Here is a 72,089-nt window from a genome sequence, read left to right on the forward strand (position 1 = left end):
CAAATCAATGATTGCCTGAACCTTACATGGGTCGAGACGAATCCCTTCCTTTGACACCACAAAGCCAAATAAACGACTAGAACTGACACAGAACACACATTTGTGTGGATTGAGTCGTATCTTGTAGTGTCGGCAACATAGAAATATCGCTCTCAAATGCTTTGGATGATCAGTCCACTTTCGCGAATGAGCCGGAAGATCATCAAGATATGGTTGAACGATGTTTTTGATGTCATGGAAGGCATAATTCATGGCCCTCTGAAATGTTTCCCCTGCGTTCTTTAAACCAAAGGGTAGCTTGCGATATGCGAATGTGCCCCACGGACAAATAAATGCAGTCTTTGACTGGTCCTGTGGGTGGATATTTATTTGATTATACCCGGAAAATCCATCCATAAATGAAAAGATTTCACATCCGGCGCATTCATCAATTATTTGGTCAATGAAGGGTGTACGGTAGTTGTCTTTCAGACAAGCTTGATTTACATCCATATAACCAACGCACACTCTAATCGTTCCTTGTTTTTTCATTATAGGAACAATATTTGATACCCAATCGGTTAGAGGAACCGGGTAAATAAAACCAGCATGGAGAAGTTTTTCAACTTCTGCCTTGATGGCAGCAACTTTCTTGGGGTGCACCTACTATAGCCGTTGTCATACTGGTTTGACATCTGGATACATCTTAATTTCGTGTTCAACTATGCTCGAGTCAAAGCCTGGCATTTCATCATACGACCAAGCAAAGACATCTCTGAACTCACGAAAAAGAGTGTGATATATTTCCAGTTCTGAAGGAGAACAAGGTTTGCCGACATGAATATTCTCTACAACATTTGTTTTGGTCGAGATATTTATGGCAATAGTCTCTTCAATATTGGACAAGTTTCGCTCAGAATCCACCGTGTTTACAGTATTTGATAGAAAATCAAAAATTGAGGGATGATGAAGGTCACTAGGAGTATCTTCCTCATAATCCAGAAGATGGGAACGATGGTGGTGATCTTCCCATGGTGCCTCGTCAATCATCATTGATTGAACAATTCCTTCGTCTGTAGAATATACTTGCGACCAAGGATCTGAAGGGGTACCATTTTCCTTAGGCCTATCTATCCAAACGCTTAATGAGCGTTGATTTGGGTTTGCCTCCCATGCCCAAAACATTGATTGCTACAATATTTCTATTAGGCTTGGAGGCAATACCTGCAGATGATCCATGTTAATATTGTTTTCAGAGATCTTTTGAATAGAAGATATCATATTGCACGTTCCCACCATTTCCACTTCCGCTAGATTGATTGGAGGCAGTAGGGCAAAAGTCCCCATTAATATAGGGTCTTTTAGTAGGCCTACTCCGATATTTTGAAGCGAATGAGGGCTTCCATGGATCATCGGAATGCTTCCCGTAACTTGTGAACTGTTGGGGAGAAATGTTTTTTGGTCGATGATTGTAATTCCTCCTTGAAAGGGAAATGCAATCTTCCTAAAGTTGGTCGACACAACGGCAGCCATAGCATATATCCAGGGCCTTCCCAGTAGGATGTTGTAATCGAGGTTTCCATCGATCACTTTAACATCAATTTCTACTGTTTTTCCCCCCAGTTTGACTTGCAAGTTACTTAAAATCCCATATGGGGTGTATGTTCGTCCATCAAATGCTTTTAATGTTGTCAAATATCGCGACAAGGGTGGAGATCCTAAAGTTTTCCAACAACTCATCAACATAATACATGTAGATGCCCCCTCATCAATAATTGTTCGATGAACAGTTTTGTTGAGGACTTTCACTTGAATGAGGAAAGCTAGTTGAGCTGGTAACTGAGGGTCATATCCTTTGTGATTAAAGGACACGAGATTGGAATCCGTTGGGTCAATCCCACCTATTGCTGATAATAAAGCCTACTCTTGGGAGGGGCAATTTTGTAGTACCTCAAGTGTCGACATAGCGGATGGCAATTGGGCTAGATCTTCCACTATATTATAATGTTGTGTTGCTCTAACACGAGGATTAAATGTTTATTTGTGTACTACTCCCTTTGGCAACTTTATCGTTAGTTCAGGAATGATGGGTGGCACAACATCGGTTGAAGTTGTTGTCGAACTACTAGGTTGATCATTGGCCTTGTTGTCCGACAGTTGTGGATTCCCGTAATATTTATTCCTTGTCGATATCAAAGCAGCATTTTGCTACTTCAAAACCGACAACATTAGCACTTGGGAGGGGGAAGCATTGTCACTAGCAACCAGATTTGTTCCTGGATTTGGAAATGGATCAGTCAATACTGCCGAGGTTTTTGAATTCTTGAAGAATTTTCTAAGCTCAGCTTTATATGGACATTCTCTTGTCCAATGATCCTCATCACATATAAGGCATGGACGATTTGGTTTCCTATCTCCAGAAGGGTTTGCAGAAGACTTTTCAGGGGACGACTCCTCCTATTTCTTCTTCTTCCCTTTCTTTTTCTTCTTACCTCCTGGTTGCTTGGTTTCTTTGCCTTTGTCAGTCGATACGACATTTACTTCCGAGGTGAGAAGTTCTTCATTTGCATTTTGACCTGAAACAATACGGGCCTTCTTCGACTTAGTCTTTACAGTTTTTGTGCTAATCGTTCCTATCATGCCGTCCCCGGCATGAGAATCTTTGTTTGATTTAGGAGAGGGAGGAACAGAAAATTCGGGTCTAGGAGCATCAAGGATTTTATCGTAGAGCGTGCTAGACTGAGTATAGATCAAATCTAAATATTGCGCACGAGCAATGACTTGCTCTTCAGTGACGACTCCTCCCTTTGCCACATCTTCTGTAATAGAAGGTAACAATGACTTAATAAACCACTCAGCCAACAGCTGATCAAGAACATATGTTTTTACCATTCTACGATGACGTCGCCACTCATGAATATGATCGAATATGTGAGTGGTCGTCGTTTACTTGAAATTGGTAAGAAGCTCTGTTCCCGTTTCATACCTTATGGGTAACTGAAAATGGGTTAAAAAGGTTGTGGCTAGGGTACTGAAGTTATCAAATGAAGCTCTAGGAAATTCGATATACCATTTTGCTACCAGACCAGTTAACGTTCACTGAAAAAGGTGAAGTCTAATCGAATCATCATTTATAGTGTTAGATGAACACCACAGATGAAAAGTCATCACATGATTCGATGGGTCTTCACCCGGATTTCCATTAAATTTAGGAATATCTGACGGAAGTTTATGAGGAATCGCTAGCCACCAAGGGGCGTAAGTGATCGGATCATTTGTTAGCTGATTTAGATCTAGTAACTCTAAAGTTGCCACGAAGGGCAACTGTTGATTCAGGTTCGGCGAAGCATACCCAGGATAAGATGGGATTGCCTGAGCAGTGGGTCTTTACATACCAGCATAGTGCATTTGATGTTGATAACTTTGGTAAGGTTGATGGGCATAACCATTATGAAATGGTTGATGTTGACGATTTTGAATATACGGTTGCCCATTACTTGCAAAGACTTGGTGCTCAGATCCTTGGTAAACTTGTTGGAATTGTGGTTGTTGATATTTCACTAGCCATGGTTGTGAGACCATGTGCTGTTGTCTAATATTGGCTGTTTGACCAAGATGAGGGGTAATGGTCCCCGTTTGAGCCTAGGTCACTCTAGTTAAGGAGCCACTAATCGATGATTGTGGTGGCGTCGTAGAGACAGGGAGCTGCTGGATTGCGACCTGAGAGACTTGAGGTTTGCATACAACAAGCAACGCTTGTACTTGTGACACCGTCACAATAGCCAGTGTAGTGGGGATATTTGACACAGGAAGACTTTGTTGCATTGAGTATACAACTCTTGGTTGTTGAGGCAATATTGGCATCCAACCACTGGATGTAATTCCAGCATAACCTAAATTCTGTTGCGAACTCTCGTATGTTTGACCTCCTAAAGGAGACAATGAAAGGGCATATTGCCCCCCATACGGAAGTAATCCAGTGCTTAAGGGAATGATTTGCCTTTGAGGACTGGATTGCCCAAATTGACACTGCGAAGGATCAATTTGCTGAGACTCAACATAAGAGATTCCAGATATTATTCTGGACAAACAAACGGGAATAGACCATGCTGTCGAAACAGCCCCTGGATGGATTCTATCCAGCGATTGAGAGTTAGTTGGGACAGATGGTACGCCGGTGAACATTTTCAGAGTAGCAATAAGAAGTTCTGTTGCTACTGTGTCAGATGACACAGTCCTAGATGTTGACGGTTGTTCAAACATATCTAGTCTATCCAAAAGATTTCCTAGCGATTCTATAGGAACTTCCAATAACGGTAGACTAACTTCTAATGAAGAAGGATATAGAGTGATCCCAGCTTCGAATTGCGATGGAGAACTAGATGGAGGATCCTCGAAAATCTCTTCTATGGCAATCAACCTAAGTGGAAGAGGTAGACCGTCAGGTCCGTAAAACATTTCTGGTGCCGAAGAAGGTACAGATTCTGCAGTGACAGATGCTTGGGGAATAACACCTTTCGAATAAGCTGTAGATGGAGCCAGTTCAGGTATAGAAGTGTTTACCTTCACACTAGGATCGGTTCTACTATCCTCTAGTGGTTGTGGGACTTCTTCTGTAAAGGCAGGGATGCCAGAAATGTTTGGAGTAACCGGAGTCTCTGAGGGTGTCGGAACACTTGTTCCAACCAGACCAGGGGACTTTGAACCGGTTAAATGAGTTCGCTTCATCCGGAATAGTTTTGATTCTGGGGACAAAGACGGTTGACTTGTAAGTCTCCGTGAACGATGAGGTTTCAATTGACTTTCCTCCACGATTGCAGATTACTCAATCAACTAAACATAAAGGGGAAAAAGATTCCAAATTAAATGAATTTTAGATGCTTTGACACAACTTGTTTTTTCAATTTTTAAGAGTCAAGAAAAAACAAAAGATGACTCTAGTCGCCTTCAATTTTTAATGAGCTTGAAGTGACAAGTGCTCAGATGGACCTTTTCCTTTAATGAGTCTGAAAAGGAATGAAAGGGACTACTCTGTAAGTTTAGACAGAGGGATTACCAAACCAATCGCAAAACTGCTAAATACTTTTTACGGTACGACAGTCAATCTTCCCGAATGTTGTGTTCAGTGCATTGCGATCGATAGGGTGGTAGACACGGCTTCCTATGGATAAAGGATATAGCCTATTGTGGTCTCCCAATATATACTCGACGGTACGTGGGAGCACAAGTCCGTACTAGCACTTGTCATCTCAAAGAGGAGGAATCACCCAACCAACAATGAGAGCGACATTTACCAGGCTTTACGATGCCGGAATACGTCTCTATCCTAGACTTCTAGATGTTGTGCATTAGGTTCCAAAGCATTTTTAGGTTCATTGAATTTATTTTACAGTTGATCTTTCTTAAGAAATTTGCCTTTCAGGTTCACCGCGTGATGTAGATATACAATTCCTAAAATGCAACCTAAGATGATAAACAATCATTTAATCTTCTTTTTGCAACGAAAATCCTAGCTACGAAAGAAAGAGAGATGATATTCTTTCAACATAGAGCAGAGAGCACACACTAGATGCACTATCCTAAATCAAACCAACAAGTAGTCTAAATGCAAATGCACATGCATGTATTTCTTTTCAGCTTTCTTAATGTGTGAATGACAAAAATAATGCTAAGTACAAATCTGAATTATCTTTTCAAAGCGATAGTACTAACAAATTTCTCTTCAAAAAAGAAAGGAAGATAATGATGACACTTTGCTATTTTGAATTGAAAACTGCTTTCAACACTTGAAAAACTACTAATTCAAATCAAATACAAGAGTAACTGTATAATCGACCATCAAGAACAATAGAATTCTTTTCTTTGATTAAAAATGACACTTGCGACACTTCCAAATCAAAAGACAATAGTTTGATTATGTTACTTTTTGTAAAAGAGAACTGTAAATGGCACACAATACATAAAAACATTCACAATTCTTTGTACTATGGAGGCGGAATCATGCAAAGGAAGGGAGTTTCTATAGTGGTATACTGATCACAGACAGCAAAACTCCTGAATAAAGCTGAAGAGAGTGAACATAGAAACCAAAATCTGAGAGCAGAAGAGGTCTTGTCTGATCAACACACCTGCAACACAGGGAAAGTGCGATGCAGCGCACCTACTGCACACAGGAGGTGCGATGCATCCAAATTCCAAAGAGGAGAAAGTGCGATGGTCTAGGGACGAGACTTCAAGTTGGTTCTGGGTCATAGTTTGCAGCTTAGTTCAGGGATTTAGGCCGAGCAAGTGATGTTCAGTAAATATAAATTATAGGGGTTGATCTAATGAGGTTACTAGATCCACCTCTAGGGAAATTAGGATGCTTGCAAATCGATTGTTCAGTTTATAAACAAAACCCAGAGAGAGACTAAAGCAGCATTGATCTACTTTGCACTTGCATAACAAATGCAGTTCGAAGGCTAGCTGGCTTTACTTCAGGCTCCGTCTATAAGTTTATAAAGCAAAAAAATATAGACAAGAAAACAATATATTCGCTCCCCAGTGGAGCCACCATTTTTTTATCGGGAAATCTAGTGTCCACTCGGAGTTGCTAGTCCCACTAAGACTGGTAGCTATCTTAGAAACAAACAAACTAAAACTACTTTTTCTTTCCTTTATGAGAAGTAGATAAGAGGGGAAAAAAGGACACCAACCTCAGTCTTGCGCTTAGTTCCTTGCTTGGTTCCTCTCGCTTCTGACAGATCCTCGTCGCTTTGCCTTCGTCTACCCAGCTTCAAAGATCACTTGTGGAATCAAAGCAGCATAATACTATTGAAGAACAGAGATCTACAATCATAAACAATATAGGACCAGATATATATTGACCACACAAATGCATATATCATCAAACATACAAGAATGTGGAGGAAAACCTGAATAGCTTTATTAATATCAATAATAGCAAAGAGGATTACCACCAATTGTTCTGACCCAGCGTCATCCTCCCAGCATGAAAGCCCCTCTTCACCTCATGAAAATCTTAGATCACCCAACACTATGATATTCCACCAAGAAACCAACAACACTTCCTTACAAGATACAAAATCCCAGCCTCTGGGTCTCTGGGATGAGGGATCCATATATAGATAATTGCAGGGGGGTGAGTCAGCTTCTGGGATTTTGATTAGTGTCCTCTCTATGATAGTTCTTGATTCCACTTGGAGATTGATGATCTCTTACTCATCCCTGGGAGAATTCAGAGAGGCAAGTGTCACAGGAGAAGTTTCTGGAGGATTCCATGATGATCCACCTTGTAAACTGTCTCTGCCATTTGTCTACTCTCGCCCATCACACTGTACAGAAGGGATTTCCAGTATGCATCCCACCCTTTTCACTAAGCAGGTGAGATGCATCACACCCTCTACACTGGGCAGTCTGTATGGTCCAGCTTTGACCAGTTCTGAGCAGTTTTCTATGGAAAACTTCTGGGAGATGATGTAATCAGCTGACCTTGTTCCTTTAGGCTGTGAAGCAACACTTTTAGGGACTTAGGAGCCCTTGGTTTATGGACATGTATGATTGGGGTTGCAGTGCCCAAAAATGTCTATAACACTTATTAAGTGATTATGTAATTGAGATAGAAAGGAGAAATACAATCGTATAAAAATATTTATTGGTCACGATAGTCATTTTAATTTTGTAACAGTCCATGTACTATGAGGGTGTGATTGAATTTTAAAATAAAAATATTTATTAGTCACAATAGTCGTTTGAGATTTATAACAACCCACGTAATATGAAAGTGGGATTGCATTTTAAAATATTATATTTGAATATTTTTACTCTTTTTTTTAATATTGATTTCCTTTCTTAAGGTGATGTTTGGCTCTTCTCTCTTATGGAGTGCACCCTTTTCACTCTTGTTGTTCTAGTGAGTTCAATAGCTTTTGTCACGGGTTTCAATTTCTTATTGCTGATCTTGAGTCACTATTATGGTAAGCTTGTTATTTTTATGTTCTTGCAAGGGTTTACGAGGGTGATTTCTGAATCAATAGAAGTGTGTGTTGCTAATGGGGTAATATTCCGATTCTTGTGTCCTTTGTCTTAGAAGTGCTTTGAGTTTGTCACTTTGGGTCCTCGAAAGTTTGCTCAATTGCAATCTTGTCAAATTATTAGAAGTTTGGAGTTTTCTGGTGGCGATGTTTTCTCTGGGTATTGCAATTGTTTCTCAGTCATACGTCTGTGGAAAAGGAGTTTTCATTTCTTGTTATGGTTTTGTGAAATCTAATGTGTTATGTCTCTGGGTTGTGGCGAAATTGAGAATTTACTAGAATTTTCTCTTGGCGTGTGGAAATTGGGTGATGATTTGGTAGTTCTTAGGTTGGAATTTATTCCATTTTCCTACTTCTTAGGTAGAGGTTCTTTCATTGTTTTCCCCTAACTTTCCCTTGCAGTTGTGCTCATGCCTCCTAAACAGATAATGATTAATAGGATGGGTGGTGGCAGCAATGTCAGGTACAAAATATTTCATATTTTTTCCTATGACTTTGTCGCTACCTTATTTGATGTTATTCCTCTACAGGTGGGGAAGGAAACCCTATTTTTGGAATGAAAAGAGGCAAGAGACCAACCTTATCACTCTGATTATGAGTTGGTGGGGGAGGATATGAAACAGTTTCTTGGTCCTGGTAGAATCAAGAAGAGGCGTCTTCACTTTCTGAATTTTTTGGATTTAAAATAAGAGATGGCTACCCTGTTGCATTTGATTTTCAAGGATAATAAAGTGGATAATTACAATGTATTATCTTCATTGAAATTAAATGCATACTTCAAAACCAAAGGTTCTGCTTGGATAATGTGGATTTTTGTTTGGCTTGTGTGGAAAGTTTTTTAATAAGCGATTCTTCCTCTGGTGATCTCATAAATCCTTTGGATGACACTACTCAGTTACAGGCTACAATATCCTCTAATCATGACTAAAGATGGTGGGATTCATGTCATTTTGTCATAACTTTTGGAAAAGCATTTTCTAGGTGTGGTCTCTTCATAGTGGTTCTCATTATCTTCTATCACAGAAGTTTAATATACATGATTATGCTGTCCATTGACAATATTAACTATTATGGGGCAAGTTTTCTTGTCTCTTTTTCCAGTTTTTGGATATCACAGTGTCATAGTTGGTTTTATTGTTCTTCCTGTGAACTTCAGGTTGGGCTTAAGTTTTTAGACGACCTCTCAGGGTGGTGTTTTGTTGTGATACGACCATGGCTTTCAATGAAGTGTTTGATAGTTACTTGTCACTCCAATTTAGTGCTTTTCTTCTTCAGTGTTTTAAGATGGACAAAACTTTGTTTAATTATCCAGCTCTGGATCATTTTATGGTCCACATACACTATGTTCAATAGTATCCCTCATGGAATTCGTTTTGTATTTGTTCTAGGCTTCTTTGTGTTAGGTATCCTAGGATGGTGTTTCTATATTTGGCTTTGGGCATATATTGTCTTAAGAAATATTATGGCTCTGTTGTTTCCTTTTGGTGTTTGTTTTGTTCCAAATGCGTGAGGAATCTCTTGGCATTGAACTTTTTGCTAAACATGGGTACTCTATGGCCTAAAAAGTTTTGTTATGTTCTAGGTGTGTTATGGTTACTTCATGTTGGTTTTAAAGCATAAGGGCATGGTTGGTATTATGGATAACTCCTATTATGGAAGCATATATAGCCTTGTTTCAATTTTAGTGAAGAATTGGAGATGTCAAGACTTGGTTTCTATTCATATTTCAGTTGGGCGATATTCATATTTTATGTCTCTTGTTCTTAGATATGAGTGAGTTGGTCAGTGTTATCCCGAAGTTTTGTTCTCATTTGGGTTATGGCTCAGTGATGCAACTGGATGACCTACATAAGGTCTATGTTATTGTATGCTAATTATTAGAGGGGCATGCTTTTTCTCGGTGTCTTTATTTTATGTGGGCATTAAGGATCTTTTAGTTCTTTAAGGTATGCTTGGGTGATTTGGAAATGAAAGCCATTTAATAATTTTTTTTGATAATGAATAAAACATTTCACAATTATATATATATATATATATATATATTATTTGATTTAGTCTATCATACAATTCCAATAATATGTATTATAGTCTATATTATAATTATTTCAAATAATAGAAATAGAACTTAACAAATAATATGTCCATGTTTTTCTATATAAATATGAAGATGAATTTAATAATGTGACATTAAGATGAATTAAAGTAAAAATAAAATATCTTTGTGAAGCTAAGCATCTATATAGGAGGGATAAGTCATGAATAATCTAGAGCGCAACATTATTAATGGATTTGTAAGTGTCATTGTCTTTAATGGAATCTTTCTGCCCATGATACCATAAATCAACTGAGAGTATCCTCTTAGATGAAAATTTTAAAGAAAACTTTATTCGTAGTTTTAGAAGGGTACACATTAGCATAAGTTCCATCTATGCAGTTTGGACATTTTGTTTTCCTGTAACAAGGTAAAGCAACATTTGTAAAGAAATGGACCCATTTCTTTTAATTTCTAATTTTGTTAAGATATGTTGATTTCGATGTAGAAAAATTTAATGTAAAATCATGTAAGGTCTAAGATCTTATTGTTACAAGCACATCCAACATTTGAAGTTAAAATAAATTTCTTAATATTTTTGGTTCCATAGCTTCCCACATATGACATACATTATTGTTTATGTAATTGAGAGTTAAAAAATGTGAACAAATGAACTCTTTCTATGATTTCCCTACACATGAATTTCATAGCATCACTATAAAAATAGGGATCATATTTTTATTTCAATTGCAATAGATTTGCAAAAAAGAGAAAGTAAATAAAATGGGTTAAGAATAAAGATTTATAAAAGGGAAAGATGTGAATTGTTCCAAGATATTGCAATTAAAATTAACAAAGTAAGGATGGGTTTTGAAATTATGTTTATCTAAGTGCATTGTGTCCCCCTTAAATGGTCTTAATTGTTTATGTTGAGATGTGGAATATTGTTAATATGCATTCTTATTTTACAGTTGTTCAAATATTGTTTGTTAAAACGTAGCAAAAAAATATCCAAACTTTATAAGTTGAATGAATCATTTATTACATTTCTTCCTCGTTTATATCACAAACACACTTGTAAACTTTGAGAAACCGAAATTTTTTCTTTTCATTGCCCTTGTTAAGTTGAAACTTGACGAGAATCCTCAAATCAACGAAAAGTGATTTTGTAGGCCAAACAAGATTCATAATGACCATCTAAACATTCAGTGAGTTAATTTTTTTTTAACAAAATAACTTTGTTTTGTATTAAAATCTTGTTATTTTCCTATCATACAACAAGTTAATATAAATCATTGATTAATATCTAAAAACCTAGTACTTCAAAGAGATCCAATATTTCAAAATTTATACTTATTAATTAATATGTTCTTGTTATCCTAATGATAAACAATTGCAACCACTTGTAATATCTCCTAACATACCAAGCTAACAAAAATACTACTTTCCAAAAAATTAAAAACTTGAGCCTTTTTGAATTCATGCTCATGAAGGGCTTCTTCTTTGATGTCATCATGAAGATTGAGATTTCTATCTACAATTCCCATCTCCATGTTGCCTTGATCTTCTTGAACCTCATTTTTCACCACAATTCAAATAGAACCAATGAACACATTAAAAGTCACAACCAAGAAGTATGAGTGTTATCTATGTAAGCTTCTTAATTTTATTTCTCTGATGAGCCAAGGTCTTGGCTACTTCTAAGTCCCTTGAACTATTATCTCCAATTTGAGTGGACATTCGATTGTTGGAGAGTTTATTTCTAGATTTTAGTGACATTATGTTCACATCTTTAGTGAGCTCTTTCCAAATTAGAGGTCTCATACTTGGACATAATGTTCAAAATGGCCATGACCTACCATTATCTACCAATTCTTGTACTTGTTTCAATAACAATAGATTGAGACAATTCCTTCTCCAAATTCAAGATGGATCAACAAGAGACAACAAACTCAAACTAAAGATAGGCCAAAGGACCGAGGAGAACATAATCAACTAGTATTGGGAATATTCAACGTCACCAGAAGAATTAATGCCAAGTTTATGTACTATTTCATTCATTCATTATACCTTAAATAACACATGGGTCTATTTCCTTTGAAATAAATTTTAGATATTTAGTAAGTATAAAGAGTTTGAGGCTCTCATAGAGAACCATAAAAAGAAGAAAATAAAGGTGTTGAGGACAATGGTTGTGATTTTAATGAAATAAGTTCATGGATTTTGTAAAAAGCATGGAATATCAAGGAAAAATACTACTCCATACACAACCCAACAAAATAAAGATACAAAAATAATGAACATGATTGTGATGGAAAAGGAAATTAGTATGCTCAATGGTGCAAGGTTATCACAGGAATTATAGGTAGAGGCATTGGTATCACATGCTTCCTGGTAAATTGGTCATTAAGATCAACATTGGTAAATAAAAAATTACATGTGGCATGGAGTGGTAAAACTGTCTCTTAAACATCTCAAAGTTTTTTTATTTTTCTTTTCTAATTATTATGTTCTCTTTCAAATGGAAAATAGGAGTAAGATGGAAAATAAAGATAAAAATACATATATTTATTATTTCATAACTGTGGTATAAAAGGTAATAAACTTTGGAACCGAATAATAAAGAACATTATTTAGAGTTGAGATGCATTAATTAGAGATGTTAAAATTGCTCCCAAGAAGGAAATCCAAAAGGTACTATAACACTGCCCTATATACCCGAAGGTATGTGGACGAGCTACGATATACTCATGTACGTGGAATGAGGTATCACACTCAGAATGTATCACAGACAAGTTAGCGGCAACTGCTATGATTTATGACGCTGGAACACGTCTCTAGCCTAAAACCTTTAAATGTTTTGTGTTAGGTGACAATGCTCCAATAGGTTAATTGATTTTAATTTTAAGTTGATCTTGATTAAGAATTTTCCTTTCAAGGTTCACCACATGATGTTTTTTTTCAATTCCTAGAATGCAACTAAAATGATAAGCATCCTTTTCATTCAATTTTGACAATGAAAACCTTAGCTAGTAGGGATAGAGCAATCATATTCTTGTAATCAAAGAACAAAGAACACATCTAATGCAATTTCACTAAATTATTCCTATGAGCACACACAAACTCTTTCAATGCATAATGCAAGTTTTTCTTTTCAATTCCCTTAATGTTGTGATGAACGAAAGGAAACTAATGCACATATAATCAATCAATATTTTTACAAGAACGAAGACTTTACGACAGTTCCGTTTTGAAATAAATGAAGACCTTTACGACACTTTCTTTTGAACATAGATTAATCGACTATAAACTAACTTTGTCAATGAATTGATAGTGATGAAGAAATAATTTAAGAAACACTAAACAATCAAGGCCAAAGTAGGGCTAGAAAAGGAAACACAAATTGATTTCAGAGAGAAAAACATCATTGATCATTCAGCAAGCAGAAACAGAAGGCAATTTGGGAAAAATCAGGTCAAAGGAGGGATTTTTTAACCTAAGGAGGATCAGTGCAGCCTTGAGTGGGAGATAGTTCACTTCAGAGTACTATCCTCAAGCTAGGGGTGCTCTGCAACAATCTGTCTCTTGACCAGACCTGCGCTGGTGCCAGAGAGGCCATCCTAGGGGCTTGCAAGCACAATTTTTACCAAAAAACACTCCAAAAAGGCTAAAACAAGATCAATGGAAGCAAGTAAAGTCTACTAGGGTGTACTAGGATGAAGGTAAACTACCCAAAACGATGATCGTTCCCCAGTGGATTCGCCAATTTGTTATGTGGAATTTTGCATATACGAATAAACATAATTTCCATAGGTGGGCTGCTACACCTAGAACAATGTATTTAAAGTGCTTATCCTTTTTCTATAGAAGATAAATAAGACAAGGTACCTACTTGTTATCTTTCGCTTTCCCTTTGTCTCCTTTGTTTGTCTTCCATCGCTCCTTCTCAAACTTAATCCTCTCGATAAGTACCTGCAATCATAAACAGAGGACAAAAACCAATCAAGGCAAGAGATCTATCTACTATAAGCAAATGGAATAGAAATCATTTACACATATAATCATCATACATAAAGGAACGAATATGGGAAAAGGTGTAAACAACTTTATTAAGTAGAAGGAAGAAGTACAACCATGAAGTCTGATCCATTGTCACTCTTCCAGCTTGGGTTCCAACGAACATCACATCAAAATCACAACACTCTGGAAGCATAACAATACTTGCTTACAATCTCAAACATGACACCAATAGTATCTCCTTACAAATTCTCAAAGTTGAGCCCCTGATCACATAGATGAGTGCTCAATTTATAGGAAAATGATGGTGGTTTGGTCATAAATGAGGATATTGAATGGCCTTCCAAACTTAGATTTACTTTCCCTGGAGGAAGGGATGAGAGGGATGAGAGGATAAGAGGTTATTTAACTCATTCCCTATCCAATTTTGAGCTCATAAGAGATGATAAGTGTGGGAATGTTCTAGATGGCTCGAGAAGATAAGTGGGCCTAAGTGCTCTGGAAAGCACCCTCACATGGGCCTACTTGCACTGAAGCGCACTTACCCCTGACTAAGGCTGCGTCGGTCCCTCAAGGAGGTATTTCTAGAGGGCTTCAGGCCAACAAACTCTGAGGGAATGAGGCATTCAAAGTGTTGATTTGTCTAGGGAATGTAGCAACTGTATCAGGGTTTGATTAGCCCCAATAGTACTAATCTAAATGATGGGAGTGATGTGCCCAAATGGATCTGTAACAATTGATCTTTTGGGATTGTAATAATCTTCCTAAAAAAGTAATAAATTATTTTTATATTGATATATGAAAACTAAATATAACAAAATTGATATTAATAAATAAATGATTTACACTAATATATACATACAATTCTCAAAAATCATTTTAATTAGGAATGTTACCTTTTGAATGATTTTTTATTGTTGTTTTATGGTTTTTCTAATGCAATTCTAATAGGTCCCATTGACCATTTCTCTGGAAACACTTCCTGTAGTTTAGATATAATTTGGTTTTCATATTCATTGGATTTATTTTTGTATTGTAAGTGGAATGTGTGTCTATACATTCATTCCACTATATCCCTCGTAGTTTTGTAAAAGACTTCCCCCCCTTTCAGTAACCTCCAGCACTTCTCTAGATGAGCTAAGAACCAATTCATCGTCATTTACATGTACTATAATTTTTCTTTTCTTAGAATGACATTGATATTTTCCTTCGTTGTTTCTCCATGTAGAACATTTAACATATATGAGTTAAAATATTGTTTGAAACATATTATCTAATATTCTTAAGTATATTATTAATAAAAGTTCGAAGAAAAAAAAACTCATATTGAATAGTATATTTTGATTCACTCGATTCATCCTTCTGCAATTTTTCTATCAAGAGTTTACACACTACTGCACTTACAATAGAAATAATCTTACCCGTCTTCATCATTTTGTGGCTCTGCATGGCACACACTAACCAATGCATATTAGTTAAACTTACATATAGTTCAAACATATTAATTTTGTAAAAAAATTACAAAGAACTTTCCTTCTGTACTTTTTCAAATGTGCTATCATTGTGTCGATTAGTATTTTTGTTACTTGACAACATCTCAAACTTTTTTTAATCAATATACAACCTGTACCATTCAATACATAAGTCATTAAATATATTTTATACATAAATCAAATAATTTGCAGCCAAAAAGAGCTTTGGTAACCGATGCATTTATTTGAATAAACACCTCGGTGCTTATAAGCCCCTAAACACACTGGACCTTTAATTTTCAACACCGACAATGAAAATTATTTATTTTTTAATAATTTTAAATTATGACGATGCGATTTTTAAGGATAAAAGCACCGCATTGACTTAACAATGTTATTTGGTAGAGGCGTTCCGTTGCGTTATATTACACTAGGAGCACTGATAAATAGACTAGACAGGGTCGTCAGGGTTATATTACACTGATGCATTGTATTACATAGTGCGCACTAGTGCGTTACATTACACTAGTGCATCGCGAAACATACATCGTTTTAAAAAAAATGGATAGGGCCGACAGGGTTTGGATCTAATTCAATAAGTGATCCCCCTACTTTACATGTTAAATTCCCTATATATAGTACATACACAAACCCATTAAATCTAAAATTCCTAAAATGAAAAACCCTAATTGTGAAGCAGTAGACGGAGTTAAACCCTAAGGTAAAATTTTGCAGTCACATAAGCAAGAAGAAGCAAGGTTTTAATGTCAGTATTGATTTTTTTTTCCATTAAATCTAAAATTCCTAAAATGAAAAACCCTAATTGTGAAGTGGTAGAGGGAGTTAAACCCTAAGGTGAAATTTTGCGGTCACATAATCAAGAAGAAGCAAGGGTTTAAGGTAAATATTGACTTTTCATTTATTTATTTATTTATTTATTTCGGAATTTTAATTAAATCTAAATAGGAACAGAGATCATAATTTTTTTACTATAAAATAAAAAATTAATTTTTTTTTTTTGTGAATTTGAATAAATCTAACATAACTTGTAAACAAATTTAACAGTAAAATTTAAAATTTTTGCTATGCAGGATTTTGAGTGAATCATCATACCTTTGAAATTTTGATCTTTCTGTAGTTCCAAAATATTTTATTTCTCCACAGTGCTCCTTGTATGTCTCTCTTTCAAACGATCTCTCTTTTAATTAAACCTTGACATAAATTGTAATTTTTTTTATTAGTAAAATCAACAATAAATTTAAAATTGTCACTATGCAAGGTTTTAAGTGAATCACCATACCTTTCAACTTTTGATCTTCTGAATATTTATGCTATTTCAAAGTGCTATATCACCGCAATTTCTTTTTAAATAAAAATCCCTATAGTGGTGCTCTTATTAAGTAAACACTGGGGAATTTCAATACGTGAACAACACCAATGCTTCGTGGGAATATAGCGCCAATATTCTGAAAATAATTTAGGACCTACATTTTTTAAATTTAATCTTTGTCTGGTGCTATCAAGTACTGTAAGCGCTACTGTGTTATATATAGGTGGCGTACCATTGTTTTATTTGTATAAAAAATAATGCTTCAACAATGCATCACTCTCTACTCAGAATCGAGGCTTTTAGTTCAATTAACCACATCGGTGCATATAATCTAATATGCACACCACTATTTTTAAGTTAAAAAATCAACAACAGTGCGCTATACTGTGTACGCACTAGGGCATTAGCGTACTAGTTTAGCGCCTAGTCATCGTCATTGTATAGCACCAGATTGGGAAAAATGAATTTTACAACCGATATTTTGTAAATTTAACTGTTTTCTGGTGCTATCGAGTAGTGTACGCACTGGTATGATTTTTTAATTAGCGCACCATTTTTTTTTATTTAAAAAAATATTGCCACAGTGCACCATGTTCTATAAAGCACTGGTGCGTTTCTGTACTATAGATGCACCATTTGAAAAGCATCCGCTAAAACATTCAACCACCCAACTGCACTAATGACCTCTACTACAAATAGACTTTTGGGTTATTTTTATAGGGGCTTCCGCAAAAACCTCTGCTAGAGGGTCATTTTCTTGTAGTTCTCTCAGCTCATGATAGATCCAGTGTTAGATGGATCTAAGCTGGTTAACTTATTAAGTCATTATGTAATTGAGATAGAAAGGAGAAATACAATCGTATAAAAATATTTATCGGTCACAATAGTCATTTTAATTTTGTAACAGTCCATGTACTATGAGGGTGTGATTGAATTTTAAAATAAAAATATTTATTAGTCACGATAGTCGTTTGAGATTTATAACAACCCATGTATTATGAAAGTGGGATTTCATTTTAAAATATTATACTTGAATATTTTTACTCTTTTTTTTAATATTGATTTCCTTTTTTAAGGTGATGTTTGGCTCTTCTCTCTTATGGAGTGCGCACTTTTCACTCTTGTTGTTCTAGTGAGTTCAATAGCTTTTGTCACGCATTTCAATTTCTTATTTCTGATCTTGAGTCACTATTATGGTAAGCTTGTTATTTTATGTTGTTGCAAGGGTTTACGAGGGTGATTTCTGAATCAATAGAAGTGTGTGTTTCTAATTGGGTAATATTCCGATTCTTGTGTCCTTTGTCTTAGACGTGCTTTGAATTTGTCACTCTGGGTCCTAAAAAGTTTGCTCAATTGCAATCTTGTCAAATTATTACGAGTTTGGTGTTTTTTGGTGGTGATGTTTTCTTTGGGTATTGCAATTGTTTCTTAGTCCTACGTCTGTGGAAAAGGAGTTTTCATTTCTTGTTATGCTTTTGTGAAATCTGATGTGTTATGTCTCTGGATTGTGGTGAAATTGAGAATTTACTAGAATTTTCTATTGGCGTGTGGAAATTGAGGGATGATTTAGTAGTTTTTAGGTTGGAAGTTATTCCATTTTCCTACTTCTTGGGTAGAGGTTCTTTCAGGGTGGTGGTGGCAATGTTAGGTACAAAATATTTCATATTTTTTCCTATGACTTTGTTGCTACCTTATTTGATGTTATTCCTCTACAGGTGAGGAAGGAAACCCTATTTTTGGAATGAAAAGAGGCAGGATACCAACCTTATCACTCTGATTATGAGTTGGTGGGGGAGGATATGAAACGGTTTCTTGGTCCTGGTAGAATCAAGAAGAGGCGTCTTCAATTTCTGAATTTTTTGGACTTAAAATAATAGATGGCTACCCTGTTGCATTTGATTTTCAAGGATAATAAAATGGATAATTACAATTTATTATCTTCATTTAAATTAAATGCATACTTCAAAACCAAAGGTTCTGCTTGGATAATGTGGATTTTTGTTTGGCTTGTGTGGAAATTTTTTTAATAAGCGATTCTTCCTCTGGTGATCTCATAAATCCTTTGGATGACACTACTCAGTCACAGGCTACAATATCCTCTAATCATGACTAAAGATGGTGGGATTCATGTCATTTTATCATACTTTTTAGAAAAGCATTTTCTAGGTATGGTCTCTTCATAGTGGTTCTCATTATCTTCTGCCTCAGAAGTTTAATATACATGATTATGCTGCCCATTGACAATATTAACTATTATGGGGCAAGTTTTCTTGTGTCTTTTTCCAGTTTTTAGATATCACAGTGTCATAGTTGGTTTTATTGTTCTTCCTGTGAACTTCAGGTTGGGCTTAAGTTTTTAAACAACCTCTCAGGGTGGTTTTTTGTTGTGATGCGACCATGGCTTTCAATGAAGTGTTTGACAGTTACTTGTGACTCCAATTTAGTGCTTTTCTTCTTCAGTGTTTTAAGATGGACGAAACTTTGTTTAATTATCCAGCTTTGGATCATTTTATGGTCTACATACACTATGTTCAATAGTGTCCCTCATGGAATTGGTTTTGTATTTGTTCTAGGCTTCTTTGTGTTAGGTATCCTAGGATGGTGTTTCTATATTTGGCTTTGGGCATATATTTTCTTAAGAAATATTATGGATCTGTTGTTTCCTTTTGGTGTTTGTGTTGTTCCAAATGTGTCAGGAATCTCTTGGCATTGAAATTTTTGCTGAACATGGGTATTCTATGGTCCACAATGTTTTGTTATGTTCTAGGTGTGTTATGGTTACTTACTGTTGGTTTTAAAGTGTAAGGGCATGGTTGGTATTATGTATAACTCCTATTATGGAAACATATATAGCCTTGTTTCAATTTTAGTGAAGAATTGGAGATGTCAAGACTTGGTTTCTATTCAGATTTCAGTTGGGTGATATTCATATTTTATGTCTCTTGTTCTTAGATATGAGTGAGTTGTTCAGTGTTATCTCGAAGTTTTGTTCTCATTTGGGTTATGGCTCAGTGATGCAGTTGGATGACCTACATAAGGTCTATGTTATTGTATGCTAATTATTAGAGGGGCATGCTTTTTCTCGGTGTCTTTATTTAATGTGGGCATTAAGGATCTTTTAGTTCTTTAAGGTATGCTTGGGTGATTTGGAAATGAAAGCCATTTAATAATTTTTTTTTTTATAATGAATAAAACGTTTCACAATTTCATATATATATATATATATATATATATATATATATATATATATATATATATATATATATATTATTTGATTTAGTCTATCATACAATTGCAATAATATGTATTATAGTCTATATTATAATTATTTCAAATAATAGAAATAGAACTTAACAAATAATATGTCCATATTTCTCTATATAAATATGAAGATGAATTTAATAATGTGATATTAAGATGAATTAAAGTAAAAGTAAAATATCTTTGTGAAGCTAAGCATCTATATAGGAGGGATAAAGTCATGAATAATCTAGAGCGCAACATTATTAATGGATTTGTAAGTGTCATTGTCTTTAACAGAATCTTTTTGCCCATGATACCATAAATCAACTAAGAGTATCCTCTTAGATGAAAATTTTAAAGAAAAATTTATTCGTAGTTTTAGAAGGGTGCACATTAGCATAAGTTCCCATCTATGCAGTTTGGACATTTTTTTTTCCTGTAACAAGGTAAAACAACGTTTGTAAAGAAATGGACCCATTTCTTTTAATTTCTAATTTTGTTAAGATATGTTGATTTTGACGTAGAAAAATTTAATGTAAAATCATGTAAGGTATAAGATCTTATTGTTACAAGCACATCCAAGATTTGAAGTTAAAATAAATTTCTTAATATTTTTGGTTCCATAGCTTCCCACATATGACATACATTATTGTTTATGTAATTGAGAGTTAAAAAATGTGAACAATGAACTCTTTCTATGATTTCCCTACACATGAATTTCATAGCATCACTATAAAAATAGGGATTGCAATAGATTTGCAAAAAAGAGAAAGTAAATAAAATGGGTTAAGAATAAAGATTTATAAAAGGGAAAGATATGAATTGTTCCAAGATATTGCAATTAACATTAACAAAGTAAGGATGGGTTTTGAAATTATGTTTATCTAAGTGCATTGTGTCCCCCTTAAATGGTCTTAATTGTTTATGTTGAGATGTGGAATATTGTTATATGCATTGTTATTTTACAGTTGTTCAAATATTGTTTGTTAAAACGTAGCAAAAAAAAATCCAAACTTTATAAGTTGAATGAATCATTTATTACATTTCTTCCTCGTTTATATCACAACCACACTTGTAAATTTTGAGAAACCGATATTTTCTCTATTCATTGCCCTTGTTAAGTTGAAACTTGACGAGAATCCGCAAATCAACGAAAAGTGATTTTGTAGGCCAAACAAGATTCATAATGACCATCTAAACATTCAGTGAGTTAATTTTTTTTTTTTTTTTCACAAAATAACTTTGTTTTGTATTAAAAGCTTGTTATTTTCCTATCATACAACAAGTTAATATAAATCATTGATTAATAGCTAAAAACCTAGTACTTCAAAGAGATCCAATATTTCAAAATTTGTACTTATTAATTAATATGTTCTCGTTATCCTAATGATAAACAATTGCAACCAGTTGTAATATATCCTAAAATACCAAGCTAACAAAAATACTACTTTCCAAAAAATTAAAAACTTGAGCCTTTTTGAATTAATGCTCATGAAGGGCTTCTTCTTTGATGTCATCATGAAGATTGAGATTTCTATCTACAATTCCCATCTCCATGTTGCCTTGATCTTCTTGAACTACCTCATTTTTCACCACAATTCAAATAGAACCAATGAACACATTAAAAGTCACAACCAAGAAGTATGAGTGTTATCTATGTAAGCTTCTTAATTTTATTTCTCTGATGAGCCAAGGTCTTGGCTATTTCTAAGTCCCTTGAACTATTATCTCCAATTTGAGTGGACATTCGATTGTTGGAGAATTTCTTTCTAGATTTTAGTGACATTATGTTCACATCTTTAGTGAGGTCTTTCCAAATTAGAGGTCTCATATTTGGACATAATGTTAAAAATGGCCATGACCTACCATTATCTACCAATTCTTGTACTTGTTTCAATAACAATAGATTGAGACAATTCCCTCTCCAAATTCCAGATGGATCAACAAGAGATAGCAAACTCAAACTAAAGATAGGCGAAAGGACCGAGGAGAACATAATCAACTAGTCTTGGGAATATCCAACCTCACCAGAAGAATTAATGCCAAGTTTATGTACTATTTCGTTCATACATTATACCTTAAATAACACATGGGTCTATTTCCTTTGAAATAAATTTTAGATATTTAGTAAGTATAAAGAGTTTGAGGCTCTCACAGAGAACCATAAAAAGAAGAAAATAAAGGTGTTGAGGATAATGGTTGTGATTTTAATGAAATAAGTTCATGGATTTTGTAAAAAGCATGGAATATCAAGGAAAAAGACTACTCCATACACAACAAAATTAAGATACAAAAATAATGAACCTGATTGTGATGGAAAAGGCAATTAGTATGCTCAATGGTGCAAGGTTATCACAGGAATTATAGGTAGAGGCATTGGTATCACATGCTTCTTGGTAAATTGGTCATTAAGATCAACATTGGTAAATAAAACATTGCATGTGGCATGGAGTGGTAAAACCATCTCTTAAGATGGAAAATAAAGATAAAAATACGTATATTTATTTGGAACCCAATAATAAAGAACATTATTTAGAGTTGAGATGCATTAATTAGAGATGTTAAAGTTGTTCCCAAGAAGGGAATCCAAAATTAGAAGACAAATCAGAGATAATAGAGTTTGAGTTGGATGGTGAAGAATCCAACTCAACAAAAGAAGATATACTAGAAGGGGAAGAATCTCATACTCCAAACTTGAAAATATTGATTTTGAGATAGAAGGAACCAAAGAAGTATCTCCCACTTGTTTTTCATTCTAGTTTTATTTCCATTACTGATAATGATACTAGAACTATTAGGAAGGTAGTGGTTTTACAGGATATTAGACTCTAGAAGAAAGGGATAGTTTAAGAAATGGCAAGGGGCAGAGTTTGCCATGACAACTAAGATACCTCTAGGAGGGAGGTGGGGTGATTTGGAGTTATAGTTTGAAAGAGCTATAGATGGGCAGGATCCTTGAGGAGTCCACCTCTTGGATCAATACCTTGCTACGAAAGCCCAATATTGCAATAACAGGATGGAATAATGTCAGATGGTGCTGAGGAGTGTCAGGGAGATAGTTGTAGTGGCTAGGAGCACCAAAGTCTGAGCAATGTAGAGTAGAGTTGGCAGTAGTGCATATGGTACAAAGCAGAGGCCAGCAATAGCGCAGTATATTTAGAGGGTCAGTGCAGAGACTAGCAACAGTCAGATCCAAGATTCATGTGGTATCATACTGAGCATAGTTAGTTCAATAATTTGGATGTTTTTCAATTGCTTCTCTCAACAATTGAGTTAAAGTACGGATGCAGTGTTAACAGTGGCAATGCTAGTAGCATAGTAGATGCAACACTTGATAGGGAGTTGTAGTACAGATGCAGTGTTGACAATGGCAATGTCAACAATAACGCAGTAGGTACTGGACAGCATTTCAGACATCAACAACGTAGGGGACGATGCTTCAGAGTCAGAGTAGTATGTAGCAACAGTATATTGCTAGAGCACATTCCTCGCTAAGAGGGAGTGTTGATTTGGGATAGCATCGGATATGCTCTAGGCCTCAAATTTTGTAGGGAGGCTTGGGCACATGCATTCCAAAGAACCCAAAAACTGTTTTGGGAAATTCCACCTATAGACAATTATATTAAAATAATTAATATTTTTAATGGAGTTCCTAAGTCTAAACTTATGAAAATTAAAATATTAATGGGTATTAATCTAATTGTGGTTGAAACTTCTAGAAAAAGACAAAGATCAAGTTAAAAAAATCTTAGCCTTTGATTAGGAGTTAATCTAGGAAGTTGGTGGTCCAATATGCATATATAAAAAGGGGCTTGAGAATCATTTGGAAAATACACCAAGATATCAAGAAATCGATTTTTTGAAGTGAGAAGTTCTCAGGAGGAAAATTCGATTGAGGAGATTTCTTGCAGTTGAGGGGTAGGGAGAGCATCCAGAGAGAGAGTGATTTTCTCAACCAGAGAACCATCAACAGAGGGAGGTAGAGAGTAATCCAGCAGTGATAATGTTGAGCCATAGGGGTTGACGAAGAGCCATGCAGAGGCAACGCAGAAGCTAGTGAGGAGTTCAAAATTTGGAGAGGGAATTCAAGTTTCAGAAGCCGAGAGTCAGGGTGTGAGAATGGGAGGCAGAAATCGAATCTCTTGGGCAGAAAATCGACCAGCCATAGGAGTGAAGTAGTCCACAGAGAGCTTGACACTATTCAAACTCAGATACTGCGCTAAGGTAGCCAGAAAAGCCATGGGAAATCAATCTGGGGCTGGATCAGCTAGGATTTCCAGTGATAGTGTGATATAACCTCACAATTCTTTCTGCCATTATTTCTCTCTGTAACTGAAGAACCCTGTGAGGTATTCATAGATTATTCAGAAGTTGCTACTTCTTAATAATAAAAAACTCTCCGAGATGATGCACCGATTTTCCTGCATTGGATCTTTCTAGGGACTTTTGTCTGAAAATAACGGTGTCCTATGTGTTTGTATTTCCTTGCTCAGTTTCTATGTTTCATAATCATATTTAATTTGGTATAAGTTTCTTCAGTAATTTACTTCAATATTTCAAGAAGAAATCTAAAATAAGTTTGTAATGTAATTTACAATCTAGGTGAAATAGATTCAATTGGTTGCAGTAGGATTCCAGAGATTGTTAAATCTAGGAATTTTCACAATTTGGACTATCTAAAAGAGGTCCATATTTGGACTATCTAAAGGATGAATGAAACTAAACCTTGACATCCTTTATGATTTCCTTGTTGTTTGCAATAAATAACACATCATCAAAATGTGAAGCCACATAAATAAAATGATCACCAACATCGTTTAAATACACACAATAATTATATTTACTTCTTGAGAAACCAAGTCCCAATATATATGTATTAAACTTTTGATACCATATTCTTGGTTATTATTGTAGTCCATATAGGGACTTCATCAAGTTGAAAACCAACTCCTTCTTTCCCTTTATTGCAAAACCTTTTGGTTATTTAATATACATTTCTTCTACAAGATCTTCAAGAGGATACTATCATCACATCCATTTGATCCACTTTAAGATAAAAATCAATAGCAATAGGAAAAATAAATATAATAGAGGGAAATTTTTCCATAGGAGAAAATAATCTCAACAAAATCAATTCTCTCCACTTGGAAATATCCCTTTGCTACTCGCAAATATTTGTACATGTCCACCTTATCTTATGCATTCAACTTCATCTTAAAGACCAATAGGTTTTCTTCTAGCTAACAAATAAAATAGATCCCAAGTCACACTTTTAATCTAAGACGTTCGATCTTTGTGGCTGCAACCTTAGGATCGTGCTTCTCATCCTTGTCCTTTTTCTTCAAAGGACACTAGGATGCATAGAGGCCCATCTCACCACATCTGAAACAATTCACCTTGGAGACGTCCTTCTTTCATCTTTATTGGCCCTGCTGCCCCTTTGATGCAAGGGTTGTATTCTCCTCCTCCTCCTTAGGCTTCGACCCACTGTTGTTGCTACTTCCATTAAGTTTGACCTTGACCAAGTCTCTCCTCAGCTCCTCTTATTTTAGAGCTACCCACATCTCATCCAAATTAGGCAATGTTGCTCTGTCCAGGATACGTTGGACAAAGACTTACCACTCATCTGAAACAGAATTGAGGGCCAATATCACTAACTTTGAATCCTGAGGTGTATGCCCTGCGACCAACAACTCATCACGAGTCTCCTTAAGCTTTGTGAGGAATGGATCTACACGCTCTCCCTTCTGCATCTGAGCAAATCTTAGCTTTTGCTCCAAGTACATCTTCCGCTGCTCGGAAAATCCCTGATATAATGTGGCCAAGGCATCCCACATCTCCTTAGTAGTTTCTTTGCTAGCAATGTGGCACACCACTTGATCCTTGAATCCATCTAGGATCATCCTCTTTGCCTTTTCCATCTCAGCCTTGTACTTATTTAGTGGGTATGCATCTGCAAGTTCATCCACTACACATTCTCATCTAAAAGGAAAGAAATTCTAGCTTTCCATATGACTTATTTGGATGCTCCGTCCAACCTGTTGATCCCTGAAGCCACTGGTTGCCATATCCTCTAAAAATTGTCGAGAAACTCCCTCTTTCTCCCTACTATGTAGCTTCTAGGTTAGCTTATGTACTCCCTGATGGATCTGGTAAGTATCTTGCTCCTTTGTTGCCTAGAAAATGAGAAATACATATTTCCTCAACACGAAACCACTGAGGAAGTATTCCTTCACTATGTGATCTGCTTCCTTCTTCCGACGTCTTTTCTGCCCAATGCTTAGCTTGCAGAAAATTGCTTCCCTCTAGCTCTGCGCTGAGGCTCTACGTGGCTCCCTTTGCCTTGGAAGATTCTCGATCCAATAGTCTTATCTCTTTGTTGACTCACTCAGAGAGAGACAAACTTGAAAATATAACCCTCTTGGCTAGAACTGTGCAATCCCTTCGAGGATTTGAACTGGCGCTTGCTGTAGCAAGTTGGCCCTTGCTTTAGTGCTAGATCTGTGCTTCTTGTTTCACATCAACAACACTGATACCATGTGAAAAATCCTAGATCTAACAATCTTTGGAATCCTACTGCAACCAATTGAATCTACTTCACCTAGATCGTAAATTACATTACAAACTTATTTCAGATTTCTTCTTGAAATATTGAAGTAAATTACTGAAGCAACCTGTACCAAATTAAATATGATTCTAAAACATAGAAACTGAGCAAGGAAATAAAAACACATAGGAAACTGTTATTTTTGGAGAAAAGTCCCCAGAAAAACCCAATGCGGGAAAACCTGTGCAGCAGCTCTGAGGGTTTATTATTATGAAGCAATAGAAACTTATGAATACATCTCTGCATACCTCACATTGTTATTTAGTTACAGAGAGAAATATTGGTAGAAAGAATTGTGAGGTTACATCACACTATCACTGGAAATCCTGGCTGATCTAGCCCCATAATGATTTCCCCTGGCTTTTCTAGTTGTCTCTGCATATTATCTATGTCAACCAAGGGTCAATCTCTCTTGGAGCTGCATCACTCCTTTGGCTAGTCGATTTGTTGCCTAGGAGATTTAATTTCGGCGTCTTGGTCTCACACCCCGACTCCCGGCTTCTGAAACTCGAATTCCCTTTGCAAATTTCGAACTCCTCACTAGCTTCTGCGTTGCCTCTGCATTAGCCCCTTTGGCTCAGTGTGGTCATTACTAGATTTCTCTCTGCCTCTCTTTGCTAGTGATTCTCTAGCTAAGAAAATCACTCCCTCTCTGGATGCTATCCCTGCCCTTCAACTGCAAGAAATCTCATCAATAAAATTTTCCTCTTGAGAACTTCTCACTTCAAAAAATCGATTTCTTAATCTCTTAGTGTATTTTCCAGATGACCCTCAATCCCCTTCTTATATCTTCCTATTGGACAACCAATGACCTAGATTAACTCTTAATCAAAGGCTCAAATCGTTTTGACTTGATCTTCATCTCTTTCAAGAAGTTTCACCCACAATTAGATTGATACCCATTAATATTTTAATTTTCCTAAGTTTAGACATAGGAATTCCATTAAAAATATTAATTATTTTAATATAATCATCACTGGCTGGAATTTCCCAAAATGGTTTCTGGGTTCTTTGGAATGCATGTGCCCAAGCCTCCCTGCAAAATTTGAGGCCTAGAGCACATCCGATGCTATCCCAAATAAACACAAATTTCTCCATAGATTAAGATGTTGCTTGCATTTCCATCAAGGTTTATCCTTTCAATCATGTCAATCACATCATACAATGGATCTTCTTCATCTAATGAAGTGGTTGAAACATCATGGGGAGGGGGTGCAGATAATGCTTCAAAAGGATATTCTACATATTTATCCAAGGGATACCCCTTTGAATATGTGGAATGTCATTATCAAATTCATGATATGTCTTTACATCAAATCTATCTAGACGATCAAGCTATTACTCAAAAGTTTTGACATTTTTGGAAGATTCAAGAAACATGTCATTGCATGAAAGATTGGACTTCTTATATGCATCATCATAAAGATGATGTGCCTTTGTCGTATTTGAGTGCCTCAAGAAGATGCACTTCACACTCCTTGCATCAATCTTGTTTCTTTGTTGATTAGGAATCAACACATAATATGTGAACCAAAGACCCTGAGATCCATCACCAAAAGAATATAGCCATGCAACATTTCGTATGGAGTATTTTTTCCAAGAGCATGAAATGGACATTTGTTTTTCACATATATTGCACATAGAACTGCATCAATCCAAACCATCAACTTTGCATGTTTTAAGAACATCAAGGAACAAGCCATATTTATAGTAGTCATGTTCATTCTTTCAGCAATGCTAGTATTGCGGATTGTGTGGAACTATGGTTTGATGTTGAATCCTGTGTTGGTGAAGATAGTTATCAAATCTATTAGGTTTATATTCTTGTCCACTATTAGTATGAAGACAGTCAATATATGATTATGCTTCATTTTGAATACATACATGAAAATTCTTAAAAATTATGGAAGTTTGTGATTTATCTTTCAACAAGTACAATAAACACATCATAGTGTAATCATCAATAAAATACATGATATGTTTATTTCCATTAGTAGAGGTAACAACCATGGGGCCACAACAAATAATAATGTATCAATTCAAGTTTTCTACATTCTCTGGAAGTGGAATCATGGAAGGGTTCTTTGTTGTATTTTCCAAGGATACAAGCATCACATTGTTTCGATTTTCTAGGAATAGTAGGAAAGTCAGAAACACCATCCTTTTTCAATAAACAAATGATATCTTGATTAATATGTTCAAATCCAACATTCAATAGATGATTGTATAGCAATGTACCTTCATTGTAGTGAGAGATATATGTAGAATTTATGTTCATAAGCAAATGTCCCTTTCAACTTCAACAATCTTTCATCCTCCACTCTAGTCATGAAAACAAATTTGTCAAAATCCTTCCTTATTTCAACTTTTCCATCAAAGATATGAATGGAATGGCCTTGTTGTTGAATGTGCACAAGGGACAACAAATTCCTTCATAAATTTGGAAGATAGGGCACATCTTGCAAAATAAAATCTAGGAATCCAAATAATTTAAGCTTGATGGTGCCAAATCCTAAAGGTTTGAGACATGATTTATATGCAAAATAAAATATATCATCTACATTGTTCAAATAAGTCTCTTTGCAAATCATATGGCATGTTTCGCCTATATCAAGAAACCATGCATCTCTCCAAAAAGCAAATGAAGTGTGAAATCAATTTTTGATTAGTTCAATATTGCAACAAGAAATAATGTAATGAGTATATTTAGGTGGTATAACTTTCATAAGGTTTGATATCACCTTTATGTTATTTATGATCTTTCTTGACCTTGATCTTCTCCCAAGGGATTTGTTACACTAAAAAATGTCACCTTGACTACTTACAGTTAGTATGGCTCAAATCAACAGTCATGCTACCCTCTTAGGCAAGTCTCATGCCTCTGTTATCCATCTCAAACTCAAAGAAGAGAGAAAGTCTTGTAAAAACTATGTTTATCTCTGGGGTCGCAGGTTCTCTCTAGCCTTACCTGCGGGGACGCTGACCATGTTCACAAAATCTGCGTCCATGGACGCTCTGTATATTAAGGGACAGGTGCGTCCCTCTGTAAAAGGCAAAATGCGCGAGTTTTATCTTGAAAAAGTTACTTGTGGTTACTTCTACAACATTCTAGAGGTCGGTTTGATGAAATGGATGCGCCTCCAGTTGGTTCATGTATCTCTATTAAGGGGGAACTTATCCCATCAATAAGGGAGCTATCCCACCCATAGAGGGGGATGATCCCATTGATAGTGGACCTGAATAACCTCTTTACAGCACTATAAATAAAGACATTGAGCCAGAGGGAGAGGAGGTTGGAGCTATACATTTTCTTTGGGTAAATGCTGCAGGATTTAGGTCTTCCATTAGAGCCTTTGTAAGGAGAGATTGTCTTTACTTGATTCTACTTGGAAGAGGGTGAGCTTTGTCAAAGTAGAGGAAAACCCTTGATGGACCCTGGGAGGAACTTGCACAACACCAAGGCCAGGTTGTAAGAGTTTCTTTGTTTCGTTATTAATACAAACTGGTTTATTTTTCTCAATAGCTTGTGTTAATGAGTTATTTCATGTGTTCCTTGGTCTGCATGTTGAATATATGTTTTATTATATGAAATGCAAGTGCTTGGTAATTGTTTGATTGTTTGTGGTTGCAGGAATTGACTTGAAGGAGGAGCTCATCCGGATCGTCAAGAACGGACTTCAACAACAGCGTTTTGGAATAAGGTAAGCCTAAACACTTGTAGTTTTCATGTTGTAAAAGGTGTATTTAGAGAAAGATCACTCCATTTTGTCTTGTTTGTCATTAGAACGTCTTAGACTTCTAGGAAGGTCAGCTGTGTCCGCACCCTTGACTGATTCCGTGTGACAAATTGGCGACTCCACTGGGGAATCCATTAATGAGAGAGTCTTTTCCTTTATATGAACTTTGCTTTGAGAAAATCATTTTTATTTTCTGGTTTTTGACTGTGAGAATTAGTATTTGGGTGGCTTAGCTTTAGATTTAGTTAGATTTGGTTTTTCTTCATTTTTTCAGAAGGACGCACTCTCTGAGTACTGCACAGTGCGTCTTTGGACGCGCTGTTGCCGTTTGCACAGAGCGGGGCCGCACCTGTGACAACGGGTTGCCTGCGTCTTCCTGTAAAACTTAAGAAAATTCCATTTTTGCTTTAATTGCTTTTAGATTTTGATTTTTCTTTGTATTTTTCTGCCCAGATCCTTTAGTACCCTGTCAAGAATTTTCACCTGAACTTGTTTTGTGAGCTTTGAGTGTTTTAGTGGTTTTCAACGAAGTTTAGACCTAGGGTTTGATTTTTGGATAGGTTTTGTAGTGACTTTGATAGTAGAAAGTTGTCCAGCCTTAGATCTCTCTGGTTAGTCAACCTTCTTAGAAGTCGGGCCTGTCGTAAAGTCTCCTTGTGTGAGCAGCTTGCCATTTGAGTTGTTTTGGGTCAAATTTCGAATTGCTTGTTTATAAAGTATTGATTTCCATTTTACAAAAAGAACAAAAAGATTAGAGTTTTGTTTTGACTAGTTTTTGGTTCTGCAATAAGCTAGTCCTTGATTTGATTGTGATCAAGTAAAACACCTTAGAAATAATCATTGTTAGTTTTGGCCTCGTTAAGATTGCTTAGAATAAATTTGCCTTTAGTTTGCTTATGAGTGCATTTTCATAGATTTTAATAGTTGTTAAGATTGATTTTTGGTTATATTAGATTTATTTGCTTTATTAAAAGAAAAATACAAAAACATCTTCTTTAAAAGTCTTGTTTCAAGTAGCTTTTTGTTTTTGAAAGAAGAAAAGAGTTTTTTCGTGCATGTAAAGAGGGTTATGTTTTTATGCTTGGAAAAGAAAAACGAATTGTTTCTTTGATTGTCTTCAATTAAGAAGTTGCTTTTATAAAGATTGCATTCTCTCAACTTTTTAGTTAAGCAATTCATCGAAAAAGTAAAGTAGTGGGTAAATCATTCTAGGTGCATTTTGTAGTGGTTTCGAGTCGAGTCAACACACCACTGGTTTCACTTCCATCACCTTTTGACTTAAGAAACAACCTTAAAAGTAACGCTTAAATTAAAATCAATCTAGTAATCTTTATTTTTCTAGGGCTCTGAAACACCAACATAGCTTAGGCTAGGGTCTTGGAGTAGGTGAGTACTTAACTCTCCAAGACTACAAAACCAAACAGATAGTCTATCTTGAGTAGAACAAATCCAATTGTTTCAGTTACATTCTGGGAAAGCTCCTCTTAAAGGAGAAGCACGAGCTCGTGTCCGAACCAGTGAGGGGATCATTCCTCCCTCGTTGGGAACGACGCCAGGCAGTACGTATTACAAACGGTAAACCTCGGATTAACCATTGTCGAGGAGCCAGGGGTCACTTATCGGTAAACCTTGGATTGTTGTCAAGGAGCCGGTAAGGGGATTGGAGCTTGCTACTCTGCCCTTGCGTGCTGTCGGAGTTTAGACTGTTCCCCCAGGTGTAATTGTTGTGATTGGTAACCTTAGTGGCCATAATATCTAGGATTCTACCCAAGGTGACGGTGGAGGGAAGGTCCCACTGTACCTGGAGCAGACGTCGGTTATACTCACTTGGATTTTCTGGGGGGTTCACTTCACTTCGAGACGGTTAAAGTGGAGGAACTTGTGCCAGTCTATTCATTAAGCAGGTTGCCGGGGTAACTGTTCCACCCGCCATTTCTGTACTGAATCCTGCGAGGTTGGGCCTAATCACCAACTAGCGCTTTTGGTCCGGAAGACTACTGTTTGTGTGTGGTTTGACGCTCTAGATTATTTAGGCGTGTGCTTCAAATTTGTTTGGTTCTTTAGAAGACTTTAGGTGGTTTGATTTGAAATTTTTACTTTGTTTTCGTGTGTTGTAGTTAAAATCTTTAATTGTGGCGGAATTACCGAGAAGGTCCCGTCGAATTGCGGGCCAGTCTCCTGAAGTTGTTTCTGTGGCCGAATTGTTGAGAAGATCCCGTAGACTTAGGGGATCCCCTCCTCGAGACGACCCAGGTAATTTAGAAGGGTTAAAGGTCCTTGTAACTCCTCCTAGTGGCAGTAGAGTAGGTTCACCTGAAGAAGGAGAATCTTCCTTGGTAGTCCATCCAGATTACCAAAGTTTAGAAACAGGTTACAATCCCGAAGCTGTTACAGTTTCCGAGCTTGCTGGTAGTTTTTCATCTGCCAGTGAAACAGGCGAAGAACCTGAAATTTCCGAACCTGTTACTCCAACTCCTAGTGTTCCTGATTCACCAAGAATAGAAAGAATTATCACCGAAAATCTTCCTGTTGGATTAATTGCTATAGAAGAACTTGTTCCAGAGGAAGAAATAGGCGTTTCTGATTCTGAAGATCTAATTACCCTTGATCTAAGGGAGCGTGAATCCATCTTTTACAGTCCTCCTAGAAGTGAATCTTGGTACCTTGCATTAACCAATTTTTTAGACAACTCAGTAGGTTTTTCTACACCTCGTACTCCTATTCCACCTAGAGGAATTCATTCTCCTGTAAATATGTCTGGTCAGTCATCTGTGTTTTCGCAAAGTCCTGAATCATTTTTACATGGCGGTCCTTCTGTTCCTACTGGGTATCAATCACTTTCTGGTACCTTTGCGGGAGCATCTCCTCAACCCATTGATCATGGGTTATTAGTTGGAAACAGTGGTAATGTACCATTGAGTATAGGTGACGTTTATATGATGTCAGGTTCAACTCCCATTAACCAACCTCAAGGTGGCCAATTACCGCCTGGGGGGCAACCTTCGTTAATGCCTGGGGGGCAACCTCAAGGTACTTCATTCGTGACTGGGGGGCAACCTCAAGGGTATCAACCCCAAGGGTATCAACCCCAGCCTCAATATGTACCCCAAAGTCAACCTCAGTATCAATATCAACCTCAAGGATACCAACCCCAAGGTCAAGGTCAACCCCAGTACTCGTATTTACCTCAAGGTTATCAACCTACGGGTCAATACCCTGGTCAAGGTTATCAACCACCTCAAGGGCAATCATATGGGACTGCACCTTACAGTTATCAACCCTATCCTCAATACGGCTATGGATCTCAGTATCCTCAACCTGTTACGAGTCAATACCCTGGAATGTTAACATGGGATCCGTCACAGGGTCAACAGATGTCGCAACCAAGTATACAGTCGGTACCTCAAGCAGGACAACCTGCAGTTCCTGGTCCACCCCAGCAACCGCAACCTGTCCAGTCAAGTGTTCAGACCCCTGTAACTTCCGTAGTTACTCAGCCGCCAATTGCACCTGGTACTCCACCTCACACGGCTGCAGCAACTACCGCTTCATCTACCATGCTTACTTCTGGAGTATCGGCAGCTCCGGTTTCTACTGTCCCTGTAACCACTCCTCAGACATCTGTACCGTTGTCTGGACCTACGGTTCAAACCACAGTCCAGATGCCTGCAGGCCAACCTGGTACAAGTACGGTTGTTACTACTCAACCTCAATTTGTTCAACCTCCGTACCAGGGACAGTATCAACCTGGGCAAGCTGCCCAACAACCGGTTTACCAGTATCAACCGTATCCTGGGTACACTTATCAACAACCTCAGCAACCCCAGTACGGTCCGGTTAATCCTGGTTTTCCAGGAGGATATAATATCCCAAATGCGACTCCTGTTCCTAGTTATCCTGGATATCCTCCTCCTGGGGCTGGTATTGTGACTCAGAGTTTTAGAGATCCTAACCGGCAGTTACCGTTTATTGCGACTTTAGATTTACCCGACTTGACGCGCCTAACGAACGATCCAATTCAATATCTTCAGTTCTGGCCGCCAATGCCAAATAAGTTGCCCAGCGATATACCCAAGTTCGAAGGTAAGTCTGGAGAGGATCCGTCTAATCACGTGATGACTTACCACCTCTGGTGTGCATCAAATTCCATCTCAGATGATTCCATCCGCTTACGTCTTTTCCAGCGTACACTCATTGGTCTCGCAGCCAAGTGGTACATTGAGTTACCACGGGCCTCTTTTTACAACTTTAGCCAGTTAGCTACCTCGTTCTTAACTCATTTTCAGTTACCAGTCAGATACGATAATGGTACAGAATTATTAACTTCGCTAAAACAATCGACATCCACGTACATTTCTGATCACATCCATGAGTGGAGACGTCGAAGAAGATTAGTGAAAGTTTTTATCCCGGACCAAATCTTAGCTGAATGGTTTGTCAAATCATTATTACCAAGAATTACTGAAGATGTAGCTAAGGCCGGAGTAGTTACTGAGGAGCAAGTCATTGCTCAGGCACAATACCTTGACTTAGTTTACACTCAGTCGGGTACGTTACACGAGAAAATTCCGGATCTTCCAAAGTCAAACCAAATCGCTGCTGCTCCTTCGGGATCTCATGCCGCTGATGGTATGATTGGTATCGTGACTACGAAGAGTAAGAAGAAGTCTTCCAAGGCCTCCAATACTCCAATTATCACTTTGCCTGATTCTCCGACAGGAGAGTCTTCTCCTCCTGAACTTACCGCCGACATTCACGCTGTAGAGTCATCTACGGCCAAATCAAAAAACGGTGGAAAGAAGAAAGGAAAGAAGAAGGCTAAAGCAGACAAGGCTCCAAAGGAGAAAACGGAAAAGTCGGAAACCAATGACGAAAAACGCAAACCTCGATATCCTTGTCTCATTTGTGAAGAAGATCATTTTACGAGAGACTGCCCTCATCGGGCCGAGGTAGTGAAAATAGTCAAAGGTTCTCCCACTCCTGCTGTGTTAAAAAATCCATTTCCAGAGCAGGAGAATAAGATGATAGGTTCTTCTTCGAATGCCAGTGAAGAACCCATTTTGATGATGTCTCATGTCAGGATTGCGACTCGATCGCAAGATTATGGTAGTAAGGCTCCTGTTGATGGTAAGGAAGCAGAATCTTCTCACTCTAACCCATCAACCTCAGCTCCTGGTTCCGATCCACTACAGATCGAAAAACCTAACCCAGACTTAGTGATTAAGCCGCCCGCCAAGGGTGTACTTCGAAGGTCTGCTTTCAATCCACATGCGAGAGCAGCCCAGAATTACAACATTGTTGAAGACTTAGCTGTTTCACCTTCAGCAATGTCGGCACTCGAAGTGCTGCAATCATGTCCAGCGCAACGAAAATTGCTTTTGTCGGCTATCGGAGCTGTCGATGTTCAGGACCCGAACCTAATGATCTTTGATCTAGAAAATAGTACACCGCGTCTCCCCCATCAAATGGCTTTCCAAATTCCAGTGATAGTCAAAAACAGGCCTATTCATCGGACTGTGATTGATGAGGGAGCTTCTACGTGTATTATGTCGATTCAATGTTGGAGATCGCTTGGTTCTCCTTCGTTGAACCAATCCCCCACCATCCTTAAGGCCTTTGATGGCCGTGGGTTCCGTCCGTTTGGTATTCTACAAGAATTGCCTATAGGGGTCGAAGGTAAAACCGTTAGTCTGGATGTGGAAGTGGTTGATGCCCCTCTAGACTACAACCTTCTTTTGGGTCGAAGTTGGTCATATGCTATGACAGCGGTCGTTTCATCGGTCTTCAGAATCATTAAGTTTCCACATAACGGTAAGATCGTGACTATTGATCAGCTGACATACTTTTCATCCGACCCAACCTCTTCAGAGAGTATTCAACATGTTGGTAAAACGACAATCCCTTATAGGGACATTGGTGTAGGTTTAGTTAAGGATTCCGGTTTACTGGGAACTTTTCCTCTCCCTCCACTCAATGCAGACCCTTCGTTTGCAACAATTCATATGATCACGTCAGAAAACATTATTTATGATGATCCTTGGTATGTTCCATCTGACTCTGAGCTAGACTCACTCGGTGATGTTATGCCGTTGAGTCCGTATGAGATTGCTTATGAAGCTCTTATGTCTTTTACCGACTTTCATTCAACCGAAACCAACCAAATGAATGTGGTCAGTGAAGAGTCACTTTTCACCTCACCCTTAGAACGGATAACGTTTCCCGAAGAAGTGTCATCTGACGAACAACTTCGCGAAATCCTAAGTGTAGATGATCTACCATGGGAAGATCTCCATCACAGATCTTCGTTTTTACCTAAGGGCGATGCATTTGAAAATGATTTTTCATCTATCTTTACCGCTGAATATGTCAAAGACGCTCAGGATCCAACGAAACATTCTGATTCAGAGCTGAATTTAGGGAATATTTCTCGTACTATTCCCATTGATATTTCAGTGAAGCCCGGAATCGAGGAGAACATTCATATAGGTGCCGCATGTACTGAAGAAGAAATCCAAACTTACAAGGCCCTATTCCAAGAATTCCGCGACGTGTTTGCCTGGTCTTACGAGGAAATGCCAGGAATTGATCCTGCCATTGTTGTTCATGAAATCAAAACCTACCCGGATGCTAAACCCATTCGGCAACGGTTGCGTCAGATTCACCCTCGAAAAGCGGCTGCAATTAAAGCAGAAGTCGAAAAGCTGTTGAAAGCAGGTTTCATTTATCCGATCCCGTTAACGGATTGGGTATCGAATATTGTTCCCGTCAATAAAAAACAAGGAACAATAAGAATCTGTATCGACTATAGGGATATCAATCGAGCTTGTCCAAAAGACAACTATCCTACGCCTTATATCGATCAAATAATTGATGATTGTGCCGGAAGTGAGATGTTTTCCTTCATGGATGGTTTCTCAGGCTATAATCAAATCAATATTCTACCTGCCGATCAACCAAAAACGGCATTCATTTGTCCATGGGGGACATTTGCTTATTGCAAATTACCTTTTGGGCTTAAGAATGCCGGCGCTACTTTTCAACGGGCGATGTCTTATGCATTTCATGACATCAAGCACATTGTGCAACCCTATCTCGATGATTTGCCTGCTCATTCTTTACATCGAGCTGATCACCTTGTCCACCTACGAGCAATCTTTATGAGGTGTAGGCATTATCGAATTCGGTTGAATCCCCACAAGTGTGTTTTCTGTATAGAAACAGGTCGATTGCTGGGATTTGTTGTTTCAAAAGCCGGCATTCGCGTCGATCCCTCGAAAGTCGAGGCTATCATCAAATTGCCTCCTCCTTCGAGTTTGCGCCAACTCCAAAGTTTGCAAGGGAAAGCGAACTTTTTACGCCGATTCATCCCAAACTACGCCGAGGTCACTAAAGGTTTTACACGGTTGTTGAAACAGAACGCACAATTCTTTTGGGACGAGATTGCCCAACAATCTTTTGATGCATTAAAACACGCGTTGACCCATGCACCGTTATTGCATCCTCCCAACTACAACCAGGACTACTTCTTATACCTCGCAGCTTCGCATTCCACCATTGGAATGGTGTTAGTTCAAGAAGATGAATTCAAAGCAGAGCATGTGATATATTATCTTAGTAGAACCTTAAATCCCACTGAGTTAAAATATTCGCATGTGGAGAAATTGGCCCTGGCAGCCGTTCAAGCTGTCCAGCGTTTTCGTCACTACATTCTTCTCCGCAAAACTACAGTTATTTCGGATTGCAACCCTATGATTTATATTTTGACAAAACAACTGCTAGGGGGCAAGTACTCTAAATGGATTGTTATCCTGCAAGAGTTCGACTTGGAGTTCGAGAAGTCCAAGTCTAAGAAATCTTTAGTTTTTGCGGAATTGATGTGTGATTTCCCGAGTGCTGACACAGAGACTGTGGCAGAGGAGTCCATTGCGACGAATCTTTGTTTCTTATTAGCACTTTAGATCCGTGGTATGGGGATATAATCATCTATCTCCAAACCCAAACCTTTCGGCCTGAAGCTTCCAAGGAAGACCGTCGAAAAATTCGGTTTCGATCCCAGCAATACAGAATTATTGGAGATACACTTTATCGCCGGGGGGCAGACTTAGTTTTTCGACGTTGTTTAACTCACGAAGAGGCTGAGAGAGTTTTGAATGATTGTCACTCTGGAGCATGTGGCGGTCATATGTCTGGGTATGCCACAGCTCAGAAGGTGTTGCGCGCTGGCTATTTCTGGCCGTCTATGTTTAAAGATTGTATCCTTGCCGTCAGAACATGCCACAACTGTCAAGTGTTTGATCGAAAGATGCGCGCTCCACCTGCTCCTCTCCACCCTATAATTGCCGCTGGTCCATTCGCCAAATGGGGCATTGACTTTATTACTTGTAACCCTCACTCGGCCGGGGGGCATGCGTATATCATCCTCGCGGTTGATTATTTTACAAAATGGGCCGAGGCGATGCCTACATTCGACGCAAGCGGCAAGACAGCTGCAGTTTTCGTATTCAATCATATCATAACTAGGTTTGGTGTCCCACAAGCAATCATTACTGACCATGGGAGCCATTTTCGAAACGTCATGATGACTGAGCTTACAAGCCAGCTTGGTTTGCGCCACGATAGCTCTACTCCTTATTATCCGCAAGCCAACGGTTTGGTTGAGTCAATCAACAAAGTTCTAGTCATCATGATTCGACGGATCATTGGTATCCATCGAACGAATTGGCATAACATGTTATTTTCGGCGCTATGGGCATATCGAACTTCAGTGAAAAATTCAACAGGTTTCACCCCTTTCCAGCTAGTTTATGGCTTAGAAGCTGTGTTACCTATTGAATGCGAAATCCCATCACTTCAAATGGCTGTCGAATTACTTCCAGCTACTTCCGAAGAGGAGAAACGGTTATTATACTTGGCTAAATTAGATGAGACTCGACGTGACGCTACTTTAGCTATCGAGACTCACGCGAAACGAATGAAAGCTCAGTACGATAAAAATGTAACCCCTCGAAGTTTTTCGGAAGGAGACCTAGTACTATTATATGATCAAGCTAACGATAAGCTAGGTGCCGGAAAATTCGTTCCCATGTGGCATGGGCCCTACATTGTAAAGCGAAAGCTAGCAAAAGGGGCTTATGAGTTAGTTGATTTTGATGGGGACTCTTTGGGTAAACCCAGAAATGGACTTTACCTAAAGAGGTATTATGCTTAAAATGATGGGTATGGAGAAATTTTTAGATAGGTTAGATTTCCTTTCTAGCTAGCAAGTGTGTTAGTTTAGTCAGTGTGCTTAGCTTAGCGAGTGTGGTTTTTCGTCATTATTCTGGCTTATCTTGGTTTTACTCTTGATATTGTAGATGTCGACGCCTCTCCAAACATACATTGGATTTGCTGATGGTGCTTGTCGTAATACACGGAATATCTCTTCCGCAGCTTGGGTTATCTATTCGCCCTCTGACGAGTTAGTTTCTATGCATGGGGTAAGCCTCGGTCAAACAACGAATAACATTGCAGAATACAGTGCAGTGGTTGAATTATTATCCGAATCTATTTCATTTGGAATTCGACGTTTGATAGTGAGGTTAGATTCTGAACTTGTTGTATTACAGCTTAATAGAGTTTATGCCATTAGAAATCCTGTGTTATTAAGGTTGTTTTTGAGAGTGCGTCTCTTGGAACGTGAATTTGATTACATTGAATATCAACATATTCCAAGGTCTTTGAATACATTAGCAGATGCAATTGCTTCTCGAGTGTTGGACAGACATTTATAATAATCATGCAAGTAAATTTAAAAACATTTCATCATACATGTTAAACAAGATAAGCCGGTAATAGTGATATATATAGATAGAAGTGTGTCAAAAAATATATACATCGTCTTCGATCATAGGTTGAAAACACCTTATGATCGGCAAAATGATAGTACAAAAAGTCAAAAATGTCACATGTGACTACAAAAGTGACTAGTCAATCACTGGTGGTGCTCTCTGTACGACACCACTGCGCGGGCTACCTTACGCAAAAATCTCCTAAACGGTCCAGGGACCGCGACTACGAAGCGCTGAAGCCTGATAGGAATGTCGTCCATAGTAGTCTCAGGTATATCTGCCGTGAGACGCTCTAGATCATGCTCCAACTCAGCTAGTACTTCTGCTGCCGCGTCCTGTGGGGCCGGTACCGGTGCAGCTGGATGTAGTCTATCATAAGGCCGGAGGTTGGCTGGACGCTGTGGACCAACATCTGCATTTTGAAAAATTTTACTATTAGTTTTGAGACGATATATATAAAAAATACAAAAAATACATAACTAGAAAACTTGTGAAAATAAAAGTACCTCTGTCGTCCCATTGTTCTCCCTGTGGAAGAACCATGTCCGGATCACCTCTGAAATCCATTCCGGCATACGGAAAGTCCTGTATCACAAAAAGCTGGCCCTCTAACCAGTCAAAATAACTATCTGAGAATCGAACTACTGTCGCGCCCTCGTCAGGATGCCGGGCCATCACCGCAACCCATCGTATCAGCTTTGGCTGCCGAGGACCCAAGATATCAACAGTGAGTTGCTGAGGGATCAGCATTGGAATTCTCTCCAAGGCAAAGCTCACGACTATAGGCCCATATCCAAAAGTCTTTAGTCGTCCGTTCTTTGCCTTGGTCAGTTGGCTCTTCATATGAGCCGACACAGCTTCACACCAGTTGAAAATGGTGCCTTGGTAACAGTCAATTGCCATCCGCATTTGGGATCCGGAAGCAATGTGTAAAGCGGCCGCGCCGCAAATTCTGGTAACCGTGAACGCTATGACTTTGAGTTCCGGTAGAGTGATGTGTTTTATCTCTATGCCTTTTGAATGGTGAGCCCCACGTGTGCACCAATCCTCGCGGAGACTATCAAGGGATTGGCCACCCGGCCTAGTCCCCGCAAGACTGAGTTGCTCACCTCTGTTTGGCAAGCCAGTGAGAAAGTATACATCCGAGGGCTCTATCTCGAGCTGGTGCCCTCCTATGTAAAAGCATTGTTCTTGAACGTTCCATCGCTCAACCAGCCATTCCAAGAATCTTACCTGGCCCCTCATGCCCGGTATGGTCCAATATTTGTATAATCCGCATGCTCTTAGGGCATCCAGGGAAGGTTGATGATTTATTGCAGCTTCATCTTCCTCTACATGCTCTCTTTCTCTCCAGTCTAACATGATTAATGCCCTGCATATCAAAAATAGCAATTAGAAATTGATTTGGGAATTTTTGGTGGTTTTTTGAGAGAGTTGGGGTTTTGAAATGCGCGTTTCTCGGAAGACGCACCCCGGCTTTGTAGCACAGGGCGCCCGGACGCAGCTGGCCTGAAGGCGGGCTGCGTCTTCCGACCGTTTTCCCGTATGAGAAAAAGTCGGGGGACGCAGGTCACCCGAAGGGCACCTGCGTCCGCCGAGAGGCGCATTCCAAAACCAAAACCCCCCCAAAAAATGAAACTAAGACCTAAAAATTGATTCTAAACGGATAGAAATGCAGAGTAGGATGTGTAAAATACCTGGATGAGACGGCGTTCGATTCCGACGGTCAGATTTTCCGCAGCAACCACGGGAAGTTTCTTGTCAAAAGCTCCTTTTTCAACCTCAACAGTGAAACGGTAAAAATGACATGGTAAAAGGTCTTTTTATAGGTTTTTTGGATGAATTAGTTCATTTTTTACCATGAAAAGATGTTTTTGAATGTATTTTTGCCTATTTTAAACAGGTATGAGTAATGTGTTGCTTTTGTGCAGGACAAAGGGATTTCGAGGGAAATTGTAATTTTTCACAAACAAAAATATCAGAGTCATCTTTTAAGCCCTTTTCTGACTCCTAAAACATGAAAAGATCGCCGAGTGTTTCTTTTTCACTCGTTAAAACGGAATTAAAAGACGGTCCCCTTTTAGCTCTTTTCTGACCGCAAAATCAGGAAAAGATTGCCGGGTTTTTGTCGTTTCGAACTCGATAAGGAAATAAAACGACGTGTCCTTGATCGCTTTTTACTTTTCAGGTCAACGACACTATTATGAAAGTACTCCTTGGTCGCAAGATCAAGCGGTTCCCCCAGGTATTATTTTATACTTTTTCGGGCTTGAGGGACACAAATATACGAAAAAGTTCAACGTGGAGTCTCCTTTAGTTTTTTCAGACTCTCTAAAATTGAAAAACGCCGAGTTTCTCCTATACTGGGCTCGTTAAACTTTTACAGTAGAGGACCTGTTCAATTACAAACAGGAACGAACCACTCCTTCCTAGGGTTCGAATTTAAACTAGGTTGGACTCGTCCGAAGGATGAGCTTATAATCAAGCATATGTTATCCTCCTCAAGCTTGTTAAAAATAAAGAGGTACTTGCCAGAAATGGTGGGGGAAAAGAGAGAAGAATGAACCTGTTTGTCACCTTTTGTCTCAAAAGAAACTTTATTACCGCTCTTGAACACGACACTTTTTATTCACCTGGGTTGGGAAATCTTTTACCTCACAGTTGACCAAACCACTTTGAAAGTCTTTAACCGGGTTCCTGGGATTAACTTTGAGTTATTCGTCACCAAGCCATCTGTTGTGTCGTTATGTGTTCAAGAGGTCTGCAAGCAAAACTTTCATCTGCAAAATACTTGTCATCCATTTGACCATCCCTGAGTCAGTCCTTACAGCAACATTTCTTCAACTTGAACAATGATTTCGTGTTGTGGGCTTGCCTGCAACGGGTCGCTTTCTATCGACATCGACACATTATCTAGAAAGATGACTTAGGAATCGACAGTACCTTGAAGTCTGCATGCATCAATGGCAGGTTTCTCGCCTTTGACGTCAGTTTACATCATTGACTTTCGATCAAAGGATTCCGTGAAGTGTTCGACATCAAAACATCTATTCACATTTCACGGGTTGTGCTTGGTACTTTGAGAACCATTGACATTACTGGTGGTCTCTCTCATGCTTGTTAACAGTTTACATCATCGACTGGTAATCAAGTGGTTTCTAACATGTTCGACATCGAATCATTTAATCACATGGCTAGAATCGTACCAATTCGGGAAGTAGAAGTGAAGACCCTGGATCTAGTTTCTACCATCCAGGCTGCGAGGAGTTTTGTATTCATTATCTATGTAGACTAATCATAAACAGATGGCTGCGTCCATACTGTGTCTACAAAAGTCTATAAAAATGATGTACTGCAAGATCATTCCTGTATCAGAATAGTTAGTCCATTAGTTAAAGTTTTGAATCTGAGTATGGGAATGCCTACCTCAGTGATGATATAATCTTATCCATGTATTTTGTGTTGAAAATTGCAGGTTCCAACCAGGCCATCCACAAGACAATCCTTGAAATGATAAAGCGCTTCACCCTTCCTAGAATTACAAAACCCTACTCTATTCCAGGCTTCGCACTTTAGGGGGCAATCTGTTACACTAAAAAATGTCACCTTGACTACTTACAGTTAGTATGGCTCAAATCAACAGTCATGCTACCCTCTTAGGCAAGTCTCATGCCTCTGTTATCCATCTCAAACTCAAAGAAGAGAGAAAGTCTTGTAAAAACTATGTTTATCTCTGGGGTCGCAGGTTCTCTCTAGCCTTACCTGCGGGGACGCTGACCATGTTCACAAAATCTGCGTCCATGGACGCTCTGTATATTAAGGGACAGGTGCGTCCCTCTGTAAAAGGCAAAATGCGCGAGTTTTATCTTGAAAAAGTTACTTGTGGTTACTTCTAGAACATTCTAGAGGTCGGTTTGATGAAATGGATGCGCCTCCAGTTGGTTCATGTATCTCTATTAAGGGGGAACTTATCCCATCAATAAGGGAGCTATCCCACCCATAGAGGGGGATGATCCCATTGATAGTGGACCTGAATAACCTCTTTACAGCACTATAAATAAAGACATTGAGCCAGAGGGAGAGGAGGTTGGAGCTATACATTTTCTTTGGGTAAATGCTGCAGGATTTAGGTCTTCCATTAGAGCCTTTGTGAGGAGAGATTGTCTTTACTTGATTCTACTTGGAAGAGGGTGAGCTTTGTCAAAGTAGAGGAAAACCCTTGATGGACCCTGGGAGGAACTTGCACAACACCAAGGCCAGGTTGTAAGAGTTTCTTTGTTTCGTTATTAATACAAACTGGTTTATTTTTCTCAATAGCTTGTGTTAATGAGTTATTTCATGTGCTCCTTGGTCTGCATGTTGAATATATGTTTTATTATATGAAATGCAAGTGCTTGGTAATTGTTTGATTGTTTGTGGTTGCAGGAATTGACTTGAAGGAGGAGCTCATCCGGATCGTCAAGAACGGACTTCAACAACAGCGTTTTGGAATAAGGTAAGCCTAAACACTTGTAGTTTTCATGTTGTAAAAGGTGTATTTAGAGAAAGATCACTCCATTTTGTCTTGTTTGTCATTAGAATGTCTTAGACTTCTAGGAAGGTCAGCTGTGTCCGCACCCTTGACTGATTCCGTGTGACAGGATTCTACATGTCATTGCATCATTTCCATTTTAGACTTCAATGAACACAATGTAGATTAGATCTCTCACACTGAATGTGTCCACCCCACTTCTAGAATTGTTTCTTCCATGTCCTCTTTTACTGCCATTTTCTCTAAAAATATCATGTGATTGATTCTTCCCATCCACAGCAAGGAACACAATATTTCCAACTGTATGAGTTGTCTTCATGTTTCTAGTGGATTTTTCACATTCTACAACCTTCTCCAACAAAGTTTCAAATGTGATGGACTTTAATTAACCATTAACTTGCAGGGATTCAAGATAGTGAGAATATGTAACATAGAGGGCCTTGATGAAGGTTTTGAGAGGAAGGTTTATATTCACTTCAATGATTATCTAAACTTCAATGACATATATATCATGCATGATGTCATTAATATTAGAATCTAAAGCCTTGGGATGATCATCCTTCAACTCCAGGTTGTAGGATTCACTAGTAGTTGTATAAATTCCAGTTCTTAGTGTGAGTCATACAAGTCCTTTAATTTATTTAAATAACCAAAAGCACCTTTAATGAAAATAATATGATGGTTCACCTCTTCACTTACTATAATAGCAATTATGGCATACACATTGTTGTATTTTTTCTTCCATATGGCTAGCTCCTTTTCTAATATAGGCTTGTTAGGTCCATTGTCCTCCTCACCTTTACTAGTGATAACTTCTCCTCATATATGCCATCCCATAAATTATTGAAGATGAGGGTGTGTTTGATATTTTTGGAACACTCTATGTAGTTCTATTTTCTAGTAAGTAGTATGCCAATAATGGAGATGAGAGATTGCAGCTTTTGCAACTAGATATAGGAATATGAAAAATCTCATTCCTTCTACATAAGGTTTCAATAATTAGGCTAGATTGTAAGATGTTCAATGTCTAGTCCCTGTTTATATATTAATCCATTCACACAAAAAATATGTTGTCTAACTCCATTATAAACAATAAAACAAAAATAGTTTCATTCAATATAGTTTTCTAAGAAAAAGATGTTGAAATATACACATCCATTACTTTTCAAGATTATGAAGACTTAAAAATAAACTTTGATTGAGTAGGACAAGAATAAATAAATTAAATACAACAACATATTAGTTGATGATGGATCAAATATTAAAACATATCTTATTCTCAATTTTCACTTAGGCATGTGTCATAGAGTTTCTTTAGAGGAGACCAATTAGAAAGGAGTTGATGTCTTTTGAACTCCACTTTGATAAAAACCAGTCTAAATGCAATTGTTTGAATTACTGTCAAATGAGGGTATAAACAAAGTACCTTGGTCACCACATTCTCTTCAAACATAAGCACCCAGGCACAAGAAATTTTGAGAGAGTTCGTGGAGATGAAATGGGTTTGAGAAATGACTGAATTTTGATGATTAATTGTACAACTCATGGAAAATAATGAAGTGGCAATGGAAGGGTTAGAGTGGAAAAGAGAGCGTATGTAGAGAAATAATATAGTTAGGTGGTATTAAATGGATTGAAGAGAAGATTCAAGTCAGAGAATGACAATAACACACAAAGGTGTGAGGGCTTCTGGAGTTAGGAAACAAGCGTAGTCACTCTCCTATACTCATAATGTGGAAACACAAATAGAAAGAGCAAGGATTTCTAATTCAATATCCTATCGAACTATACTAAATAGTGGATATATTGCACATGAAAGTGTTTGCTGACTAATATCGGGGTCTTATTGAGGTGCAAAACTTGGTTAACTTACATAACATGGTTTTTTGATTGTTCCATTAAGATCAAGAGTATAGGGGAAGTCCCTCCAACTCAACCCTGATCCTCCTTGGTGATAGGTAGAAGGTCTATTGATTCTCCTGATACAAAAAAAAGGGATTTCTAACGTGGTACATAGTTCTTACAAATACCTTTATGACTAAGATGTAGTAGAATAAACACTAATGTATATTAAAGTTACCACGTTTAGGAGAAAAATGTATTAAGATAGTCTTAGGATTACTTAGGAGTAGAGCTTAAATTAGCAAAGAGGAAAATCTAATGGGAAGAGAGGAAGATACACATTTTTGAATATATCATTTGTATATCATCAAGAATCGTCTCGCTAAGAGTATACATGTCACCATGTAGGATTTGAACATCGAGTGGGGAGGATAATAATTTTTCCTCGCAACAGTTCGATCTAATACCAAATTGAAAAAAATAATATGAGAGATTACCTTGAATCATAGGTATCATTTTTTTTTCATCCACATATCCATTTCTCCTAGAGAAGGCCAAAGGCATGTAACCAATGAGACCCCAATCGACCAAACTCAAGGCTTTAAGTGGAAGAGCTTGGGGCAAAAGCATTATTGAAGGGGTTAAAATGAAAATTTTCACAAACTTTAATGATGTAGACTTATGGATTAACTTATTGAGCACAAAATATAAGCTTAAATGTCTATTACATCTATAGACAGAAGGGGATTTTCCCTCATGTTCAAGAGGAATAAATCTGCTTGCAAACTAGACAAGAAGCTCAATGTAAGAAAGTTGAAGTTATAGGCAAATGTTCCCAAAACAAATTGTATTTAAAAGATTTATTAATAATTAAATTTATACATTCACTGGCATTTAAAAATTTATATAAATTGTTAATAAGATATAGCATAGAGTAATTTTTATAGAAAAAACTAATTATTACATTTACCAAATTTTTATAATTCATTTATTTATAAATAAATATAAGATGATTTTGAAAACTTATTTATCCTTTAAATCAAAAATCTTGAAATATTTATATAATATAAATAAAAATAATATAATAATAATAATAATAAATTTAAAATTAAAAAAGTCTATTTTAATATTAAAAAAACACAAAAATAATATTAAAAAATAACATTTTTTAAATTTAAAAATAGAAAATTTGAAATATTTATATAATATAAATAAAAATATAATAATAATAATAATAATAATAATAATAAATTTAAAATAAAACCATCTATTTCTAATATTAAAAAAAAAAACACAAAAATAATATTAAAAAATAACATCCTTTAAATTTAAAAAATAGAAAAATAATTAATAGTGTTCGCACCATATATTAATGAGGAGGAGCAGGACCTCTAATACTTTTAATGATGATTCATGATGAAATAAAATACGTTTGGTTGATGAATTTCTCGTTATATAAATTATAAATTTGTTGAGCATTTTTTCTATTTTTGTTTTTAATTTGAAATCATCAAGTCAAATATAACACTTTTCTACCTATGTTTTTTTTATTTAATTTGTCAATGATCAATGTCCAATATATCACTTTTTGAAAAAACATAATGATACGAAATTGATAAAAGTATTCTTCTTTACTTTTCATAAAGAAAGCGGGAAAATTAAGACAATTTGATTCTGCAACTCGGAGTCTATGGTCCCCGAGCACGCCCCTTTTGAATCTAGAGCAGCTTTGTGATTTGGTTGTTATTGTATTTTCTCTAACTGCCATCAAAATTCAATTCAACCAAAGAGTGTATGTTCATTCGTCCAAGGCTCTCCTGGTAAAAGTCTTTAGTTACTGGCAATAAAGTCGGGTCAGACTCCTAAAGTTACGGTAACTTTGGATCATATTAAATTCGTATACATAAATACTGTGCAATTTTGAATCCAAGACTTCTCCAATGTCACGTTGAATGTCAGTCAAAATTAAATAAGTCAACGGAGAGATTTTGAGTTTTTTATTATGTAATCGTAGAGCAATATAATATGAAATTCATCATGCGAGAGGAACCATATACCACATCTTTTATGGGGAAGGGTGTTTAAACCTTTTTTTAATAATGAATGAGAATCACTTTTGCATTATACGAGGAAAATGATTCGCATAAAAGTAAGCAAAGTCTTACGGATAAATATAAGACGAAAAATGATTCACATAAAAGTAAGTAGACATTAAATTAAGTGAGAGCAGAAACCATGCTCTTATTCTTCAACTTAAATTTATATTTAAATTTCTTTTGAAATGAAATGCATGGATGCAACCTTTTATTTATGCATTGAAGTTAAGTTTGTAAGAGAAATAGTTTAAGTGGAAATGCCTTGGCTTTTTGCATGAGATCTTATGTGTTTGATTTGACGAAAAGGAGGATCAAATGCTTAAATATGTACAAGATGCAAATCTACACCAAACCTACACTCAACCATCAATTATTTTTAGTCATTTTTAGGCATTTATTGGCCATAAAATTATTCATTTCACATATTTGTGGATTTGCAATTGTATGAAAGGATAACCTACACCATCACACAATTTTAATGAGAAAGCTCATATGAATCTTGATCTAAGTGACTATATCTTTCACTAGTGTAAGTGGCATGTAATTGGCATATGAACTATGCTTTCAAGTGTATTATGTTTTCTGAACGATATTTTCTAATGTTTCCAATTAAAATCACTTAAATGTTGGAGGTGAGAGAAATTGGGGTGAAAAAACACCTCCTTTGCTCTCCCCTTGGTCCACCCAAGCATAAATGTATTGTGAGTTGAAAGGAAATAAGACCTCTCACCCCAATCACTCCACTGCGACACCTCAATACCTTAGCATAACAACTACACAAGAATGCAATGTGCATAACATAAAGTGAAGAATGATAAGGAAACTATCAAGTAATGATGGATCCTAATAATTTGGTCGAATATCTCCAAAAAAATACTGGGAAACAACCCGTGGTCATCCTATAGAAAAATAATGGAGAAAAGTTAGGGGGCGAGAAGGGTGATGTAAAGAAAGGAGGGGAGAAGAAGGAAGGTAATGTCATGGGGATAAGAAGTATGGTGGTGGAAAGAACAAGGATGATGGAGAGAATCACGAGGGCTTCACTAAATGAACCTCTGACATATCACGTGCGTTCATAGCATACTAAATAATACGCTTAATTTGATCACATATTGGAAAATGCCTCTAAAAACCACATTATTTAACCCCCTACCAATATGAACCCAATACACATTCCAAATTTAAAAATCCCCTATTTTCACTAGATATTGTCGGTATCCATTTTTTAATCCCCTTTATATTTTTCATTAACTTTGAGCTCTATTTTTTATACCTACCAATAAAAAAACCTTTACCCCCTATATATTATGTCATTTTTTCCTCAGTATATATCCCCCAATATGAATGCACGTGGTATGGTATTGCTCCTCTACTTAATCCCCCGTGGAGAGAATAAAAAAGGTGGATGTGATGGAATGTGACAATGAATCCAAAGCTCATGGTAAAGAGAAGAAGACTTCAATCAATAAAATTGAGCAATTATTCCTAGATATATCATTGAAAATGTTCATCCTTCCCAACTCTTTAGTGATAAGAACCCAAATGTATAGTCTATAATGTATCCCTATTAGAGTATTGTTTTCATATGTGTTACGAGAAGGTTTGTATCTTTGGTGAATTGAAAGGCTATGATTTGAGGATAAGAAGATTTGATCAATCCCATTGAAATCAATTAAGATGATAGGAAAAAAATCTTGTGCATGGATATAGGATAGGAGCTAAGGCAACACTAAGTACCTACAATTTGGATATAATTATAATTGTAGCTAAGACAACATTGAGTGCCTACAATTTGGATATAATTATAATTGTAGTCAATAAAACATAATTCGCAAACATCCACATAAAATACCATTGGATGCAAGAAAGCCAATTTTAAGAGTCCATCAAGGAAAAAAAATATTACATGCTATTTTATTGTCAAATCTCCCAAAACATTATATTGTTCCTAAAAAAAAATACCATATTTATCATATTAAGAGATTGTGCTATCAAATGATGTTTCCCTTAGAGTCAACGTCACCCCATGTTAAAATTTTGGAATGAATTCCTTTGGCTAAGAATGAAGGAGAACTACATTGAAAATCAAAAGATTAGCCTCGACTAGTTTCGACCCCAAAGTTGGGATCATGTTCAAGATATTTCCATTTGTGACTTTGTTGGTACTATCACTACTTCCAACAACATGGTTCCTTCTAGCAAGACTAAGATAGTAGGAGCATTATAAACACTATTATATGAATGGAAGGCCATTTAAAGTTCTCTGCTAGCTTTTTCATGAAGTCAATGGCTAGCCATGACCAACTCAAAATGAATTCAATGAGAAAGAATGGGGAGTAAATGTATTGCAAATAAGGAAGGAGTGCATGCAACTACTTATGATCCTTAGAACCCTGTCAAAATTCTTTCCATCTATTTATTTAGATAGATAATTTTTCATTCATTTACATTTTCAATTTAATTTTTAAAATTTTACAATTTACTTTTATTCATAGTATATAGTTTCATTTCTTTATCTCTTAAATTTTATATATTAGATATCAATATTATGTTTAATAATCTAGAAGGAAAGAATTTAAATTTAGTGTAAATAATATTTAAATTTAATATTTTATTTTAATAAAGATAATATAAAATATAATTTAATCCAACTTTTTATTCATACTTATTTTATAAAAGCTCTCAAATAAAACATTGAAATGAACCATCCTTTTCATGAAAAAGGCATCATAACATAGTTAAATATCACATTAAAATTGTCTCTTATGTGGGGATGGACGGAGCTCTAAAGACCCTTGGGAAACTAGGGTTTTACTTTAGTTGGACGATTTATGCTTAGATTGCATGGATCTCTTTGGAGATCCTTACCCCAGTTTGAACAATGGCGAATTTTATTGATTTAGAGAAGAGGATAGTATCTTTTGCAGGAATGTTGTCGGTTCAACAATCTCTTCTTCAGTTTTGTATATGGCCATGCTTAAATATGGATCTATTCTTTTGGTAGTTCAAGAAGTTCCTTCCCTCAATATTCCTTTGGAGGAGGAATATTTTAGCTATGAAAAATATTTTTTGGAGCAAGGTTTGGTCTGCAGGTTTAATGGATTTTGGTTGCGGTTGATTGATCTGCACAAATAGATCTTTGAGACATGGAAACCTCTCTTGATGGATGATATGAATATTTATCCCATGGCTCGAGGTTTTTGTTGTCGTTGTTTTTGACAATATTGGGGATAAGAAGGTCATTTTCCAATCCGGGTCATGGTTCTAGGGTAGTGTTGGTCAGTTCATGCAACCCTAGTCTCCCACCTTTGATTCGGTTACAATATCAATCTCCATCACTCCAGTTTGTGTAAGAGGCATTCAAACCTTCTCCCATATCTTTGGTAACTCCCATCATTATCCTCTATAGGAAATGTGTTAGGAAAGTTTTATTGCCACAGTGTAGGATTTGAAATTTTTTATAAGACTATTAATGCCTGAATATGTCTCGAGATGGACTTCAATAAGGGTTTTTTTGCTGAGATTAATCTAACGGTTGTAGACTACGTTTGGGGTCAAAAATTTGATTGTGAAAATGTTTTATTTCGTTGTAGAGTGCATTATGAAACATAGCATGTAATAAAAAACGACTCCAAGTGTTTGCAAAACAACAAAGATCACGAAAATAAAAATAAAAATAAACTAAAGGCCCAAATGGTGGGAAGGAACTCAAGCCGATCATTACACAGTACACAAAGAAGAAGAGTGCCAGGATAAGAAAGAAAAGAAGATATTGCCAAATAAAATGCATCGGAGGTAACAAAAAACTGACACAAAAAAATGCATGCCAGTGAGGATCCTCTGGACTCACCGAAAGTGGAAAAGCAGCAAGCCCTCGTGGAAAATGAATTCCCTCCTAAATCCACAAGGAATGGACTTGGAAAGGCAACCTCTTGGGTATATCATGTGGATGAGGAAGAATTCAAAAATAGCAACACTCATTTGTCGAAGAATGACCCAATAGAATTAACAGAAAACAAAGGTTGGATTCAAGTTGAGAAGAAAAGAAAAAGTTTTTCACTAAGGAAAACAAGAACTTAGACTAAATCAAATCAAAAATATTGAAAAATTGAATGTAAATGTGTTTGAATATTCAAAGTTGTAGCTCATTTGTCGAAGAATGACCCAATAGAATTAACATAAAACAAAAGTTGGATTCCAGTTGAGAAGAAAAGAAAAAGTATTTCACTAAGGAAAACAAGAACTTAAACTAAATCAAATCAAAAATATTGAAAAATTGAATGTAAATGTGTCTGAATATTGAAAGTTGTAGCTAAGAGCACGTATCACGGGATACTTACTTTAGAGATTTGGATTGAGCTCCCATACAAAGAAATTTGAAATATATAGAAATTCCCACTTTATAACCAAATTAATTTTTAATATAAATATTTTTTTATATACATATCTCATTAAAATTAATAAAAAACCTTAATATAATATGATCTTTCTATTTTATTTCTATATATATATAAAGCCTCAATATAGTGTGACCTTTATATATATAAAATTAATGGAAATCCTCACTATAACGTGACCTGTCTTATTTATTTCAAGGCTTTTTTTAATGTATTTGTAGCGTTTTGACTATTCATAGTTTATCCCGAACCTTAATAGATCAGAAGCATTCAACTACAAACACCCGGCTTCTATTTAGGACAATTTGGTACGTTAGAGATTGGTGGTAACAGGTTGGGTCAACGCCTGTAACGCAGTTTATATATCCATTTGAAAAAAATATAAACATGTTTAACCAAAGCCGCCAAAGCAGACTTCCCAAAAACAAGCTTTCATTCATAAATTAAATATTATACGACGCAACTTTTCAGCTTGTTGTTGCATTCCGTTAAAAATAAAAAATTCAAATCAAATCAAATGATTATTTCCATATTTTAACACCGTTGTTTCTCTCAAATTCAAATGATTATTTTTTTTTGCTTCCGTGAAAATTTTTGATATTGGTTGTTTAAAATGAGTTTTTAATTAACACCATTTTTAACCATTCCAGCTCAAATGTTGCGGTCACTGCAGATATTTAATGAATCTTGTCCGTTATTTGACTGAGAACTAAGACTCAACCGGTGCGGCTGAATTATGTCCGTTTGTTGACTGAGAACTAAGACTCAACCGCCGCCATTTAAACACTTCTGGGTCAAATGTTGCGGTGCAGAAATTAATTGAATTATGTCCGTTAGTTGATTGACAACTAAGACCCAACCGCTGCGAGACTTGCCCTTTGTTTCGCATCGATGAGATACCCAGCCCGACTTGGATCCCCGCAGCTATATAGTGCAATATTTCAGAAGCTTCCGGGAGGGCGGAGGCCACTCGTATGTACAAAAATCAGCGTCAAGAATGAGGATGCAGTTACCTCCAACGCTCTAGGTAAGACCTCCAGTCCAAGCACTGGCAACGGCAATTCATCAAAGAATAAGTTAAACGCCGGAAGACAGGAAAAAAAGGTAGAGCAAAGCAGTGGAGTGCTCGATTGGAAGATTGCATGCTATGGTGGTGGTCTGGATTTTTACGGCACACCAACTCCGCCAATGTTCTGGATGGCGATCGTCTTATTTCTGCATTTGGAGTGATTGAGTATTTGAGTGTTAGTTAAGTCTAGTCAAGTGATAGACATGTAGTTATATGTGGATGCATGTCAAAGAGAGTAGTAATTAGAAAATGATAAATAATTTTCACCTGATTTAATGTAATCATATTTTGTTTTTATGTTTTATGTGAATTCATGTTTTGTCTCCTCCATCTTTTCAACAAATTAGTATCGGAGTAAGATTATAGAAAGGAAGGTTATACAGAATGAGTAAAAACAGATTAACAGCAATCAGCGTGAGAGGAAAAACATATTTTTTTCTCGTGATTTGAGGATCACCGCATCCTACAGATCTATACAAGGTGCTGTAAAGCGTTCAAACTCAGTGGAAAGCTGGGTTAATAGTCCAAAACTTAAACGCGATTTGAATGCACGCATGTATTTTTGGTGTTTGCAGCGTTATATGAATAACGCTGGAGTCCGTCACCGTGTAAGGCGATAGCACATATGTTATCACTACAACCGGCGCGTTAATCAACCAAAGAGCATACGATTGCGAAGTCAAAGGAATCGTTTTGATCACGTGGGTCTTCCTTTTTAGGTTTGGAGCACGAAACGTATAAAAGATTATGTTTGTTATTGATTTTATAAAGGTCTTCGCAATAAAAGTGTTTTTTGATTCGTGAAGGGTTTGTTATATAGAGGTTTTAGTGTTTTTTATATATTTTAAAAAGATTTTTTTTATATATATAAAGTAATTAAGAGAATTTTCAAAAAAGGTTTTTTTTTAAATAAAAAATTTAGGGTTTTATTAAAAGGGGTATATTTTTTAACCAAGTTTTACAGAGGAGAAATTTAAAGTTTTTTCAAAAAGGTTTTTTTTTAGAAATATGGTTTTCTCAGATTTCTAGTCTTAATTTCTACTGTTTACAAAGAAAGATTATGATGTGTGGGCCATTAAGATAGCGACCGTGTTGCAGGCACATGATGTGTGAGATTATGTCAAGTTTGGGTTTTCAGAACCTAAGACCGAAGAAAAAGAACAAGCTCTCAGTAATACAAAGAGGGAATAATGGAAGAAAGACAAGAAGAAGAATGCACATGTGTTGCAACTTATTCAGCAGGGAGTGTACAGATCAGTGTTCCAGAAGATTATGATCACAACTTCAACAAAAGTAGCATGGGATGCTTTGGCGACAAACTATACAGGTATAGCCAAAGTAAATATTGTTAAGTTGCAAAATACTAGGAGACATTTTGAAAGTCTACAGATGAAGGAGACATAGGACATCGATTCTTTCATGAATTGAGTCATAACTCTCGCAAATCAGTTAAAAAATTATGGTGAAGATATAAAAGATTAAAGAGTGGTTGAGAAGGTCCTCCGATCTTTATCTACCAAATTTGATGTTGTGGTTGCAACCATAGAAGAAGCCAAGGATTTGACATCATTGATAGTTGATGAGTTGATGGGATCACTTCTATCACATGAGGCAAGGATAGACAGAAATAAAAATTCCACTTTAGAGACCACTTTCAAAAGTCAAGTTTATATTTCAAGAGACAGAGGTCGAGGCAGAAGTAGATCAAGAGGTAGAGGACGAAGCGGAAGATATGGTAGTTAGAGAGATGACCGAGAAGAGCATGAACATGCAAGTGGAAGCAACTACAAAAGCTTCAACAATAATCAAAGAGTTGACAAATCAAATATGAGATGTTATTATTGCAATAGATTTGGTCATTATACTCGTGATTGCACGAAGAAAATAACTGATCAAGGGAACCGGAGAGCTGATGTCACTACAAAGAGTTCTAACTCCATGTTCTTAGCTTTCCATACCATGCATGAACCTTCTGCTAGTGTGTGGTCATTAGACAATGGTTGCAGTAACCACATGAAAGGCAACAAGGATTTGGTTGCAAATTTTGATCAATCTGTGAAAACATAAGTAAAGTTGGGGACTAACAAGACTGTGGAAGTAGATGGAAAAGGAGTGGTCAACATTCTGACCAAGCAGGGGGAGACAAAGACAATCTCATAGGTATATTATGTTCCTAGTCTCAAACATAATTTGTTAAGTGTTGGTCAATTGACACAGAAAGGATACAGAGCTATCTTTCAAGGTCAAGAAGTTGTTATATATGACAAGCCCCCAAGCCAACTGATAAAAAAGGTGTAGATGATGAGGAAGAGACTCTTTCCTCTAATTTTGAATTACAGTGGTTAGGTGAGTTCTTTTATAGTTGCATGCTCTGATGATTATTAGTTATGGAACTTTCAATTTGGACACTTGCACTTTTCTGGTTTAAGATTGTTGCACTAGAAACACATGATCAGAGGATTACCTCCCATAAAAGAACCTTCTAGTACTTATGAGTGTTACATCTTGGGAAAGCAACACTGTGAAAGTTTTCCAAAGGGAGTTGCATACAAAGAAAAGAAACCTCTTGAGCTAGTGCATACAAACTTGTGTGGACCTATGAGGACACAATCGTTTGGTGGAAGTTGTTACTTCCTCACTTTCATTGATGACTACAATAGAAAGACTTGGGTTTACTTCTTGAAGCAGAAGTATAAAACTTTTGAAAAGTTCAAAGAATTCAAAGCCTTAGTAGAGAACCAAAGTGATCGATAGATCAAGGTATTGAGGTCAGATCGTGGTGGAAAATATGACTCAAAGGCATTCCATGATTACTGCAAACAACATGGGATCAGAAGACAGTTTACAACCAGGTACACACCGCAGCAGAATGATGTAGTAGAGAGAAAGAACAAGACAATTATGAACATGGTAAGAAGGATGTTGAAAGGCAGAAATTTGTCTAATGAGTATTGGGTAGAAGCAGTTGCATGTGCTATTTATGTGATCAATGGATCTACTACAAAGAGTGTAATGAAGAGAGTACCAGAACAAGCATGGTCAGATATGTATTGCAACGTATTTCATCTCAGAGTATTTGGATGTGTAGCTTATGCACATGTGCCTAAGGAACGAACAAGAAAATTAGATGATAAGAGGGAAAAATTCATATTCATTGGTTATAGTAAGCAATCAAAAGCTTACAAATTGTATAACCCTGTCACAAAGAATACCATAATTACCAGAGATGTGTTCAAGGAACAAGAGTCATGGAATGGAATTGTAGACAAAACAGTTGATGCACAAGTTCCATTGATGGAAGAAGATGATGTAGCAGAAAAGGAGCAGTGAGAATCACAGGTAAAGACACCAAATAGACACACACCAACAAGGACTCCAAGATTTTCAGAGCAGCATGGATCCTCAAGTAGATCAACAGATCAAGATTCTCCCAACAATCAATCAGGTGATGAATCAAGCAATGGTAAGAGAAAGATGAGAAGTTTGAAAGATATTTATGATGATTTGGATGTTAGTTCAAATTTTGCATTGTTGTCATTCCAACCTTCTTCATTTGAAGAAGCAATGAAAGATGAAAATTGGGTGCAAGCCATGGATGAAGAAATTGAAGCTATTGAAAAGAATGATACATGGGATTTGGTTGATTTACCAAAGCACAAAAATCTCATTGGTGTGAAGTGGGTGTACAAGACAAAGTTGAATGAGAAAGGTGAAATTGAAAAATTTAAAGCTACACTTGAAGAAAAAGGATTCTCACAGCAACTGGGAATAGACTTTGGAGAAAAGTTTGCTCCAGTAGCCAACTTGGATACTGTAAGAGCATTTTGAAGAAAGTGAAGCTATTGAAAAGAATGATACATGGGATTTGGTTGATTTACAAAAGCACAAAAATCTCATTGGTGTGAAGTGGGTGTACAAGACAAAGTTGAATGAGAAAGGTGAAATTGAAAAATTGAAAGCTACACTTGAAGAAAAAGGATTCTCACAGCAACTGGAATAGACTTTGGAGAAAAGTTTGCTCCAGTAGCCAACTTAGATATTGTAAGATCATTTCTAGCCACAACAGCTCAGAACAAGTGGAAAGTATATCATATGGATGTGAAATCAACCTTCTTGAATGGAATTCTAGAAGAAGAAATTTACATGCAGCAGCCCCGAGGATATGAAGTTGAAAGTAATGAAGAGAAAGTTTACAGGTTGAAGAAATCGCTCTATGGACTGAAGCAAGCACCTAGAGCTTGGTATAGCAGAATTGACAGCTACATGATCAAGAATGGATTTTGCAGAAGCAACATTGAGCCTACCTTGTACACAAAGGTAAATGAGCATGGACAGATTTTGATTGTTTGCTTATATGTTGACAACATTATTTTTATTAGTTATTTTGAGATAGATGAATTTAAAGCAGCCATGATGAAAGAATTTGAGATGACAGATCTTGGTCTCATGAAATATTTTCTTGGCATAGAAGTTGAGCAATCTGAAAAGGGAATTTTATTTGTCAAAATAAATATGCCAAAGATTTGTTGAAAAGATTCAAGATGGAAAATTGCAAACCTGTCCCTACACCAGTTGCAATAGGTACAAAGTTAAGCAAGGATGATGAAGGATCATATGTCAATCCAACTCTATTCAAAAGATTGGTTGGCAGCCTCATGTATCTCACAACTACAAGACTAGATATCATGCAAGGAGTGAGTTTGATTTCTAGATTTATGGAGACTCCAAAAGACACACATTGGAGTGAAGGAAAAAGAATTTTGAGATACATAGCAGGAACTAGAGATTGTGGCATAATGTATGCAAGAATAGAAAAGAAGGATTTCATTGGATACACATATAACGATTTTGCAGGCAATTTGGATGATAAGAAGAGCACTTCCAGTTATGTATTCCACCTTGGTTCAGGTGTGATTTCATGGGCATCTAAGAAGCAACCCATTGTGACACTTTCATCAACAGAAGCATAATTTGTAGCAGTAACATCAACAACATGTCAAGTAGTGTGGTTAAGAAGAGTATTTGATGGACTCAAGCAAAAACAACAAGGATCAACAATAATATATTGTGACAACACCTCAGCGATTGCACTATCCAAGAATAGTGTGTTTCATAAAAGGAGCAAGCATATTGATACTTGATATCACCTTATTAGAGAACTTGTGAGTAATGGAGAAGTTCACTTGAAAGCTTGTAAATCTAGTGATCAATTAGCTGATATATTTACTAAGTCATTAGCACAATATGTGTTTGAGTTTCATAGAAGAAACTTGGGTGTTGTAAGCCCACCTGAGACATAGACTAGCAGGCATGTTTGAGTTGTCATGAGTCATGTTTTAGTTTAGCAGTTGTAATTAAGGGGGAGTGTTAAAATAAGCTAATTACTCTTGCATGTGGAGTTAGCTAAACATAGAGAGTCAGTTAACTAAGTGATTGAATGATTGAGTATTTGAGTGTTAGTCAAGTCAAGTTAAGTGATAGATGTATGGTTGCATGTGGATGCATGTCAATGCGAGTAGCTAGTTAGAAAAAGATAAATAACCTTCATCGGGTTCATTGTAATCATCATGTTTTGTGTGATCAATAAAAGAGAAGCAACCTGTGGTTTGTGTAAATTCATGCTTTGTCTCCTTTGCCTTTCCAACAAGGATCCTAGATGCAAGTCGAAATTATTCCATTTTTCTTATACAAAGCCATACTGGCCTTTAACAACCTTTATCACCGTTACCATTGCTTCAATATGGACATTGTACGTTGTCCGTGGATTTTTCAAATGCAATTCTAGTCCGCCTGTAATATCCCTATCGTAAATACTCATGTAAAAACTTAAGTAAAATAAAATATTCTTATTTGCAATTTCAATATGAATAGAATATTATTAATAAAGTTTATCTTTAACCGTTTTAGTTAGGTTTCATTTCTTGATAACCGCCCTTAACATTCTTTATTCACCAGAGATCTCTTATGGGAGAGAGGGAAAAAAAAGAGGAAAAACCGTGGGAGAATGATACTTATGTCTATCATTCACTCGACAATCGGGGAAGAAGAGGTTTGCGTGGGGCTGAGCATGGACACCAGGAATGGGACTGTTTGTGTGGATTGGTTGCGTGGGGGACAATAAAAAAACACCAAGCAGGCGTGTCCATGGGACTGTTTGCGTGGGGGACTGTAAACAAATACCATGGGACTGACAACAAACACCACAAAGAAATGGTTGTTCACAATGGTGATTTGCCTTGGATTCAATGGTGCCTTGTAATTTGAGGTGCAGAGTTATGACAATTTATGATGCAGAGGTAAGTTTTTATGTTTTTAGTTTTTAATGGTTTAAACTATTGCAAACTAAATAATGAGTATTTTACCCTTTCCAATTCTAGTTTTCTCTTCTAATGGATGAGTAGAATGCGTAGAATGCAGAGAAGAGAAGGGTTTTTACTTGAATAACCTAAAGAGGGTTTTTACTTAAATAACCTTAGTATGGGTAATTTAATATATTACTACATGTAGATAAAGATTATATATTCTTCTTGGTAAAGAAAATATATTACTACATGTAGATAAAGATTGTTATTATATATTTTCCTTAGTAAAGAAAATATATTATTACAGGTAGAGAAAGATTGTTATTTGCAACATTAAAAGATAAGTAAACTTTCTTGTCTTTATATAACATTTCATATGCATCCTATTAAGAAAAGATAGGATGTATGTATGCTCTTTTCTTAAAAAGGAATAACAAATCCAAGTCATTTTCTTGGAAATGAATATAAATTAAAGAGGGTAATTTGTGAAATATTCTCATGGGTAAGAGAGTTCTTTTGAAAAGAATACTTAGTTATGAGAAATATAATAACCTGTGCATAGATGAAATGCAAAGAGATAATATAAGTCATAGGAATCTTCTTTGGAAAGAATATGTTTTTCTTGTGCGTGAAAGATAAGTTAATTGTGTTAATTCCTTTGCAAGAGTTTGCAAGACTTACATGTTGTGAGAAAAAGCATAAATGATTTGTGTGTTGCATATTGGATAGTTTGATTTAATTGCATGGTTTAATGCATAAACGGTTACCATTATTTTTATATTAGTTCTTATGCGCAAAGGAAAGGTTGATTATGATACTTTGTTGAAAACAAATGCATGAGAACTTTGTTATGGTACTTTTTTTGAAACAAATGTATAATAATTTTGTACATAAATGATAGAGAAACTATGTTGGTTTCTTGAACATAACTATGTGAAATGAACACATATGCAAAAGCATAGAAACATTAGTTGATTACATGTATGAAGATACAACTATCGTATTAGAGCTTTTAAAGACAAACATGGATTTGTAGAACTATTGTGTTAGAGATTTTAAAGATAAACATGGATTTGTAGAACTATTGCGTTAGATATTTTAAAGATAAACATGGATTTGTGTGTAGAAAAGAATAAGTATCATAGAAAGTAAAATAAGTAGATACTTGGAATAAAGGTACTAGATTTCTTTCGTAGAATACATATATCTACATGCAAGAAATAATGACTAACACATCAGTTCTAGTTTAGAGCAATGTATATCTTTGTGCATACAATAGATTTTGTAAATAGCTCTATCTTGGGAAAGATGCTTTTCGAAAAGGGACTTGTAATTGCTTGCACGATAATAATGTCTATCATGTTAGTCCTTCCTTATAAGAGATATGCATTTTTATGTATTATAATAATATCTATTGTATTGGAAAGATTACTTAGTTACATGCACAAAGAAGAAGCTAAGGTGTTAGTTCTCTTTGAATAAGTTTTTATCTAATTACATGCACGAAAAACAAAGATAAGTTGCTGGTATCCTTTATGGAATGGCTATAGTGGTATCGTTTGGCTATGAACATGTGCTGCTGGGAGAATCATCATAGCAACGTGGTAATTATTATGATATGCTTGATAATTATTTGTTTATATGTGCACAATGTTGTTAGAAGAAGCATGTTGTGATATTATATTTACAACTCATGCACATGAGTAGATGTTAAGAGATTGCTTTTAGAGATTGATTATTGATTGATTAATATTGTATCTAATCTTGTTGTCAAAGCTTGTTGACGACAACAATGACAGGAAACGATGGCAGTTTGTGCCAAAGAAAAATTATGTTTAACATTGTGGTAGATAAAGAACTAATGGTCCATGCTCATGAGTACGAGTTGCAGAATCGTACATTGATAGAGAAATCATGCCACAAGGATGTAGAGAGTGGTGATAGGTAGGTAAAGGGTTTCATGAAAAATTGTAATAGCTTTTAGCTAGTTATGTGGTATTTTAATGATATTTCATTATAACATTTTATAACAATGGATAAGGGATGGAATCCCTTATAAGCCATTAAGTGAGGAGTGAAAACCCTCACGAGTGTTTAATAATAAAAATTAAACGTTTGCTGGTTTTCACCCTACGGGGTTTCCAGGTTATATCGGTGTTCAATGATGTGATTGCTTATTGTGTCAGTTTGATGATGTTGATTCCTTATTTGATGTGATAATCATAATTTCAAGTATGTGATTAATTAATATGGTTAAGGGAATCATGAAATGGATGCAAGGTTCATGAGACAATTTATGTTAATATACTACAACAGTGGTTGTCAATGGTTATGCAACTTACTGTCCTTTATTGAAATTTATTTTATATACTAATGAACATTATATCTAATGGTTAATGAGGAATGTGGAGTAGTGATTTGGATAATTACTTGTGGGTAATTTGTGTAAAAAATTCTAACTCCCTACTCTTACATGTGAGGTTACTGGGGGGGTGAAAACCCTCACGAGCATTTAATAATAAAAATTAAATGTTTGCTGGTTTTCACCCTACGGGGTTTCTAGGGTATATCGGTGTTCAATGATGTGATTGCTTATTGTGTTAGTTGATGATGTTGATTCCTTATTTGATGTGATAATCATCATGTCAAGTATGTGATTAATTAATATGGTTAAGGGAATCATGAAATGGATGCAAGGTTCAGGAGACAATCTATGTTAATATACTACAATAGTGGTTGTCAATGGTTATGAAACTTACTGTCCTCTATTGAAATTTACTTTATGTACTAATGAACATTATATCTAATGGTTGATGAGGAATGTGGAGTAGTGATTTGGATAATTTCTTGTGGGTAATTTGTGTAAAAAAGTCTAACTCCCTATTTTTACATGTGAGGTTATCGAGGTATGTTATAAGTAGTATCAGGGCCAAAGGTTGCAGCACTGGTGCCTTTGGGAATTGGTAAGTGGAAAAGAAATTGAGGTATGCCACTAGTGGGCATTAACTCAGGTATGATTTTAATAATGTACATATTGATTTATGTAGTACACTACTTTTGACATGATATGTGTGATTCATGTTTATAACTGCTAACTGCTTTGAGTAGTAAGAAATAAAGTTTGTTGCAAAACTATGTTCATGACATTGGATTCTTGATGAGGATAAAAGACAATAAAACTTTTGTCACACTTATGAACAATATTGAACACTCATTAAGGAAAGTGACAATCAACTACCAACTTTTGCTTTGCAAATATGGCAATAATAATGATACATTTAATGAACATGATTGAAGTTACAATGAACTAATTTTAATGAGTCAATGCATGAATGTAAAATACGGGGAATGTCCTTGAATATGATGATATAGTGTTTTAAAAAGACATTGTAAGAACCCCTTTAGATATTGAAAATAAACAATGAGTCGAGTAATGAGACTTGACTGTAATAACTAATTTTTTATTAAGTCTTGTCATGGATGCATTAAGATGGTTGGTAGTTGTGATTGGTTAGTGTTGTATGACTAACTAATAGAACTTATATGCATTAATTGAATTTGATTTAAGATTATTACAATTCGTAAACAAGTGATTATGGTAGTTACTTCATGTATCGGTCTGTTGATGACAATACACTATGGGAAATTGGAAATGTTTAGATTGTCAACTCAACTATTATTGACATTTACATTTTAATGAATATTTGCATATATTTTTATGCATGACAATATTGTATGCATGAAACTAAAATGATTTGGAAAGTGAATACTTGTTAAATGATGCATATTTATAACTAACGTTGCTGATGGGATTAAGTAGTGGTAGCTTAATGGCAACAAGAAAACTCATCACGTAAAATGTTGCAATGTGAATTGCAATCATAAATGAGAAATTATAATGTTATATGATATGCATGATTGTGTTACTTGGAAAATCAAAATGAATATGACATGTATGTTTCCTATCAATCTAGATATTGTGGACCCATGTTAAGTGTAAATGCATGGTGTACATGAATGTTTCTTTTGTTAATCGTAATGTGCATATGTTTCACTATGTAAATTACTGTGGGTAAGAGTGATAAAAGAGAAATTTAACATGTCAAACAGTCGTGGATAGATGTGAAAGGCTAGAATGCCTTGGGTTGATGGCAGTTACCTGCCCGGAGGGGTTGATGGTACTTGCCTGCCTGGATTTCCTCTCCTTAGAGATAAATGATCTCAGTAAGGGAAAAGAGTTTGCCAAGATGGTGAAGAGGGTAAAAAGCCATAGGCAACTTTATTGATTTGGAGCCTGTTGGAGGAACCCCAAAATTCCTCATTAACGGGGCGCTGTCAGAGGAATAGGCAAGACACTGCCAAGAGGAATCTTATATTGGACCCTATGTGGTCATTGGAATTCTTGAGCTGGTTGGCCAGTGGAATTCCATACTAGACTTGGTATTGCCTTTGTCAAATAACTGTCTGGATGTGAAAATGACTCGATCTAGTTGTGGAAACCAGTTCCCATGGGTTGGGAGGAGAATTCTTTAGCCTATTGTGGTTCTCATAGCTAAAGAAATTAACTAATTAGCTATATGTTTTGTTAAAAATGAATTTTATATATAATTGTGTAAACATGTTATGTACATCTTAACATGAAAGGAGCCTTGTGCTCAGTAAGGAATTATTGGCAGTGGAGTTCCTTTATTGTATTGCTAATCTTTTGAATGTCTTAGCACGAGTTAGGATAGTATGCACTTTGTGCATTTATTGATCATTTTGATGATTAATGTTAGTGCTCTCTAAGTACTTGTAAAAGTACTGTGATTTAAATGTCATTTAACATTGCACAATTGATTGATAGTTAAAAGCATTTCATTTGATTCAGAATATTGTGACTAATGTGATTGAATTTGTTAGTTATACATTACAGGTTAATTACCATGGAATGTTGATGGGTTGTCCAATCACTATTAAAATGCTTACGTGAAAGTGTTCATCATTTTCAAGAGTAATTGGTAAGTAATGGTAAGTTGATATAGAAGTTTGTTTTTGTATATTATGAATTTGAATAAGGGCCAAGTGATGGAAATTAGAACTTGGATATTTTTGTAGTTATAAATGCTTATGACTATTTATTTTTCTTATGTTATAACATTACAATTTTTGTTTATTATCATTTCTTGGAATGAAATCTTTGATTTTAAAGAGGAAGGATCACTTTTTGTGTGGTTTAGATGGTTATATCATGAGTAAAATCTAAAGTTCCAATGAGAGATGAACACCGAGGATGGTGTTCTTGTTAAGGGGGGGAGTATGTAATATCCCTATCGTAAATACTCATGTAAAGACTTAAGTAAAATAAAATATTCTTATTGGAAATCTCAATATGAATAGAATAATATTAATGAAGTTTATCTTTAACCGTTTTAGTTAGGTTTCATTTCTTGATAACCGCCCTTAACATTCTTTATTCAGATCTCTTACGGGAGAGAGGGAAAAAAAGGAGGAAAAATCGTGGGAGAATGATACTTATGTCTATCATTCACCCGAAAATCGGGGAAGAAGAGGTTTGCGTGGGGCTGAGCATGGACACCAGGAATGGGACTATTTGTGTGGATTGGTTGCATGGGGTACAATAAACAAACACCAAGCAGGCATGACCATGGGATTGTTTGTGTGGGGGATTGTAAACAAATACTATGGGAATGGCAACAAACACCATAGAGAAATGTTTGTTCACAATGGCGATTTGCCTTGGATTCAATGGTGCCTTGTAATTTGAGGTGCAGAGTTATGACAATTTATGATGCAGAGGTAAATTTTTATGTTTTTAGTTTTTTAATCATTTAAACTATTGCAAACTAAATAATGAGTATTTTACCCTTTCCAATTCTATTTTTCTCTTCTAATGGATGATTAGAATGTGTAGAATGCAAAGAAGAGAAGGGTTTTTACTTGAATAACCTAAAGAGGGTTTTTACTTCAATAACCTTAGTATGGGTAAATTAATATATTACCAAATGTAGATAAAGATTATATATTATTTTTGGTAAAGAGAATATATTACTACATGTAGATAAAGATTGTTATTATATATTTTCCTTAGTAAAGAAAATATATTATTACAGGCAGAGAAAGATTGTTATTTGCAGCATTAAAAGATAAGTAAACTTTCTTGTCTTTATATAAAATTTCATATGCATCCTATTAAGAAAAGACAGGATGTATGTATGCTCTTTTGTTAAAAAGGAATAACAAATCCAAGTCATTTTCTTGGAAATGAATATAAATTAAAGAGGGTAATTTGTGAAATATTCTCATGGGTAAGAGAGTTCTTTTGAAAAGAATACTTAGTTATGAGAAATATAATACCCTGTGCATAGATGAAATGCAAAGAGATAATATAAGTCATAGGAATCTTCTTTGGAAAGAATATGTTTTTCTTGTGCGTGAAAGATAAGTTAATTGTGTTAATTTCTATTGCAAGAGTTTGCAAGACTTACATGTTGTGAGAAAAAACATAAATGATTTGTGTGTTACATATTGTATAGTTTGATTTAATTGCATGGTTTAATGCATAAACAGTTACCGTTATTATTATCTTAGTTCTTATGCACAAAAGAAAGGTTGATTATGATACTTTGTTGAAAACAAATGCATGAGAACTTTGTTATGGTACTTTTTTCGAAACAAATGCATAATAACTTTGTACATAAATGATAGAGAAACTATGTTGGTTTCTTGAACATAACTATGTGAAATGAACACACATGAAAAAGCATAGAAACATTAGTTGATTACATGTATGAAGATACAACTATCGTGTTAGAGGTTTTAAAGATAAACATGGATTTGTAGAACTATTGTGTTAGAGCTTTTAAAGATAAACATGGATTTGTAGAACTATTGCGTTAGATATTTTAAAGATAAACATGGATTTGTGTGCAGAAAAGAATAAGTATCATAGAAAGTAAAACAAGTAGATACTTGGAATAAATGTACTAGCTTTATTTTGTAGAATACATATATCTGCATGCAAGAAATAATGACTAACACATTAGTTCTAGTTTAGAGCAATGCATATCTTTGTGCATACAATAGATTTTGTAAATAGCTCTATCTTGGGAAAGATGATTTTCGAAAAGGGACTTGTAATTGCTTGCACGATAATAATGTTTATCATGTTATTCCTTTCTTATAAGAGATATGCATTTTTATGTATTATAATAATATCTATTGTATTGGAAAGATTACTTAGTTACATGCACAAAGAAGAAGCTAAGGGGTTAGTTCTCTTTGAATAAGTTTTTATCTAATTACATGCATGAAAAACAAAGATAAGTTGTTGGTATCCTTTAATGGAAGGAATGGCTACAGTGGTATCGTTTGGATATGAACATGTGCTGCTGGGAGAATGATCATAGCAACGTGGTAATTATTATGACATGCTTGATAATTATTTGTTTATACATGCACAATGTTGTTAGAAGAAGCATGTTGTGATATTATATTTACAACTCATGCACATGAGTAGATGTTAAAAGATTGCTTTTAGAGACTGATTATTGATTGATTAATATTGTATCTAATCTTGTTGCCAAAGCTTGTTGACGACAACAATGACAGGAAATGATGGCAGTTTGTGCCAAAGAAAAATTATGTTTAACATTGTGGTAGATAAAGAACTAATAGTCCATGCTCATGAGTACGAGTTGCAGGATCGTACATTGATAGAGAAATCATGCCACAAGGATGTAGAGAGTGGTGATATGTAGGTAAAGGGTTTCATGAAAAATGTAATAGCTTTTAGCTAGTTATGTGGTATTTTAATGATATTTCATTGTAATATTTTATAAAAATGGATAAGGGATGGAATCCCTTATAAGCCATTGAGTGAGGGGTGAAAACCCTCACGAACGTTTAATAATAAAAATTAAACGTTTGCTGGTTTTCACCCTACGAGGTTTCCAGGGTATATCAATGTTCAATGATGTGATTGCTTATTGTGTCAGTTTGATGATGTTGAATCCTTGATGATGTTGATTCCTTATTTGATGTGATAATCATAATGTCAAGTATGTGATTAATTAATATGGTTAAGGGAATCATGAAATGGATGCAAGGTTCATGAGACAATTTATGTTAATATACTACAACAGTGGTTGTCAATGGTTATGCAACTTATTGTCCTCTATTGAAATTTACTTTATGTACTAATGAACATTATATCTAATGGTTAATGAGGAATGTGGAGTAGTGATTTGGATAATTACTTGTGGGTAATTTGTGTAAAAAATTCTAACTCCCTGCTTTTACATGTGAGGTTACCGGGGTATGTTACACTGACGTAATAAACAATGAAATAGCTGGTTAAAGCGTGTACTGGATATAATGATGAAATTACTGGTACTGGAAAAATGTTTTTTTAGATGTTTTTAATTTATTTTTATAATGATAGACTATATTGTTTTTAATAACAATTGAATTTTAATTAGTTCTAAATTTTTTAAATAGAATTTTAATAACACCAAAATCTTTTTTTATAGTTGTTTTTATTTTATTTTTATAATGATAGGCTATATTGTTTTTTAAAAACAATTGAATTTTAATTAGTTTAATTTTTTTAAATAGAATTTTAATGTTATTAAAATTTTGGAAAAAAATAAATATTAAACTTAATATTTAGAAAATTAAAAATAAAAGTTGAAAAATTTTAAATTTATATTTATATTTTTTTATTGGCTTATAGTAGCTAATTTTATGGGGTTATAAATAGTAAAAATATATATTTTAAAAATAAAAAACAAAATAAAATAATATATTAGCAAGTGTCATCATAATACACATATGGGGTTATAAATAGTAAAAATATATATTTTAAAAATAGAAAACAAAATAAAATAATATATTACCAAGTGTCATCATAATACACATATCAATGTCAATATTTATGACCAAATTACAATCGAATCTTATCAATGGTGAATATTTGACTTTACATATTATTATTAAAATATTTTATAATTAAAATGTCAATAACAATTTTTATTGATTTCACATATTATCATTAAACTATTTTGTAGTTAAAATGAATGAGTTTAATTTTTTTGTCAAAATATTTTTTTACAAATTAATATAAAAGAGATATGTAATTTTTATGTTCACATAGAATTTACATATAATATTAAAATAAATTAATAATAAAACAATATTTCGATATTTATTAAAAATAAATTACTTTAATATTGAACAATTAAATTAGACATTTTTTACCTATAATTTAACAATTTTCAACAAGTTAATGAAACAAACACAACTGAATTAATAAATTAGTTTATATATATATATATATATATATATATATATATATATATATATATATATAATTTTTTCCAATTTTTTTAAAAAAAATATTAAATTAAAATTTAATAAATCACTCCTTAAACACATTATTTAATAACATAACAATATAATTTATTTTCCATTCATTTTAATCTACCTTCATATATATTTCTTCATGAGCTATCTCAAAACCATTTACATATATTTATTTTTTAATTTTAATCTTTTATATTAATGTGTTATGGTACAAGTCTTGCATGTTATACTTTTTTTTTTATTGGAGGGAGTTTCCATAATTATGTATATATGTTTTTGTATTATGGTGATTAAGCATTTATTTATTTATTTATTCCAAAATAGGGTTTTTAAAAATTTAATTTAATTATTAATAATAATATTATTCTATTTTGAAAAATAATTTTTAGAATTTTAATTTTATTATTAATAGTTATTAACTTGATTATTTGTACTAGTTATAAATCAAAGGTTCAGATTTATCTCAAAAATAATTATATCTTTTCAATCTTTTTAATTAAATTGATTACTTAAAAAGAAACTGTAACATGCACATATGTTATATGAAATGCGTTATTATTTTTTAGACATGTGTGTTGATAAGCGTTGGTATTGGCCCATGGTATTGTAAGAAACACTATTTACAAGTCAAGAATCTTAGTGGGAGGTAAATCTCCATGGTAAAAAATATTGTTACATGTTTTTTAAATGTCTCCATGGTTAAAAATATTGTTACATGTTTTTTAAATGTATATATATGATTGCACTAGTTATGAAGTGAATGGTAAAAACTTAACCTATACCGAATATTTTAGAATATTCTTAGTAATAATCACAAATACAAGGCATTAAAAATACAATATTTTTTTAATTCTCAAATAATTCTCTTTATTCAAATAAGTAACATTTACTTTTCTTTATTTTAAAATTAAATTCAAATTAGATCAATAAAAAAATAGAAAACAATTTAATAATAATATTATATTATAATTATATATAAAAATATAATTTAAAACCACATTTATAAACATTTTAAAAATTTAAAATTTGTTGAATTGAGGCTTCTGTGATCCATATTAACTTTATGAGAGATTTTTCGGCGTACATCACAAGATATTTCATTTGTCGACGCATTTCGAACCAACTAGTGTGGTTCATCGACAAGTTGAATGAGCAGATCAGGCTTTGCATGTTAAATAGATAGAGCAGAAACTCCAAAGGCTATATTGACAACGACTCGATTTGGTTGGATTAGTTAGGACCTGATTAGGGTTATAACCATTATTTAATTAAAAAGTAACCTTGGTTCATTAGATTCTTATTAGAACAAAGGTAAATGGTCCATTTTTAATAATAAATATATATTAGAAAATAAATTATAACCAAAACTAATATACATTAATAGTGAGTTAGTTAAAAATTATTAAATATATAAATATACCTAAATATCTAGATTCAAACATAAGTCAAAAGGGTTGTTTCATATATTAATATATAAATAAATATTAAATCAATTAAGAACTAAATTAATATTAAAAAATAGTTATTTATAGAAGTTCAACAAATATGTATAAATAATAGGGTAATTTAAGGTTATGATAATAGAGTAATCTAATGATATTTTATATATATATATATATATATATATAATAAATTAATCCAAATTAATAGAAGGTAATCCAAGTTATTAAATCCAAATATTAGAGTAGTTAAAGGTTATAAAAATTAGGGAAATATATAAATAGTGGGTTATATAATCTTATTTTATTAAAAAGGTAAAGGGACAGCTTATACTCTTAAGATGCTAAAAATATGTTAAGCTAGAATAGTTAAAAATAAATTAATTTTAATTCAATAGTTATCTAGGAAAGTTAGTTAAATATATAAATATTAGAATAATTTAAGGGTTGAAAATAAAATGCTAAAATTTAAAATTAAAGGTTTATTTAAGAGTTAAAATAATCAAAGATTAATTTCAAGCTTATTTTCTTTAAGGAATTAGCAAGAACAAGAGCTACTCCAAGAACTCCAAGGAACAAAGGCCCCAAGGAACAGGAAACTAGGGGAAAAAAATCTTAAAAGACAACAGGAAAAAACAAAACAAAGGGAAGGGAAGATAGTAAGACCATGACTAGGAGGAGAGGGCTGGGACCTAACAACTACTGATCCTCCAGCCATCCTCTCTATTGAGATTGTTCGGCCTTTTTTCAATCTCAAGGGCTTCCCTAAATTT

This window comes from Pinus tabuliformis, chromosome 8 (assembly GCF_031772625.1).
Source record: "Pinus tabuliformis cultivar Carrire ecotype Pingquan chromosome 8, CPIR1, whole genome shotgun sequence".
Lineage (NCBI taxonomy): Eukaryota > Viridiplantae > Streptophyta > Pinopsida > Pinales > Pinaceae > Pinus > Pinus tabuliformis.